The sequence below is a fragment of the Solanum verrucosum genome, unplaced genomic scaffold (assembly GCF_900185275.1).
Source record: "Solanum verrucosum unplaced genomic scaffold, falcon-dt-bn FXZP01000101.1, whole genome shotgun sequence".
Lineage (NCBI taxonomy): Eukaryota > Viridiplantae > Streptophyta > Magnoliopsida > Solanales > Solanaceae > Solanum > Solanum verrucosum.
The window spans coordinates 768,889-838,675 of NW_026020111.1; the positions used below are offsets into that span (position 1 = coordinate 768,889).

Sequence of the window (69,787 nt, forward strand, 5' to 3'; positions counted from 1 at the left end):
TTTGTGATAGCATATGCTTGAAATTGAGAGGTGCTTTCCTAGAACTTGTGAGAATAATATTCTCTCTCCCATGTGTGTGCCTACAAAATTTATGTCCTTGTTTTTCGCTTTTTTGAACTAAGACATTTATGCAGGTACGTTCATTTTTACTTGTCTAGTTCGACTAAAAATAGTTATTTAACAATAGTCTAATTTAGAAAATCAAGAGATAATTTTTTTTTTTTTTTGTGTCTATGTTACCATTGCTATTAAATATTATTTAATATCTAATACAATACTCAAACCATTAAATCTAATATTTCAAAGGATAATATAGTAATATTGTTGGATGTATATACTGATTTTAAAGAGGGGGAGTAATGTCCTCCATCACATGCACATCCATAATTTAATTAGTTAATTCAGATGCTAATGCATTCCTTATTCCTTATGCAATGTATATTAATTTGTTGGATGAATTCAACTAATCTGCATTTAGATTTAACTTCATTACTGTTAGGATTGAAATAATCATGGGGTTGTCCGAAAGCTAATAATTATAAATCTTCACGATGACAAATCAAATAACAAAGAAAACTATACTAAAAAAATAGTGTATTTTAATATAGTTTGAGAAATTGGTTTATATGAGAAAACTAATATAAAAAAACAATTGAGGAGGAAAATCTCCGGCCTAAACAAAACTCTTTTAGAGAGAATCTTCAATTTTTAGAAATTCACTTTTTCTCCAAATATCATTAATAAAATATGGAAGAGATATTATCCAATAAGCTCCTATTTGCCTATCTCTAACCATATGTAACAAATTTAATTTTATATCCTCCAACTCCAACAAATCACCAAGATTTATGGGGATAGGAGTGTCGGTTCGTGGGTGGGATGGTCAATGGATAGAATTCAGTGACATTGGATGAGTGAGGAAGAGATAATGAGCTTAAAATGTTACTTATGAAACTTATCCTTTTTTTTTATTAGAGAAGTCATTTCTTCATATATTTTTGAGGAAGTTTTTCTAAAAATAAATTCAAAATATTTTGACCAAGCAAACGTAAATAAACTAAAAAATATTTTCTGTAAAAAGCTGCCGAATCTTTTTCAAGATTGGTTTACACTCTCTCAACTACTCACCAAGATTTATCAGATTTGTATCGCAACTTCCAAATCTCCATGTTGATTTACTTGCAATTAATCTGAACAAAAAAACACTTTTTTTGCCCAATAATTGGACCTGGCCTCCACAGTTTTGACACGTCCCCATGCTTCAAAGCTTTCCACTTTGGGCTTAGTACAATTACAACAATAAGAGCTTGTTTGGCTTAACCTAAAAATTATAAAAATAAAAACTAGTTTTTAAAAATTTTAACTTAAGTAATTTTTAAGTTAAAATAAATTAAAAAGCAGGGGAGTATCTACTTTTAACTTTTAACTTTGTCAAACACTCTCAAAAGTTAAAAATAACTTAGACTTTTAAGTCGGTCGATCCAAATAGGCTCTAAATCCATTCATGATTATAAGACCTACATCTTGTGAACCGGAAGTTCAATCCTCTGAGGCAAATTCAATTTCTTCTTACCTTGAAAGAAAACATTGTTGAAGAGAAATCTACTTTTAATGCTACTTTTGAGTTATTTAGTCTTAATTTTACTTTTGTTTCTACGACTTATGCTATATCTCATAAAATTTTATCTTCTTAGCTAGAGTCAGATCAATCAAAACGAAAGTGGACCAAGTAGTTTCATAGGAATTGTATATAGCATGTATCTTTCCTACGAAACTACTTGATACAATACTATAGTAGACCATATATAGTATGTATCTTTCCTAAATCCCGTACATAGTCGGCGCTTAGCACACTATTTATATATTGTCCTTTAACTTTCTGAATTTTCACTTTATTAATAAAAGTTCGATTCTTTTTTTCTTTTTTTTTAAGTTTAAGAGAAGCCAATAGGGCCCCACATATTGAAGGTCATCCAAGGAAGCACTAGAAGCCCTACATGTGTATGGTGAAAATAGTTGCCACCAAATTCATCTAACCTCTAATTAGTACCTCTTAATCACTTTTTCAAGATCTACTTATTAGTAACAACCACATGAGCAATCCACTTAATTATATATTATAAATATAAAGTCTCTTATTGTTCCTAGAATATTAACAAGCCAACTATCCCTCATTTCATTTCCTGGTTGTCTCAGATTCTGCTCGTGTCTTATTACCACATTTTTGTCATCATATTCTATTAAAACTTTATATTATAACCAAAAACAGGAATCTTTGGTACATTAGAGACAGCACAGATAGATTTCTTCTGCGTTGTCCATTTGACTACAAATCTTGTCTCAAACACACTTTCTTTATAGTAAAGTAATTAAAATATATTCCACCATAACATGCAGGTGACCTAGCTTTCTTATTATTTTTCTCATCAGAATATCCAATTTCGTCCATTATATATACATAAAAAATATACTAACTTTGTTCAAATATATTATGTCAGACACTTATTCAAAGGCTCTTCAAGACTACAAATGAGACTACTACTTCTATAAGCAACAAACAAACTGTCAATGGTAAGTCTCGTAATTACCTTATAAGCGATCTGATAGTACAAACAACTCTTGGTATATATATATATACTTTATAGAAGTTAAACTCTGTTTTTTTGTTTGTTAACTCTGTTTTTTTTTTCAGATAAAAAGGCGAAATCGAAAGAGATTGTGTTGTTTGGGATCTGTCGTGGGAAAAGCAAGAACTTTGAGTTATTCAATAGTATATTGTGCAGGAAGGATATTGGAAAAGAGTATTTTTACAGCACAATTCAGTTAAGGGGAGTAGGAAGTTATCATAGGAGCCAACAATTTGAATATTGTATGAAGATGAAAAAAGAGAACCTTAAAGTCACTCACAAAGCAGATTCAACAGTAACTGGAAATCATGTAGGAAATATTACACAAATTTTGCCAATTACACATGATTCGACAAATGTTAATAAAGATGGTGGAGAAAAGAAAGAAAAAACTAAGGGAGATAAAGCTAAGATGAGCATCTCTAAGATGAAAGAGTTACTAAGATGGGCTGCTGCTGCAAAAACTGATAAGGGAACAAGATACATAACCAGAAAGGTGAACATTTTTACTTCTATTTTTATCTTTCAATAACTATATAGATATTTATAGAGTTCATTTCTCATATAGTTATTCAACCAATAGTCAGAAGAAATTATTAGAGAAATCAACCTATATATATATAGTCATGATCCGCATGTACTTGAGGGGTATTAACTGAACCGTTTATTGTAAAATTACATTATATATATATTAGAAAGAAGTATTGAAAACACTCTTGAACTTGGCGTAGATTATTAGTTTCATATTCGAACTATTGAAAGTCTTAAAAACACTCATCTACTTGATTAAGTACTAAACTTAGATACACACTCATGATTTGCCACATGACATAGCAAGTGGTTTCAAACTCTTGTAGGAGCATATCGAGAGAAGTGTTGAAAACTCCACTAATTTAGCGAGAATTAGGAGTGTATTTCACTCATGTTACAAGATCGGAGTGCATTTAAGTTCAGTTAGTCAAGTAAATAGTGTTTTTAAGGTTGTCAATGTATAGTCCGGAGATGAAACTAACAATTCACAATGAATTTAGGGGTATTTTCAATACTTCTCTATATATTACATATTGACAGACCTTGACTTCTATTTGAATTTATTTCTTTATATTTTGACACTATTTATAAAAAAAATTCTGATTCCGCCACTGTAATCATAATATGAACATTTACTAGGAAATTAGTGGTGATTTACATGGTGTGTAATTGCAGGTATTCAACTTCAGCAACAGGGCAACATTGAAAGCAGTTGCAGATGATGGTCAACTAAGTAGTGATTCCCCCAAAATTAGCTTTAGATGGGATGCTGAAAGTTGCTCCACAGCTTACTCAGCTATGTCAATGCCTAATTCATCAACAACAAAGAATCATGAACAATCCATTCAAATCAACTTTGCTTCTGTAAACTCAACTCCAATTCACATAGATCACTGCCCTAAATTGAACTGGATTACCACTGATTCTGAATGTAAGACTCTTTAACCCTTATAATTAGCTCTTTTTTGTGATTTTAGTATATGATTATTGGACTTCCATTAATTCATCAATCTGATTGCTTCATGTCTCTTGTTTAAACAGTTGTGGTGCTAGAGCTATGAAGACTATAAATCTGGCATGTGCAGTAATTGATGAGTAGCTAGAAAATTTGATTTTATCAGATGTAATGATTAAGAATTTTAGAAGGCAGATTAATGTAACATTAATTCCAATTATGTGAAGTTTCTCTATTCATCTTCTAACCAATGTTCTTACTCTTTAATTTCAATTGATACTCTATCTATTTATTTTTACTCGTCCACTTTCTATTTTGCACATCTCTTAATAAATAAAGATTAATATGAGTATTTTATCATAATACTTATATTAATTGGTATATAATTTTAAATCTTGACAATGATTGTTTAATAAGTAATTAATGTTGAGAGTAATTTTGAAAAAAAATAACTGTAATTTGTTGATATGTAAAAAAAATTACAAGTAAAAGTGAAAAATTTGAGTGTTGACAAGTGAAAGTGAAAAGAGAGTATTAAGGACAAACTTATACTATATTCCTGTAATTTCAAACATTTGTAATCCTTACTGAAAATAGATATCTCAAAAAAGTTTAAGATAAAATTAATTATTTTTTTCATTTTATCTTTAAGACTACAAAAACTTCATTTATAACACAAATAGAATATATGCTCATTGGTAAGAAATTATATCTAAATACATAAATAAAATAATCAAAGCATATTGCTGAAATAATGTTTTTTAAGACATAAATAAAAAACACAACAAACATTTTAAGATGAAAAGAGAATATTAAAAACACTTATTTTTCAGAGCATTTTACAAATTAAAACTATAGAAGTATTTTAGATGGTCATTAGATCTTCATGTTGGGTAAGACAAGCAAATACATTGTGACATGAGGAATTATTTATTATGATGGGATGGTTAGAATTTCTCCACTTTTAATTAGGAGTTTAGAGTCAAAAAGGCAAAAGAGTTGAGCAAAATTTTCAAAATGGCAACAAAATTGAGTATGAAACTAAAAGAACAATATTTGGGTGAAGCCTTTGATGATGTTAAATTATATGTGTAAGGCTCATGTCAGAATGAGTCTTACAAGGCTCACTCTGGCATGAATCCTACAAGGCTCATTCTGACATGATCAGTCTTTCCTTTAAAAAAAGACGGCTGAATTTTAAAAAAAAATTAAAATACATTCTTCATTATTTATTCAATCATTTTGTTGTTGTGTTTTCATGTTTTTTTCCCCCTATTTTTATTGTTTACATGTAAATAAAAATGTAAGTGATGTGGTCAGTTTAGGAGCACTGCAAAGATTCAACACGACGAAAAAATAAAATCCTAAAGTAAGGCATGGTATCTTGTGCCTTATAAGGTTAAAAGATTTGTCACCTTGTTTATAAGTAAATTTCAATGATTTATTTTGTGTCAAATTCTAACGGTTAAATTGATAAACGAATCGATAACGATCAATAATGTCACGATCCAGACCGTCGTGATTGGCACCCACACTAACCCTCCGGTGGGAGAACCACTACTACAACCGACTAAGCAACTCTAAGAAACTAAATCATTTAAAGATACAGAAGCAGGTTTAAATGATGAATTAAGTACTGAATTCCCATAAACTCAGAAAGTTTAACAAAAACAACTAAGCATAACCATCGCGGAAATTCAACCACTAGAACCTGAAAGTCATTGTATCAAAACTCTACTATTCAACAAGTCTAAGAAAAGGGATGCAACCCCGAAAACTAAACATAGTAAATGTCTAAAACACCTAGTCGAAGTCCAAAGAGAATGGACTAGACTAAGGATGAATCCAATCTCGGTCAATGATCCCCTAGCTGAAGTCTATCAGTAGCCGCCTGAAGATGCCATGTACTCAACAAAGAACAAGCAAGTGCAGTATCAGTACACAAACCACGGTGTACTGATATGATCACGCGGCTACTTTAGTAAGCGGAACATAAGTAAGTAATTACAACACAGTAAACACACATATACATAATGCATGATTTAGTTATCATTTTAGGAGCAACATACAATTTTCCAATATCAATGACAAACAGATATGAATGTAATAATCACAAGTGGTCCTCTCATGGAACCCACACCCAAACTATTTGTGTGTCAGAACGTGACACTTGATCCAGTCATCACAACCATAGTGGCAATCACACCCATAATGAACAATATCCATAGTCACACAGTCAAGTAACAGGTTCATGGCATGTAATCGCGCACACATAATCACTTCATTAGATTCGATTCACATTTCTCTATTCTCATACATTCATGCATACAATGAAATTAACCGGTATATATCACACAACAAGAAATTGAACCATCACCTACCTCGAAACCAAGCCTGAATACTCTTAAGACACGTGAGCCTTTCCTTTCCGGAGTCTTTCAACTCGTTCTTGATCTAAAACAAACAATTAATACAAGGATCACTATACAAGGTCTAATTTACTTGGATTATAACCAAAATTATCAACCCCAAGCCAAACCCAAGATCCTAATGTTCAATTAGGGCTTCCCCCCATTAACTTCAGGTCAAAACCCTTCCCCAACAATAATTACCCAAGATTCTAAGTTCTAAGAATCGAAATACGAATTAGGGAAGTAATTTTCTTACCTTTAACACTAGAATTCGTGGAACTCTGTTAAGAAACTGCTCTGGTCGTCCCTTAGCTCTTAAGAACGAAGTTTTGCAGAAAATAACGTTTTTAGGGTTTTTCCCCGCACTACAAAAACAATGTGAATTACATGGGAATTTCCTGGGGATTAGTATGAAAATTCGCAGGAAACTTATTTTCCTGCAAATTTTCATACTAATTCCCAGGAATATCCCCATGTAATTCACAATTTTCTTGTAGTGCCGATTTAAGTCGTGACTGTCCCGCTACAGCAGCCCTGCCCTAGCGAAACTAACCCAACCCCGGTAGCTTGCACGGAGACATAAACTCGGAATTTGAGGTCCAAGCTCCCATTTCGCAACATGCCTTCAACCCTTGACGTTCTAAAACTACCCTTTCACGCCAAGATCAATTTCGGGAGTTCTACTTGCCCGAATTCGATTCCGTAAAGCCGTACAGACTCCTTAACGTCTTGTCTATCCACTCATGTGATCAAATTCATAGTTGAATCCCCCCTCCATTATCAAATTTCCCTAGACGTCACCTGACTCAAATTTCGTCCAAGTGTGGCCTAGGCTAGAAATTCCCAAGGTACTACTCAAAAGTTTTCTGGCCCAAATTTCTTCCCTATTGGCTTTTCCATAACGACAAAAACATGTTGACGCTGCTAACTCTTGCAGGGGACCCACATGAAAAAGAGATAAACTACAAAGGAGGTGCCTTTTTGTATATGATGGAACATGTTCATACAATTAAAGCTTAAAGCTCTCAAGTGAAAAGCCTTAACTGACTAAAACACTCCTTAATTCAATTTTAATCCTAAGAAACACACATTGACGGTGTGCTGGCTGCTTGATGTTTAACTGCCATTTATATAATAAGAGAATATAGATTAGATTTATACAGGTACACCTGAAATTTAGGTATGAAAATTCATAAACAATAAAATTGTAGGGGTTCAAAGAGAAAAATACTTTTTTGAATATTAAAGAGCAAACTTATTTTTTTTAACCCTTTTAAATACTAAAGTCAATATTCGTGCAAAATAAAATACACGGCGGGTATCAATTAAATGAGGTGGTAAATTTTAAAGACAATGCGAGAAAAACACTTGTTTTGAATATTAAAGAGCAAAGTTTTTTATATATATGCATTATGTATATTTTCTGTAAATTAGATAATCAAAGAGAAAATTACATAATATAACATACATGTGTTGTATATTTACTATACATAATTACATATTCTAAAAAAAATTATAATATAATTACACTTCCCTTTTTCTAGTATCTCTCTCCTCTCCTTTCCAATCTTGCATGCCTATCTCCTTTCTCTCTCTCGCTTGCATATCTCTACCTTCACCCTCTCTCCTTTATGGTTTCTTTTTCTTGTTTTTTGTTTTGTGTGCTTATATCAATTGTATATTTGAGCTCTCTCTTTTTTTCTTTCCCTCTATAGCCTATTTTTCTTGTATTTTATTTTGGAAAAACTACATAAATGAGTCACAAAACTCAAAATAATTACATGTTCATACCACAATTCAAAGTAATTCTAGAAATACCCATTCTCTCAAAAAATAATTACAGCTCATAGCCCCCATTCATTAATGTTAATAATTTTCGCTTAACTGATAATAAACCAGTTTTTTATACTGTATTGATATCATTAAGACTGATAATTTCGCTTAACTAATACTAAATTAGTGTGTGTGTGTGTGTGTATATATATATATATATATAAGCCTTAATGATATCAATACAAATATGATACTGATTTCAGTATCAGTTAAGCGAAATTAGTCTGAGGGAGGGGGATATATAGTGTAATTATTTAGTAGGGTATGAATATAAATGAATATATGTTTATAATTATTTTCTTTTTATGGGGTATTTGTTTAGTTTTTTTTTAATCTATATTTTCTCTGTTTGCACTATAATTGTATATTTACTCTCTCTCTCTTCCCCCCTCTCCCTCTCTCTCTCCTTTTTAGCCCTTTTTAAAATTTTTTTATGTGTGTTTGTATAAATTGTTTATTTGTGTGCTCTCCCCCCCCCCCCCTTCCTCCATAACATTTTTCTTGTACTTTGCTTTGTGTTTTTTTGTCACTTGTATATTTGCTCTCTTTCTCTCCCTGTTCATCTATAAACGTTTTTTTGTATTAGTTTACTTTGTATGTTTGCATTAATTGTGTGTTTCTTGTCTCTCTCTCCTCATCCCTTGCTCCCCCCCCCCCCCCCCCCCCCTTTCCCTCTCCCTTTATAGCTTTTTTTGTATTTTACTTTATGTGTTTGCATTAATTGTATATTTGTTCTCTTTGTCCCCTCTCCATCTATAGCCTTTTTCTTGTAGTTTGCTTTGTATGTTTGTATCAATTGTATGTTTTCTCCATTTTTAGAATTTTTTCTTTCTTCATTTTGATATACAGTTCCGCATTTGATAAATATGTCTTTTACTTATTTTTTTTCTCTGGCAAATTTGAGTGGGTAGTTTTAAGGAAATACGTATGTGAATCTACATATCTATGACAGATTAGTGGGTTTGAGCTTTTCTCTCTCTCTATCTATCTATCTATCTATATATATATATGTGTTAGAATGTATGCGTCCACTAACTATAATGGGACCAGGTCCTAAGCACGATTTACAATAACACAAGTAGATAAATACTGAAGGTAAATAGATGCTGAAAGTAAAGATTGTACGCACAACTTTACGTGGAAACCTCCTTGCTCAAGGGAGTAAAACCACGACCTGTCTCACAAGAATTTTCAAACTGCTTTCACTAGAACTTCACAAGCAAAAGTAAAACAGTTTACAATATAAGATTAACCTTCTAATCTCCAAACTAAGTAAATACCACCTATTACTTAAACGAGCCTAAGCAGATACAACATTGCCCACTATACTAATCCTAACTAATTAATATAGACTTTGACGTAAGACACTAAGTTACTCACAACTAAGTTCTTACAATGATTCACACAAGCTTGAAACGTTTTTATCACAAACGAAATGATTTCTACAATATAAGCACGATTACAAGCAATCAAAATAACAGCTGGTACATGAAGCAATAATGCAATCTATCAAGTCTCTGCTATGTTGAAGCTTGAATATCTCTCTTTGAATGAATGGGTTGTTTGTTGTTTTTGGTATTGAATATATCAAACACCAAGAGTTAATACCCTTTGGACAAACAACCTCGTCGCTTCTGGTAGGTGTAGTACACTGGTGACTTCACCAACTTTCTAACGCAGACAACTTTCCAGTTGTACAACATATGACCCTGAACGAGCATACTCTGCAGAGGACCAGATCCCTGCACTTCTGAGGAGATCATCAAAACATCTGGGAGCATTAAGACTTATCATTTCCCCCTTTTTGATGATGACAAACAACCTCCAAGCAGCCTCACATGAGTGTTAAGCATTCATTCAAAAATTATATTAGTTCCCCCTGTCACCTATTCCCCCTATCACTGTTCTTTCACCTTTGTTCAGTTCCCTTCTAATTTCACAACAGTGTACCAAAAATTCCCTCTTTTGACATCATTGAAAAGGAACAGCAGTAAACATATGCGAGTTATTTCACACCCCTTCTCTTTTTACAATAGTTAACGGATATGACGGATTTATTTATTTTTTAAAAAAAGAATAAAAAAAAATATAAAACTAAAGAAAACATGATTTATTTTTTTTAAGAGTCGCCACTTGAAAATGAGTTTTTTAGGTGTTCCAAGTCACCTAGTAATTCCTAAAAAAAAATCTTTTTATTTTAGTCTACGAAAACAGAGATTGGGTAAGGAATTCTATTGACTGGAGGGAAGGTGTGAGGCACCCCCCGAGTCCCGTGGTTCTAGCACGGTCTCTTTATCAACTCATGTTTGGCTAAAATAATTTTTGGATAAAAGAATAAATTTGTGTTAGTTACTAATCAGTCACGTCTATTTTGAAGTCTTATTTAACTCGTTCGATGTGAAGCCCTTCCACACCTGTATGAAGCATCTCCTCTCGGGATTCACCGGATTTATTTTTTTTTATAAAAAATGATTGACCTAGGAGCGTAACCGCACACAAGATCACCTTTTTTAGAAATGAATACACACCAAGGATCGTAACCGAACACATGGTGGTATTTAAAGTTTATTTTATTTTTTTCTAAAAAAAATGGATAATTCATGACTCAAATTTTATTTAACAATGAGAAAAAAAAAAAAAAACTTGTTGCAACATATAGACTTGAACAAAGTTTTTTTTTATTGTTAAATGAAATAAAAATAAAATAAATATATTAAGTGTCACTACTTGATGATAACAACAAAAGAAAAAAAAAGTATATATTCTTTTTTTTTTTAAAAAAATAATGACTAGGCCCCTTTTAAAACAACTAGTGATGTACTAAAAAATTTATATTGATATAATTTCAGAAAAATGACCACTTTAATAAAAATTTTGGTTTTTCATAAAATGTTCATATGTTTTCTTTTGAAAGAAAATTGCAAAATACCCTATTGTATCTAACAGTTAAATTACTAATCAAAGTAGCCGGTTTTATATTTCGTTTCAATAACCATTTTATGTATTTATTTAAGAGAAAAAAAAACTGAATTTATGAAATGATCAAATTTACATTATTTTTGCAAAATGACCAGATTTACATTTTTTACAAAAATGGCCAGATTTACATTTTTTGCAAAAAATGGCCAGATTTACACTTTTTGCAAAAATGACCAGATTTAGTTTTTTTTTTTTTTTAAATAAAAAAAACAGCCTCTTTTTCTTTTCTTTTCTTAGAATGACCAGAAACTAAAAATTAAGAAAAAAAGACTTTGAGATTGTTGTTGTTTTTTTTTTTTAGCAAAAAGTATGTGCTATGCATCAACTTCATAAAGATAAATATTCATAAAGATAAATATAAAATTCACACCTAGTTTAATAATAGAACACAAATATATAATAACAACAAGATATCATTTAACTAATTCCAATAAAGTTATGTATCGTTTCATAATGATAAGATATAATTAACACTTAGTTTAATAATAAAACACAAATATACAATAACAATGAAATATAACCATATTAAGTATCATAACATATTTAACTAATTCAAATAAACTAAACATAATAATTAAATCAAAAATATAAACATGCTTCATTATTTTTGAGGTTACATTGCAAAGTGTAAGGAAAGAAATATACTTAAAGAGATGATGACAAAACGATGATGAAAGCAAAACTCAATTCCACTCCCAAAAGACCACCCAAGATGCAATATATATATTTTTTTTTCTTTTTAGAAGTAATGATTTTTCCTTTTCTAATTTTCTGTTCTTGTTCTTTTTTCTCTTTCTTTCTTTTTTTCCTTCCTTGAAATGAAAGAAGAATGAGGTTTAAATAGGTGTGGAGCATTAAACCCCCCACTCTTCTTGAAAACTTAAGAGCCAATGCATGCATTGGACTCTTTGTTTTCCCAAGGTGCCATCCAAGATGACCAATGGAATTTCCTTTTTTCTTTTTTCTTTTTTTCTTTTTTCAAGATAAAATTAATTAAAAGACTACATTGCCCTTTTAGATGACCCATTTCTTTTATTCATTAATTGAATAATAGCTAAATGGGTCATCTGGAAATTTAGAATAGGCCCAAAAATGTCATTTTGGATGACCCATTTCTTTTACTCATTAATTGAGTAATAGCTAAATGGGTCATCTGAAAATTTTAAAATAGGCCCAAAAATGTCATTTCGGATGACCCATTTCTTTTACTCATTAATTGAGTAATAGTTAAATGGGCCATTTGAAAATTTTAAAATAGGCCCAAAATTGATCAAGACCCAAAAATCAGAACAAAATCAGCCCACTAACACAAAATCTAAACATGTAAACTATTTTGAAGATCAAACACAACAAATAAGGCAGAAAAATAAAAATAAGAAATAAAAGAGAAATTAAAAAATAAAAATAATAATAATAATAAAATTCAAGCAACAACTTAAACATGAACTTGAAGATCACTAACAAAACAATACAAATCCGACATCAAAACAACTTATATGGTTTAAAAAATGTGATAATGATGGATTTGGATAGAGGATGAGAGGGGAAAATGGTTGACATAAATTTTCAGACGATTGGAGGTCGCCGGAAAATTTCGCCGAATTTTTTTTTGACGGATTTTGGACATAAACTTTACATCAAAGGATAGCCTTGAAGAGCTCTACACTTTTATGTAAAGGATATAGGACGGGAATGGCCGAAATTTCGTAAATCTAAAGAAAAAGGTGAAAAGTTATGTTTGGTTTTTCTTAGATCTACGGAGTTTGGCTATGAATATGAATGAATGGTTTGTAGATTTGTGTAGAGGAGGATGAAAGGAAGAAGTGGTAAAAATTTAAAGATTTTTCCGGCCAAGGGGTGGTGGCCGGCCGGAGGTTGGTGGAAGCAAAGGGGAGAAGAAAAAATAAAGAATGACAATAAAAATTTGATTTTGGGATTTTGTATTTTTGGTAGGGTCCCATAAGAACCCTTGGATAAAAAAATCATGGATGGTTGAGATTTAATATTGACCATTTCTATTGGACCGGGTCAGAATTGATTGGGCCATCAGAATTTGGTCTAAATCAACCCAATTCAATCAAAAATTGGGTCATTTGGGCCAATAAAAAAAACAATATAAACAAAGACAAACTACCCAAAATACAAAACAAAAAATATAAGAATATATATATATATATATTATAGGAGTAAAATAAACACGTTAAAAATTAGGTGTTCACAAGTTATATGCAAAGCATTTAAGAAATCAGGGCCATGGGCCACACAAAGCATGTACATGTAAGCATAAAGAGATTATTAAATCATACTGAACAGGGCACAGTTGCAATTAGAATTAAATCACAAAAAATGACCACAGTAGTCAGTTAAAACAACACACATAGCCACAAGAGTTTTAAACATGGGAATGAGAAGACAAGGGAAACAAGACTCTTTTAGGACGGAGGGGGAAGGGGATTAAGGGTGCGCATAAGTAAAGACATTCTCTCATTTGCGGCCTCATGAGTCTGGATAATTTGCTTATTGAGAGCCTTGACTTCCTTACTAAATGAGGCATTTGTCTTTCGCAATTGTTCATTCCCCTCTCTCAACTTCTGCACCTCTTTCTCATCCACACTAGTGGTACCAAGTCCTTCTGAGACAGCCTTCTGCAACTTAGATTTCAGTTGCGCAATTTCAAACCTCCTTATCATTTAGGATCGCAGAGATCAGTCAACTCACGATTAAGAGCGGCTTGTTGCTCTAGAACATCTGCAACTTGAGATCTCCCCTTTGCATTTCCATCTACACATTCATATTCCAGAAGGGTGGCAGCAATAAACATCTGCTTGGTGGTACCCGATACCCCTCGTCCCAAAGGCATTTCGAAATGGTTGAACACATAATTCAGCAAGTAGCCTTAAGGATGCCATGTTTTACCTTTTTTCGGGTCATCACCCCACCCTATGCAAATGTTTAAGAATTATGGCAGGGAGATTAATTTCCTCAAGTTCATCCAACTTCTCCATGAGAAATAGATCAGCAGCAAATGCTACTGTTCGTTTTTCTGTTCTTGGCACCAGCACCTTCTTAATGAACTCAAAGAGTAACTGATATTCTCCTTTGAGAAACTTATTTGGCAACCCTGCTCGCTTGATGTCTCCACGCTTAGAAGCTTGTTTTGAGAACTCACTAGATGGCTTGCAGCCTTCAATTGATCAGATTCTTCTCGCAGGCACACCTAAAATGAACCCCAAAGTTTCCTCATCTAAAAGGATCTTAATATTTTTGACAGAAGTCTTGATTCCCCCATCCTCTAACAACTCCATTTTGTAGTAAAATTCGCGCACCTCAGGTTCATGCAAATAAGGTACTGGGGGTTCAAATAGATGGCCCCAACTTTGTAGAGAAACAACATCAAAGAGATTGGACATACCAAATTCGGTTTTAATATTAGGAATAAAAACTCTGTCGTTCAACACTTTCTGGTTCTCCATTTCAGCTATGCGCTCTTCCCTGGTCATTTCCTTATCTGTAATTTGTTTTGTAACACTAGGAACTGGTCCCTTGTCCTGATTTGATTTAACAGTAACCCTTTTCTTCACTCTTTCCTTCTTTACAGACTTCTAACTTCCCTTCGATTTAACCCTCTCAACCTCAACTTCCTTTCTTCGTTTCGCCACATATGCAGTGATGTCATCAGATTTAGTCTCACTGGTCCCAACAAGCAAATGATTTGACATGGGTTCTTCAGGCAAGTGACCTTCCCGTCTTCTTTTCCTAATCCTCTCTGTTTGAATTACATTCGCTGTAATGGCACTCACCATAACTTCTGCATTTCACTCCTAGTTCTATACCTCTTCTTGTCCCCTTTTGAGTGAGACTCAACCAACCTTCCCTTCCCTTTTGTTTTTCTCTTCTTTGCACACTCAACGGGCTCATAAGTAAGAATAACCTCATAAGCACTTTTAACTGTGTCCAAATCAGGAACACCAACTGTTAAAGTGTTCGCTCCTCGTACCCCTTTTTTGCTCCATTTTAAAGAAACTTCTTCTTCATCTTCCTTGCCACTCTCAACGTCAAGCGACCTAGGTGTTTGGTCAAACACAGGTAGAACACTGTGAGGGACTTGCTCCGGAGACCTCAACTCCTGTTCTAGCAAGATTGGTTGAACATCGCCTCTCAGTGAAGCCAAACTTTGAATAGCTACTAGTTCTACCCCTGTGGCTTAAATACTCGATTCAGTACCCCTTCCCTCAAGCAAATCCCCTTTAAAAAGTCTCTCAGACATTGTAGATGACACAGCCCTAGAAACCACTTCCATTCTTCAGAGAGAGGTTCAACACTAGTTTTCACCACAGATTGCACCTCCAAGTTCTGGGATTTGTCACCGGATAAAACCAAAGTAGGGAAACATGGAAAAATCTCCTCAGATGGAAGTACATGAGAAGCCATAACTTCAGTCAGAGGAGTGATGGATTCATTCATTTCACCAACTTCACAGACTGGAGTCGAAAGAGACTCGTCTGGAGGAGGAATAGAGAAGTTGAAGGAACTAGGGTTTTCAACCTCTTGGGAGATAAAAAGTTTTGAAGAAGAATCAGAGTTAGTCATTTTTGGGAGAAGAGAGAAAACGTTTGGAGAACAGATGAATGAATCACAAAAAGAAATATTCAAAGAGATTAGAGCATGTTGATTCACCAAGAGTAGTTATATATAAAGCCAAAAGGGTATCGGGTCCCCAAACAGTAACGACCCTTGGTTTTCAAGTGAAAAAAGTCTGAAACTGATGCGATGAGTGGGTGAGAGACACGTGGCAGTGATGTTGACAGACATACAATGTAGCATAAGTGATACTAACCTCGTGGGGACTAGGTCCCATTTAGTATGTAGCCCTGCCTATATGATTAGATCTTCTCTTCAGCCAACATGTCATGAGTGTATACCTGCATTAAGGTACCAGAAGTGAATTCTCAAACTATACGCATTACAACAAGTATAGATATCTTCCCTCCTTAACATAATCAAATGAAAGATTTTGTGCAAACTTGTCATGGAATCAGGTGATCTTGTGCATCCCCACACCCCCAGCCTTCATCTGTTTTTGATGAAACAATCTCTACTCAAGGGTTTTGTAAAAATATCAGCCAATTGGTATTCTTTCTTACAGAACTTCATCACCACATTTTGCTTTTCAATATTGTCTCTCAGAAAGTGATGTCTCACATCTATGTGGTTTGTCCTCTTATGTTGAACATGGTTCTTGGCCATGTTCATTGCACTGGTGTTATCACAAATTAGAGGGATAGTGTCTGTGAGAACTCCAAAGTCTTCCAGCTGCTGCTTGATCCATAGTAGTTGTGCACAGCAAGATGCAACAGCCACATATTCTGCTTCAGCTGTAAACAATGCCACTGAGTTTTGCTTCTTAGTCCCCCATGAGATCAGTGATGATCCTAGAAAGTGTGCCATGCCTGATGTGATCGTTTGATCAACAAGAAAACCTGCATAATCAGCATCAACATAACCAATAAGATCAAAGGAGTCACCAGTGGGATAGAAAAGGACCAGGTCATGTGTGCCTTTCAAGTATCATAGAACTCGCTTGACTGCCTTCAAGTGTGATTCCTTTAGTGCTACTTGAAAGCTTGCACACATACCTACACTGAAGACTATGTCAAGTCTGCTAGCAGTGAGATACAGGACTGACCTAATAATTACCCTGTACATGGTCTGATTGACCTCAATTCCATCTCCATCCCTGTCGAGTTTCACACTTGTGCTCATAGGAGTATCCAGAACTTTTGCCTCAAGTAGATTGAACTTTTTGAGCAATTCATCTATATACTTCTCTTGATATATAGAAGTGCCTTGAGAAGATTGATTGATTTGCAATCCCAAGAAAAAGGTAAGCTCCCCCATCTTGCTCATTTCAAATTCGTTGCTCATCAACTCAACAAACTCCTTGCTCAGCGAATTTGAAGTAGCTCCAAAGATGATGTCATCTACATATACCTGCACAATCAACAACTCCTTACCTCTGGATTTTAGAAACAAGGTGTTATCAATTTTACCTCTTTTGAACCCATTTGCAAGGAGTAACTTTGACAAACGATCATACCAAGCTCTAGGAGCTTGCTTTAAACCATACAAGGCTTTGTCCAGCTTTAGCATATGATTTGGCAGTTCTGTATCTTGAAAGCCTGGAGGATGTTTGACATACACTTCTTCTTTCAAATTCCCATTCAAGAATGCACTCTTAACATCCATTTGAAATAACTTGAATTCCATGTGGGCAGCAAAAGCTATCAAGATTTTAATAGCTTCCATTATGGCTACAGGAGCAAAGGTCTCGTCATAGTCAACCCCCTCTTATTGGTTGTATCCCTGCACCACAAGTCTTGACTTGTTTCTGGTAATGGTCCCATGCTCATCAAGTTTGTTTATGAAGACCCATCTTATCCCAATAATGGTTCTGTTTAGAGGTCTGGGGACCAGGTGCCAAACCTTGCTTCTATGAAACTGATGGATCCCCTCTTGCATTGAAGTTACCCAATCTGCATCTTGTAAAGCCTCTTTGATATTCTTAGACTTAATGGATGATATGAAAGTTGAATATGCAACTAGATTTCTTGTGGAGAGATGAGATTGTCCAATGGATGTGCGGATTGATGTTTTCTATCCGGACTTTATGGTAATCTCTTCTTCCACATCAACATCAGATTCACCTTCATCATCTTTTGAATTTTGAGATAATACCTCCTGAGCTGAACCAGAGGGACCAGGTTCTCCTGTGTGTTCTGCACCATTTTCCTTTGCAACCGGTATGTTTCCAGGATTTTGAACTGTCTTATCATGTTTTCTCTTGATCAGCTCCTCCAACTCATGGTCTTCTTTGTGCTCATCACTTTCTCAAATTCATCAAATATCACATGCATGCTCTTTTCAACACATAGAGTTCTTTTGTTAAAAACCCTGTAGGCCTTGCTGGTAAAAGAATACCCGACAAACACCCATTCATCACTCCTGACATCAAACTTTCCAAGGTCATCCTTTCCATTATTCAGTACAAAGCATTTGCACCCAAATGGCTTAAGATGGGCAATTGAAGGTTTTCTGTCATTCAGCAATTCATAAGGTGTTTTCTTGATCACAGACTTGATAAGACACCTATTTGTAACATAGCATGTTGTGTTGACTGTTTCTGCCCAAAAATTCATTGCAAGCCCTGAGTCAATCAGCATAGTTCTTGCAATATCCACCAATGTTTTGTTCTTCATTTTAACTACTCTGTTTTACTGAGGAGTTCTTGGTGCAGAGAAATTGTGATTGAATCCATTTTCAGCACAAAAGCCTTTAATTTGAGAGTTCTCAAACTTTGTGTCATGGTCAGATCCGATACTAGCAATCTTGCAGTTTACCTTCAGTTGAATAGCTTTGGAAAATGTGATCAGAAGTCCGGCTATCTCATCCTTAGTCCGTAGAAACATGTTCCATGTGAACTTGAAGAAGTCATCAACAACTACATGAATATATTTCTTACCTCCTCTGCTTTGAATTCTGATTGGTCCATATAGGTTTATGTGAAGAAGCTCCAGAGGTCTAGTTGTGCTCACGCCTTTCTTGTCTTTGAATGATGATCTTGTTTGTTTCCCTTTTGCACAAGCATCACATACTTTATCATTTGAGAACCTCAGCTTTGGCAATCCACGGACCAGGTCCCTGCAACAAGTTTATTCACCAAATAAGTACTTACATGACCCAATCGTCGGTGCCATAGATTTGCATCATTAGTTTGAGTGCTCAGGCATGAAAGACTTTTCCCTTTAATAGAGTCAAGATCCGCAACATACATATTTTTGACTCTTTTGGCAGACATAACAACTCTTTTAGTTGCACAGTTTGTAACCAGACATCTATCAGAAATGAACTTGACTTCATTTCCCTTGTCATAGATTTGAGACACACTCAAAAGATTGTATTTCAAACCATCCACATAGTGTACATTGTCTATGGAATGATCAGATGTTCTCCCTATCTTTCCAATACCAAGAATAGAACCTTTCTTTCCACCACCAAATAAAACACCACTACCTTCGTGTGCTTCCAAAGAGAGGAAGTTTAGAATGTCTCCAGTCATGTGCCTTGAGCATCTACTATCCATGTACCAACACTGACTGATTTCTCTCTTCTACACAAGAATCACTTATTAGACTTAGGAACCCACTTCAAATGGAGTTCCCAAAAACTGTCAAAAGGCTTAATAAGAAACCTTCATGTCCATGGGGTAAAGTGTTCTTGCTAAAGTGGTAACCGGGACCAGGTACCTTTTCTTTTTCTCAGAAACCTTTTTGGATTTAAGAAACTTCTCCTGCCTTTCTTTTACTCCTCTCAAAATCTCATATTTTTCTTTCAAATGACCATTTTTTCCACAGTGGGTACACAAAAGATTGTCAGAGACAGACACATACTTACTATGAGGATTGTATAGAGGCTCTATATGTCTACAACCTAATCATTTTCTTCTGTTGAACTTCTGATTTACTAAGTTAGAGAATATCTTAGACGAGTCAGTCCATTTGAGAGAGTGGTTCAACTCTTCTTTGATCTTACACAGATCCTTCACTAGTTGAGAGTTCGTTTCCAGGGAGGCAACTAACTTAGACTTGATGAGTCCACAAATTGGACTCATTTAGGGCTTTATTTTGATAAGAATAGTATCGTCGAATGTTTATTTTGTCTAAATATCTGATGAAAACTCTTAAGTTTCAGGTATTTGAAGTTTTAGTGAAAGCATGGACACTTAGGTGCAAAAAGGAACAAAAAGACTGAAAAGAACGACGAAGCTAAAGTCGAAGCATCGCCAAGCACACTTGGCGATTCACCGAAGGGATTTACTCCGCCCTTTGTTCCAGTATGCGAAGCCCTGAAAGAGAAGGATAAAAAAGGTGATGAAAGGAGCAGTCGGCGCTTCGCCGAATAGTTTCACAAAGCATTAGTACTATATTGCCCAATGGTCCAAACGTAAAGGTGCTGAAGGCAAGCATGAAATGGTGATGAGACAGACGAAGGGGGAATCGCCGAAGTCATTCGGCGACATCGACTAACGTCGCCGAAAGATCCGCTAGCACTATTTTCTGAAGTCTATAAATACTGAACTTATTATTATTTTTAAGTGTAGAACTTTTATTTTTAATTTCCAGAATAGAATAGTACTTTTAGATATTTTCTCTCAAGTTTGGAGAGGATTTTTAGGAACTTGAAGAAAAGAGTTCATCTTCCCCAAGTTGGAAGTGGGTCTTATCTAATCTTCTTCCTTTGCTTAAATTAAGGTTTAATTTCTTATACCCATTTGATTTTACTAACATTTTAGGTGTATTTTGTTATTTCTTGATGTGTGGCTAAAACCCCCCATTCTTGGGGTGTGATTTAGCAAATATGTGTTGATATTATTGTTGGGTCTTGCTTGCTGATAGATTAGATGTAGTTTAATGGTGATTTCACCTAGTGGTTGTGGTTTATCTAAAGGGTTTGTAGTTGCAAATACAAAGTCACTCATGTGTTTTCGGCTTGCCCGAGAGGGAGGTCGCGAAACCAAGACCACTAGACTGATGACCTAAATAGTGGGTCGACATGAGGTTCAACCCGAGAGGGTGAGCCCTATTCCCATATCCTAACACTCAGCTCAAGAGAGTGAGTGGGGTAAGGCGTAGGCTGGTCTTCATACGGTAAATGAGTGTCTGAGAGGAACGTATTTGAAACGGGGTAAGTTGCCCGAGAGGGAACTTATTTCCATTTAAAACTTAGCCTAGTCACTATTATCTTACAAATTTCTTGTCAAGAGCATGTACCCAACTATATATCTCAACTTGTATTGCGGTCACACCCTAAGAATATTTCCCCATACTTGATTTTCTTGTTAATTTTTGCTGCTTTTACTACTTGTAACAAAACCCCAAAAATTGATATTTGACATTTTCGTGTCACCCCCTTTATTTACTATGTTTTTGTTCGTTAACGTCTTTAGCTACGACTAGTTAAAGCTAAATTTTATTTTTCTATCAATTCTCAAAACCACTCCCTTGGGACACGACCCCAACCTTTAGTTGGGTTACTATACTATCGACGATCATAGACACTCATATCGTAGGTTAGTGTCGTTGGTCACGATAATCATCAAGACTCAGAGGTCTTAAGTTTCTCTTCTAGTTCAACCTCAAAGTTACTGAGTTTTCGCTTCCCACCCTTAGAGGTACCAGGTTCCTCGTTGGATTCCAGACTACCGATCTCAAGGATACCTATCCTAACACTCATTTCAGATATTTGAGAGTTGAGAGCTTAGTTTTTATCCTCACACAACCTCAACATTTCACTCATCGTCAAATTTTCAGAAGTTAGTTCATCAACTGAGTCAATTAATAGAGCAACAAGTTTTCTCAATCTATTAATGGAAAGAATATCTAGATCATCCTTGAGATCAAAAAGTGTTACCTCATTCAGATCCTCTTCATCATCAGATTTTGCCATTAGTGAGAAAATGAAGTTGTAGACAGTTTCATCATCTTCCACAGCCATCATCGAGACATCTTTTGGACTATATGTCTCTTCCTCGGACTCACTAGATGTATTTCCCCATACAACCAAAGCTTTCTTCACCAGTTGATCAGCATGAGCTTTCCTTTTGGCATGGTCTAGGACCTAGTCCTTTCTATGAGGTCTGAAGTCCTGGTTTCCTGCTTCTGGCTGGGGCATTCCCTCATAAAACGACCAGGTTTGCCATATTTATGACAAAGATAATTTGCATTAGTTGTTCTACTGGTCGAAGCTTTCTTTTGAAAGCCTTAATGCTTCTTGATAATCTTCTGAAACCTTCTAGTGACATATGCCATTTCATTCTCCTCCTCAGTCATATCATTTTGAGATGTTTTCAAAGCAACTAATTTCTCATTCTTTCCCTCCTTCATGTTTGCCCCTGTTGTTTGTTCAGCTCACAAGTTTGGAGATTTCCAATCAGCTCATCCATGACAAGCATCTTCATATCCTTTGATTCAATTATAACATTCACTTTGCTTTCCCATGACTTGGGAAGCACTTTGAGAATCTTCCGAACTTGTTTGCTTAAGGGAATAGGTTCACCAAGGCATCTCAGTTTGTTGGTTATAGAGGTGAATCTTGAGTTCATCTCGAAGATGGTTTCACCCTTCTTCATACAGAAGTTCTCATACTGAGTTGTAAGCATATCGACCTTAGACTCCTTCACTTGTGTTGTTCCCTCATGGGCTGTTTGGAGACAGTCCCATATCTCTTTGGCTGTCTCAGAGGCAGAGATTCGATTGTACTCGTCTAACCCGATTCCACATACTAGAATCTTCTTTGCTTTATAATTTTTCTTTATCTTTTTCCTGTCCATTTCATTGTACTCCTTTCTGGTTTTGATAATAGTTGTAGTGAGCTCTCCATTTTTCACCTCCTTTGTGGGAATGTATGGTCCATCAAGAATCATGTCCCACAACTCAGTATCTTTAGCATTGATGTAATTATGCATGCGATGCTTGCACCACCCATAGTATTGTCCATTGAAGCGGGTTGGTTTGGTAGATGATTGACCTTCCTCCATATTGGGTGGAACATTCATTCCTTCAGATCTTTTCTTTTCTTGGTGTTACCCAAATCAAAAAGTGAAGCTCTGATACCACTTATTGGAATGTATGTGTCCACTAACTATAATGAGACCAAGTCCTAAGCACGATTTACAATAACAAAAGTAGATAAATACTGAAGGTAAATAGATGCTGAAAGTAAAGATTGTACGCACAACTTTACGTGGAAACTTCCTTGCTCAAGGGAGTAAAACCACGACCTGTCTCACAAGAATTTTCAAACTGCTTTCACTAGAACTTCACAAGCAAAAGTAAAACAGTTTACAATATGATATTAACCTGCTAATCTCCAAACTAAGTAATACCACATATTACTTAAACGAGCCTAAGCAGATACAACATTGCCCACTATACTAATCCTAACTAATTAATATAGGTTTTGACGTAAGACACTAAGTTACTCACAACTAATTTCTTACAATGATTCACACAAGCTTGAAACAATTCTATCACAAACGAAACGATTCCTACAATATAAGCACGATTACAAGCAATCAAAGTAACAGCTGGTACAAGAAGCAATAATGCAATCTATCAGGTCCCTGCTGTTTTGAAGCTTGAATATCTCTCTTTGAATGAATGGGTTGTTTATTGTTTTTGGTCTTGAATATATCAAACATTAAGAGTTAATACCCTTTGGACAAACAACCGCGTCGCTTCCGATTGGTGTAGTACACTGGCGACTTCACCAACTTTCTGACACAGACAGCTTGTTAGTTGTACAACATATGACCCTGGACTAGCATACTCTGCAGAGGGCCGGGTCCCTGCACTTGTAAGGAGATTATCAAAATATCTGGGAGCATTAAGACTTATCAATATATATATATATATATATATATATATATAATGTATCATGTACATGTAGAATATGAGTGGACAACTTTGAGGAGCACGTATATCTATGTATATGTGTATCTATCGCAGATGAGTGAGAAACTTTGAGGAGTATGTATATCTAGATACTTGTGAATATATATATATATATATATATATGTGTGTGTGTGTGTGTGTGTGTGTGTGTGTGTATCTAGCATGTATCAGTTGAGTGGGCAGCTTTGAACACAAGTGATACAAGAGATAAAGAATACAAGAACTTTGAATATAAGTGATATGAGAGCGAATAAATACACGTGATACAAGAGCTTTGAATTCAATTGATACAAGAACAAATGAACATAAGTGAAACAAGAGCTTTGAATATAAGTGATACAAGAGCGAAGGAATATAGATGATACAAAAGAGAATGAATACAAGTGATATAAAATGAGAGATGTGAAAATACATAAAACCTAAATGTATATATGAATACACTAAATACAATCTTCTGGCACCTCAAGAACTATAGAAATACATAAAACGAGGTGAAAATACATAATCTAGAGGGAGAAGGGGGGAGGAGGGGTGGGGTGGGGAGAGAGGGGGAGACAGAGAGGATACAAACAAAAAGCACATATGAATACAATAATTAGAGTTGTCTGACACCTCAAGAAATATAGAAATATACACACACAGAGTGTGGTGTAAATACAAAATACAAAGAGAAGTACAACCTAAATGCACATATGAATACAATAAATACAATCGTCTAATATCTCAAAAAATATACAAACACAAACAGACGAGGAGGGGAGAGGAAATATATATAATTTTTTGCTTAGCATCTCAAACATTAGCTATGAATATAAATCTCCAAATTATAGCTATAAATTGTTGGTCATACTTAAACAGTTTTTTCTCATAATTAAAAGGTATTGGGCTGTAATTTTTCCAAATTTTTACAGTAGGCCCAAAACTCCATGTTTAAAATATTTCAATCCATGTGATGCATGCTGTAGTTAAGGGGTTAGCTTATTTGGTTACCTTCTTCTTTCCTCCCTTCTTTTCTCACACTCACACACACAGAAGCAGAAAGGGTTTTAGGGTTTTACAATGGATAGATACCAAAAAGTAGAAAAGCCGAAGCCAGAATCACCCATAAATGAGTACGAGATTCGAATCACTTCACAGGGTTTGGTTCGAAACTACATCAACTATGCTAATACTCTTCTTCAGGTAACTCGCCATTTCCCCATTCTTCATTTTTTCCTGTTTCACTTTGTTTTTGCGATAATCAAGTATCCGATACTGAATTCCTTTGGCTATTAAGGCCTGGCTGTTCCTTCATGTGAATTTTCAGTTATTGTGCTTAACTCCGGCTATATAAAAAGTATTATTGACAGTCCTAAGCCGCAATAAAGAGAGAGCGTTGGCATAAGTTGATAGTCAATCTAAAAAAATATTTGATTTGAGATGAATCTGGCTGAACGAATGGATACACAGTATTATGCTTCAAATTCCGGCTAATGTAGACGATTGCAAAGGATTATTCATGTTATTGCTGTTAATGTAGACCCATTGCAAATGCAATATTTTGATTATTGCTGTTTGGATCATTACTGTGCTTATGATATCTATTTGAATGGGATGTGGAGCTTACACAGATATAATGTAGTTTATGTTGCTGCATTTACCTTTCAATTTTAACCTTAATTCAATAGGATTTGTTATAGATTTCAGACTTTATGGAAGTACATTCTGGACAAAATTAACATTCGATAAAAGAAAAAAAAATAATGTGATTGAGGGTGACATAGCATGGAGAAGTGAAAAGCTCTGCAAGTTTTATAGTGGCTGCTTGTGTACATTTATGTACAAGTCGATTTGCACCATGTGAAACATCTATGAGTGAATTTCTCATGGCCATAAAATGATTAAGTGGATGTTTTGACATATGTGACAAATGTGACTCTGCTTTGCAATGTGAAATACGAGGGTAACTTTTGCGTTACTAGCAGTCTACTCGTCTAATTTGATGCATATCAAGGTCAACTGGATGTTAATATCCTACGGTGCAGCAAATAAAAAATGAAGAGGTAGAGGAAAAGGAAATGAAGTTTCTTTTATTGCTGGATATTTTTTAAGATGCAGATTAGAATACTGCTGGTTTATTCTAAACCTTTGAGAATTTCCCAGTATATCCTGTGTTGGACTGCTTCTTAATGTGTTGCATCAAGTAACCCAAAGTTAGGAGGTTTAAAGTTTTCTGCTAATTCAAAATACGTCTCTTGAATCAAGCTGCAATAAACTGTTTGACAGAAGTTTGCTGGTCTCACAAACCCTATTTTCAACAACAACAATACACCCAATGTAGTCCCATAAGTGGGGTCCGGGTAGGGTGGGGTGTACGCAAACCTTACCCCTACCTTTGTGGGGTAGAGATGTTGTTTCCAATAGACATCGGCTCAAGAAACTCACAAACCTTATTGTCTGATAAAATTTAACTTTCAACTTCACTATCAGTCTTTCACATGCCTAAAATATGACTGTGGCAAGTACTAACATGAGTGGTTGTAATCAATCAATCAATTAACTACACTTGAATTCTAGATTAGTTGTAGTGGCTATATGAATTTCCCTATATTCATTTCTTTCATTCCAATATTTAGTAGTTTTTCTTTTAAGAAAAATGAACTTTCTAAATCAAAGTCTTTATGAGTTTTACACTTATCCCTACATTAACATAAAAGTCGACCATGAAAAGACTCCCAGTCAACTTCGGATCTAATGCAAGTATAACACCAATATCATAACCTTAACCTCATGATATCACCTATATATATTCTCATGTCCATTATGTCATGTTCTTAGCTAAATAAGCATGGAATTGTGAGAGATACTAGATTTTTCTAGACGTTTCTCCATAACCTCTTTTAACTCTTTTAATCATCATAGTGTCACATCTAGGCATATGTGTATTTGGGGGTCTAATTAGAACATCACAAACCATTTTAGATGGTGTTCTCATCTCGTATGATTTTGCGTGTCCACACGGCAGTTTTAACATCCATATCTTTGCAGCACTCATCTTGTGGATATGTGGTGCTTCTAAGGCTCAATATTTACTCTTATATGACATTGTTAGTTTCTGAAATTTAGACATATCATTCATATAACACCCTTTATGGAATTTCACCATTAATATAATTTGTTAGCTCATCTGTACTAGTCTAAACAAGTACAGGATTTAAGGAGTGGTTATATGTAGATCAAATTTTCTTTCTCCCTCTGTCTTTGGTGGGATGATTTTCTTCGATAATTGAACCTTTGCAATGATAAAACCAGCCCTTTTCTGTTAGTTGCAAATACAAAGTTCTAATCATAATTGTCTGTTCAGGAGAGGCATGGGAAAGAGATTGTCTTGAAAGCAATGGGTCAGGCAATTAGCAAAGCAGTTGCTATAGCAGAGATCATCAAGGTAGCTTTCTCTGGTCTAGATGACTTTCTTCCTCTACTTCTTCTATTCTTTCTCCTACTCAATGATCTTAATCTTTTGCAGAGAAGAATGCCTATACTTCATCAAGACACTGCTATCAGCTCAGTAAGCATAACAGATGTATGGGAGCCTATTGAAGAGGGTCTTTTGCCGTAAGTTTCACCCCTGATTTACTCTCATAATGTTTTCTTCTTGCACTGTGTATATCCCTAAGCATGACTAGCATTCATGTGGTACTAATTTCTGGAAATTGGTTTTCTTTGCAATATAGTGTGGAGCAGACCCGCCATGTTTCAGTGATTTCAATCACGTTGTCAACACAAGAGCTGAACAAAAATTCCGCCGGGTAACTCTCTGCCTTCGTCTGCTTCTCTATGTATGCTGCTCCTGTTGTTTGACATGGCAGCTTGTTAACTATTCAATGATCGTTATTTGAATTGTTTTTCTGATGGTAGTTACTGTATTTTTTTAGTGTTTTCTCACTGAAAGTATGTGGTCTTAACTGATTATCTTACTCTTCATGGCCCAAAATGCAACTTCATTTTTATAGGTATCAAGCTCCTTCTGAGGTTGAACAGATGAAGCCACGGTATAATAATTACCAGCCCCAGCTGCAGCAACAATCTCCAAGACAAACACGTGCAGTCTATTATGCTGGTAATGAAGGTAATGAGGCACCAGGCAAAATCACTAAACAAAATGATTTGCAGAATTGAACTCGACTTACGTGGAAATTTGTGTAACGTCTTGAATACACTACAACTTCATTTTAGATTCATATGGGCGAGGACGAGGTCGTGGTATAGGGAGGGGACGTGGTTGGAGCAGAGGTGGATATGGAAACTATCAAGGTATGCTTCTGTTACTTAAGATCTCAGTGAAGTAATGTGCTCATTAATGTATCGATGATGTAAATGTGGTAATTTTGTTTTAATAGAAAATGGTGGTTACTCAAACTGGGGTCGAGAAAATGGTGGTTACTCAAACCGGGGTCGAGAAAATGGTGGTTACTCAAACTGGGGACGAGGAAATGGTGGTTACTCAAACCGGGGCCGAGGAAATGGTGGTTACTCAAACCGGGGCCGAGGAAATGGTGGTTACTCAAACTGGGGAGAAGAAAATGGTGGTTACTCAAACCGGGGCGGAGAAAATGGTGGTTACTCAAACAGGGGTCGAGGAAATGGTGGTTACTCAAACTGGGGCGGAGAAAATGGTGGTTACTCAAACAGGGGCCGAGGAAATGTTGGTTACTCAAACTGGGGCCGAGGTGGGGGCCGCGGTGGATGGGAATATCGTGGTAAGTATACTTCCTTGAGTTTGCATTTTGTACTGCCTGCACAGATACTTTCTTGTATTCTTTTAAAACTATGATATTCCTCAGAATTTTTCTATTGTATTTCTGTTGAACCTTGTTTTATAGACATAAACACAGGCTCTGGATATGGAGGCGGCAGAGGTTATGGACGTGAACGTGGACGTGGACGCGGACGCGGACGCATGGACCTTCATCCTCGAGGTGGTGGCAACCAGGCTTAGTAAGGGATTGGCACATTGTGTTTTTGCACAGATGCCTTGGCTTAGTGGTTTTTCTGTCCAAAGTAGGTCTAAAGAAAGAAAAGCATGAAATTGCGGGTTGTTGTTTCATATGCAGTGATTTTGTTGTTTTTCAGCATCGTGGAATGTGGAAAAGCTTATATCCTCTATTTGCTTTTAATGAAGCCAAAGTCAAGTAGCCAATTTCTCAGTCGTTGCATATTATCGTTGCTGTATATGTATATCTTAATTTTTTTTCCCTCGTCTTTTTCTGAGATTTTGATTTTTTTTTTTTTTTTTACCTTTGGTACCCTACTGGTGTAGGGATGGGGTGAGGTGGGGCGGGGTGGATTGAGCTTAACCCGCAATTTTTTTAATCTGCCCCACTCTACATTAGTTTAGAAGATAGACTGGATAAAATGCCAAAACTCCCATTCCATGTTTTGGTCAAGTTAATTATCTTGCATAACATGACCAGGTTCATAACTCCTTGAAGGGACAATTTGGTTAAAAAGATGAAAAGCTGCTGACATGTGGAAATGAACAAGATATTATATTTTTAGCTTTTCATAAACTAATTTAATGAATAAGTAACCAATGAGTATATATTATATCCCCGTTGACGTCTTATATTGGTTCCTATTGAATATCTGTTTATTAGTAAATGACATTCCAATTCTAAGGCAACTTGTTTGGAATTTGGAGATGCCGTGAAATGGGATTAAGGAAAATACTTTTTCACACTCATCTAGTGTTTATACCATATTAATAGATTAAGACATTCAATTTATGAAAAAGGCCGGCTAAATATATCTATCTACTACTCGAAATAATTTAAATTTAAATATACTAACGTTATATTTTTGGGTCAAATATATCCTTTCCGTTATACTTTGACACTACTTTGCCCTTATAACTAACAGATGGACATGTGGATGGCCAGGATTAAAAGAACCCATCAAATACTTCGTACATATTTAACTAAATCATACATAATTAATACTCATATTACAAATACCTGCATAAGCAACCCCAAGTCCATGACAAAGACTTGATTGAGGAGCTGTGTTTGGGTTAGTCTACAACATGAGACCTTGATATAGTTTAAATTGGATGAGTTCTTTCGATCTTGGCTGTCCATGTATCCCTCTGTTAGTTCTAAAGGTCAAATCCGTGTCAAAATATAATAGAAGAGGTATATTTAGCCCGAAAATATAACAAGAAGTATATTTAAACTATCAGTACAAATGTACATTTGACCTTGAGGTAAACACTAGATGCCATAAGTTTTTATTAAATGTTTCTCTTGTTATTTTTTTTATAAGAAAACCATTGCGATTGCGTACTTAATAAACCTTGAATTTTTCAATAGGACACCCTTACAAGCACTATGGTATATATATATATATATATATATATATATATATATATATATATAAATAAATGAAAGGAATTAGTAGATAAGGAAAATAAAAGCAGGTGGGGCATGTATGTTTGTACCAGAACAGTTATGTAATAGAGACGGATATTCGTCCAGGTTCAACCAATTATTCATGAATTTGTCTCTCTTCATATTCAACTGAATCTTCTCTTCAAATTTCAATATTCATCTTATATATTAGAGTACATGATAATAGCAACTTTTATAAGTAGAAAGATTTGCATTTATAAAGAGAGAATAATGAAGAAGGAAGTATTGTTTCATGTTGTTCATAAGGTTCCTTCAGGTGATGGACCTTATGTTAGAGCCAAATATGCTCAGGTAAATTCACTTTTAATTTCCCAAATTCACTCATTTCAAATTAATTCATCCACTCTAAATCTTATATCATTAGATCAACTTCTTTTGCACCGCTTTCGTGATTAATTGAAAGTTAAATACAATAGCATATTGGTTACGAATTTATATGCTGAGTAAAAATCGATTCAAACATATGGACATGCATGTATTTCAGATAGTTCAGAAGGAGCCAGAAGCAGCCATAGTATGGTTTTGGAAGGCAATAAATGGAGGAGATAGAGTGGATAGTGCCCTTAAAGATATGGCAATAGTCATGAAACAACTTGATAGAAGTGAAGAGGCTATTGAAGCTATTAATTCTTTTAGATGTCTCTGCTCCAAACAGGCACAGGAATCCCTTGATAATGTCCTTCTTGACCTCTTCAAGGTATATATCAATTACTATTCCTCTTCATTTTTTTTAGCCTAATCAACCTGATAAGTTTTCAGAATTTAAAGTTTGAATTTTACTATTTTAAAATTATTTGGTTTTAAATTAATAATCGTACATATTCAATAGATTTTCAAGATATATATTTATAGAGAGAGAGTTTAAAATCACAACTGCTAAATTCAACTGAACTCATAAACGACAAAAACTTAGCTCCAGCCTTGCATACATTATAAGGTAATAATTGTTCAAATTCATAGAATTAAAAAGATAATCTTCAATCAATATGTGGCTCTAACATTGCATATCGACATGAGATAAAATCAAGAAGGATGACAAATCTGATTTGGTATAGTATTTTTCAGGACGGCGAGTCTCATTCAATTTCAATAACGAGCTCATAAATATACTAAACACTATTTATTCATAATGTTTCATTTTTTGGTCATCATTATATAGGGAGAAACCACCAAATAATGTGGTACGGTGAGTTAATTAAAGTCTTGAAAATGGAATATATATTTTTTTATAGTGAAGATCACTTTTATTCTATACTCTATGAAAATCCAAGATATTAGTTGGGGCAGAATTTTGGATATTGGAATTGGACAATAAAAACCAAGAAAAGGAAATTACATAGGAAAAGGGGAATTTAATGTTTCACTAACATGGTGCAACTTTGGATGGTACATAAACTGTTTCACTTACATTGTAACATCATATTTTTTAACCTAAATACATGTACGATGACCACATCTAAAAGTTTAAGTGCTCAGATATCATGTTGAAGTGTGTGACCATCTCATCTAAAAGTTTAAACTATTAGAGAAAGCATATTTATATACTTCTCAATATGTATTATACTACAAAAAAGGTTCATGCATTAATTACCCTGAAGTAATTATAAATGATATGAATACATCTGATTATTATCAGGGTTGCGAAATTTATGCTGTAAAAAGCACACATTTTTTTAGAATTCTTTGAGCATCTTTATATGCAAAATACTCATTTATTTTAAGCAACTTCATTTCATGAATAGCTATAATCTAGATCTTAAGCAAGTACTTAAGTATGTTTTTTCCATTTCAGGAAGTGCTCTATTAATATGATGGATAGTAAAAAGTGATAGCTTAGAAGGATTAAAAAATTCTTTACAAGAAGGTATAACAAATCTAAAGCAATATATAGCAAATGAATTCTTTGGTGGACAAGGAAGCTCTATCAACAATAGGGAAAAAGCAAGAACAATTGCTAAAGAGCAATTAGAAAAATTACAAATCTGTAAAATGAGTTATATTCAAGAATACACTCGTGAATTCGAAGAATATTACTATAAGATATTTGACAGTAGTAAAGAAATGATATCATATCTTGAAAAATATTATAAAAAATTACTAGGTTTTTGGGCAAAATACTTCAGAGAAGAATATGAAAAAGAAAATAAGAAAGGAGACACTCTTGGTCAGAGAATAAGCTTCCTAAAAAATAGATTAAGTCAATTATGTCACATAATATACAAAGAAAGTTTATTATCTTTTTTGAAATGTGTGATTGAAGTTCAATTTCATTTTTTGAAATAATCATTTCTAAGAATTCTATTTCATTTTTATTTATGTCTGCCTTTTATTGGCTTAAGACGATTCCATTTTCTAAAATCTTTCTGAAAACATTTTTAGATGCTTTAGATGTTCTTCATAAGTTTTTGAACATATTAATATATCGTCTATATAGACTATTAGAAATTCTTTTTCAGAAAATATTTTATCCATTTTTCTTTGAAATATTTGTTGGGCATTTTTTAGCCCAAAGGGCATGACAATCCATTCGTAGTGCTAAAAGTTGTTAATGGAATAGAGTCTTCTGCCAATTTTATTTGCCAAAATCCACTTTTACAGTCGACTTTTGAAAAATAAGTTTTTCCTTTTGTTAGGTTTATTAAATTATTTTTATTTGGGATAAAATATCCATCAAATATGCAATTTTTATTAAGCTCTTTGTAGTTTATAACCATACGAGCTTTTCCTCTTTTTATTTCAGCATGGTATCTTACCATGAATGTTGGTCTACTGTGAGGGCTTTTACTTATTCTTATTAATTTTAAATTAAGTAATTCTTTAATTTGAATTTTAAATTCAATTTTATCGTCTTCATTGTAGAGCATAGGTTTTACCCTAATGACTATACTAGGATCTTTTAGTGTTAAAATTGCTCTTTCATGATTTTGTTCCCACCTTTCTAAGGGGTTTTCTCCATATGATTTTTGCAAGTTTTCTTTAATTTTTTCTAAGTTAAGGCATTTGGAAGAGATTCTTCTTAGGTTTTCTAAGTATCTTCTTTTGTTTTCCTTTTCAATAATATAAGGATTTTGTTTTCTTGGGACTTTAATAAAATGTCCACAAGGAGTTTTAAGGCTTATCATATACAATGTTTGATGATAATCCTGAAATTGTTGTAAAAAATCATTTCCCAATAATAAATATGTTTCCAGTTTATCATAGGCAAATAATTTATTTATAGAAACAATTTTTGAACCTAAAATTATTTCTACCTTTTCTTTAGACTGAGAAAGTTTTTCTTTGTCTCTTGTAATACCAATCATTGATATACTATTCTTATTTATATCCCATCCTTTTATAACAAAAGGTTTAGCTAAACTTGCTTCAGATCCATTGTCTATTTGACAACATGTTGTTATTTTAGTATCATAGAAAGTGATTTCTATGAAAACTGATACTTTAAAAGAAGTCTCTTTTGGCATTTATTTTTTTGGTATAAAACAAGTTTCATTTTTATAAATCATTTCTATACCATTTTTTCCTATACTATAGTCTTCCAGACTATTCAGGAAAAGATTTCCTAAGATAAGATTTTGATCACTTTCGTGATTTGTAATATAACATGGAACTGTTATTCTTATTGTGTCTAGTTGTATTGGTAAGTCTATCATCTTCTTACAACAAAAATTGTTACCCTCAAAGGTTTTATAATTATAAGGATTTCCTTCGTAAATTTGTAATCTTTCTATTAGAATTCCTTTTATATGGTTAGCTGTAGCTCCTGTTTGGATTAGTATTTCTTGAGATTTCCATTCTGTTCCATTATAGATTCTTCCCATGATTCTAGTGATATTAGGATTTTCTAGTATTCTTTTAGGATATTTATCAGATATACACTTTTTCTGATGGAATTTCTTCCATAATCTATTGAAAGTCTAGAATTTCTGCTGCTAGGACTTTCTATTTCTTGTGTTTTTCCAAACTGAATTTCATATTCTTCTGGAATTTGAGCATGTTGAATTTCTGCTTCAACAATTCTTGCTATTCCTGAACATTCTTGATCAATTTCGATCATTCCTTTATTTTTGCATATTTTTCCATAATTGAAATTTGTAACTATATATAATGCCTGATAATAAATACTCATTATATGGCTACCTGGTTTAAAAAGATCTTTTCTTTTAATTTGGAAATGTAAACTTAATGCGTCATTAAAATCCGCATCTTTTAGTGAAATACAGTATTTTGGGTAATAGGTAAATAGAAGCTTGGTGTAAGCTAGGTTTCCCTCAATTATACCAAGATTTCCTTCTCTTGCATTCATGAATCTTTCATCTGAGAGATTAATGACTATAGGACAATTGATTCCTTCTTTAAAAGTTGATTTGACTAGTATTTGAATGCCACCTAAATGGACATAGTTCATTTTTTCCTTTTCTTTTTAGGAATTTTTCTAAGTATTTGATCGATCATTGACTTAGTTAACAGGTTTAATTTATGTTTTCCTGTAGTTTGGGTAATTTCTATCACTTTCTCTATTTCTTGATATTCACGATAAGATATTTTATTTCTTGCAAAAATTCTTTGCATTCTATTTAATAAATTATCTTCCGTTTTAAGATTTAGTTTTAATCCTTGGATTTTTCTAAATATTTCTCCATCAAAAGTTGCCTTTAGGGCATAACCCCTTTGATCTTCTTCAGTTTCTAATATATGAACTGAATTGTCTTCTTCCTTTTGTATTTCTTTATTCATTCTGATTCATTTGAATCTGTAGAATATTCTTCATATAATTCTTCAAAGAAGTCTTCACTTCCTATTGATTTTATTGACTCTAGATCATAATCGATTTCTATTCTGTCAATTTTTGATATTTTTACTCTTATTTTGTTACATTCGTAACTTTTATGGCCTTCTTCACCACAATTGTAACACTTGCATTTTTCTGCAGATTTTGTTCTTTTAAAATCCTTTTTCTTTTTATATTATCTTCTTCTGGGTACATAATTCTGTTTAGAATTTTTTTTCCTTTTGATTAAACCCTTTCTGAGTTTTCTCCTTTTATAGGGTTTGTCTTCGTTACATCCCCATTGGGTGGCTGTATTTGTGTCTAAACAATAAATTTGTGTATTGATTCTTTTGTCCTTTCTTTGTATATTATGTGACATACATAATTGACTTAGTCTATTTTTTAGGAAGCTTATTCTCTGACCAAGAGTGTCTCCTTTCTTATTTTCTTTTTCATATTCTTCTCTGAAGTATTTTGCCCAAAAGCTTGGTAATTTTTATATAATATTTTTCAAGATATGGTATCATTTCTTTACCACTATCAAATATCTTATAGTAATATTTTTCGAATTCACAAGTGTATTTTTGAATATAACTCATTTTACAGATTTGTAATTTTTCTAATTGCTCTTTAGCAATTGTTCTTGCTTTTTCCCTATTGTTGATAGGGCTTCCTTGTCCACCAAAGAATTCATTTGCTATTTATTGCTTTAGATTTGTTATACCTTCTTGTAAAGAATTTTTTAATCCTTCTAAGCTATCATTTTTTACTATCTTTTCTGCATCTTCTGTTAATCCAGAGAACCAGTCATTTACTTTTCCTATAAAAGTATTTATCATGATGATATATTTTTCTTCATCTATATAATTTACTCCTTTCCTAGCAAGAAATATAGAAGTATGTTTTGAGACCATAAATCTAGGCTTGTTTCTGGATCTCTTTTACAATCTAGATCTAGGAATTGGGTTCCAATATCTCCTGTTAGAGTCTATTAGGCATGAACCTGAATTTATTATCATTATGATATTGTTTTATAAAGTCTTTGTTCTTTTTTGCTTTATTTGCAAAAAAATTATCATCCCTTTCATATTCTTGCCATTCTTCTTTAATGGATTTGGATCCAAATTTTTCGAATTTTCCTTGGGGTCCTCCTGTTTCCCCTTTATTCATAAATACTTTTAATTCTTGTTCTGAAAGATTAAGATCTTCCATTGCATAAATTAGTTCATCTAGTTCATTCACTTTTTTAAAAATCTTTCTCTGATTCTAATGATTTGTTTTCTGTTATTTCTAGATTTTCTTCTAGATTTTTTATTTGATTTATATATATATACTGCTCCCACTATATATGGACTAATAAATAATTGTATTTTACATGTATGTAGAAATGTGGAAAAGTAGATGAACAAATAGCATTGTTGAAACAAAAGTTCAGACAAATATACCAAGGGCAGGTTTTCAATGGTAAACCTTCAAAAACCGCTCGTTCACATGGCAAGAAGTTTCAAGTTTCTGTTAGGCAAGAGACGGCAAGAATTCTGGTAATTAATCACACCTATTATTATCTTATTTAATATTAAGTTATTGGCTTAATACATAACCAACCCCTTAATCTTGTCAGGATATAAATTTTCCATTTAGACGTACACTCGAACCAATAATGTTTCAATATATTGAATACTTCCACTCCCAATAAAATGTTTCAATTAGACATGTTAACCACATAAAATATGTCATTTTCTTTAGTTATACGCATTCATCTCAATAAGCCGTAATAGCCATATATATTCTAGTGATGACACAAATATAAGTATTACATAAAATACAAATGTCACATAATGAAAATACAATAGTATACATACACTATGTGTAAATAGGGGTGTCAAATGGGCAGATTGGGTTGAAATTAGAGATATTAAAATGGGTTGAAATAGAAATCGGGTTGGGTCTTGACCCGCCCAAGTTTAGTTTGGGCTCAAATGGGTTGGGTTCAAATGGGCTAAAAAACGGGTTGGGTCTTGACCTGCCCAATTTGACCTGATTAATCTCAATAATTTTAACATAGTGATATTTAACTTTTATAATCATAATGCGATTTCAACTCAAGATTATCTTTTTTTAAAAAGTAACAAATGGATAGATAAATCCTAAAAGATGTTACATAGATAATAATTCATACCTTTAATATAGGAACATATCTTAGCAATTTATTTAAAATGGGTTGAAATTGAAGATTGAATTGGGCTCAATTGAGGATTCTCTTAAAATGGGTTAAGTTTGAATGAGTTGAGATTGAACCCAATTCAAATTATTTTGAGTCCAACCCTTAAAATTCTGGACAGGTTGGGCGGGTTACCTATGTTTGAGTTCATTTTTGACACCCCTACGTGTAAATATAATGTATTCCGCATCATTTAGTAAATACATAAATTATTGCAATGTTTCATAATTAGGGGCTACGAAAATTTAAACTGTACAATTGTTACAGGGAAATTTGGGCTGGGCCTATACGCAAAAGGGAAACTTTATGGCAGCGGAAGTTGTGTATAAGAAAGCCCAAATAATTGATGCAGACAGCAACAAGGCATGTAATTTGACCCATTGTTTAATAAGGCAAGCTCGATACGATGAAGCTCGTAATATTCTTGAAAATGTTTGGAGAGGTAATTATGCGGGTTCTGAAGATCCGAAAACAAGGAACCGTGTGGAAGAATTGCTAGTGGAACTAGATTCGAGACAACCACCACCATTTTTGCAAAACCTTCCGGGCTTAAATTTGGATGATGACTTCATGAATGGGCTTGAACATCTTATAAATGAATGGGCTCCTCCGAAATCAAGAAGACTACCAATATTTGAGGAGATATCTACTTTCAAAGATCAATTGGCTTGTTGATTGTTGTTTTAGTGATATGTGGGTATTGGATAGATAGGTGTGAAATATGTGAGTCATTCAAATTAGGTGAAAATAAATAAATAAATAAAAGTTTGTGGACTATGTAAATTATGATGTAGATGAGATCTTGTGGCAAAGTTTGGAAATGAATTCTACTCTATTTTTTTTTTGTTGGTTTAACTTTCTATTATCTGAAATCTATTAGTTTGATCGATTCAATTTTTTGTTGGATACATCTTTTTTAAAGAGGATAATGTTGTTCAAAGGAAGTATGTTCTTCTTTCTTTGTTTCAATTTGTTTGATGGAAAGTCCACGGATCAAGGATCACTTCTTTCCTATATATCCATTGCCAAATACTGTGTGTATGCTGATTTGAGTATATATTTCATCGGAGTACTCATGTGCCCCAAGGGCACCCCACCAGATAAAATAATTATGATATCCCATTAACATCTAGCTCTGAGAGAATACTATTCATTTTTTCTTCACATTGTTGCTTGCTTTGGAGATTAAACAATGAAAATAATATGTAACACTTAGTCACTTAGCCAAGTAACGATAATAAGAAAGACTAGGGTATAACTGTTTGATCCCCGATCAAAACCATCTGACAGCAAATTGTATAAGACCTTAGAGATTAATGCAACCCAACTCCAACTGTCTATCACATTTTAGTTGAAATATTACCATTAGATACCTCAAATCTGCTCCCCCGCCTCCTATCATATAAGAGAAATTGCCCAATTTCATGCGCAACCAAACTCAAGTTTGAGGAAAGAGAAAAAAAGTGCTAAGATAATATAACGAATATAAAATTGACAGAAAAAATAATTGATTCAAACACAATTGCTTCGCGCGGCCAAGTTTTTTAGTTGATAAATATTTAGGAACGAGTATCATCCTTCAGAGTACCTTTCACAACATTAACATGAGTCCGACACATGGATCTTGTCTTTGTTTTCATCTAACCAAGGAATAATACCAGCAGAATGAAACCTATGACTGTAAGCATTAAGTATCGTCGCACACATGTATCCTCTTGTTCAATTTTATTTAAAGCAAATACAACAATCATTGTTTATGCCTTCAATTCTAATTGGCTCGGACCTAGTTCCTTCCTCATCATCAAAAGTATCTATCACTACTTCGATAGCTGATTTTTCCATTGGACATGGATTACCGAGCTCTTTCAGTTGCCACAATTCATAAGACATCATCTGAAGAATGCAAATGTAGTGATCGTAGATAAATATATATCAATAACATTATTATGAAAAATAAGAATATGACTTGAGAAAATCAGAGCAACACAAGGATCAAATTGCATCATTTCAATATTATTTTCCATGCAAATTAAAAATTTATATGAAAAAACACTTAATTTCAGAAGTGTCAAGCAAGAGCTTTGAATATAGAAAGAAAGACAAGACAAGGTGTTATAATTAAAGTTTTTGATTTAGAAACCTATTAGGATTAGGATTAAGGGAAGCATATAATAAAATTATGTATTATTATTTTATTAAATATTTTTTATTTTGGTGACAAACCTAAAATTAGACAACTTTTTAGATTTGCACCAATTTTTTTGAGTTTTCCCACCCAAACCTCTTTATATTTCACAAAATGATCACCCTTTTGGGGAAATCCTTCTTCTTTAGAGAGAGAGAGAGGTGACTCATCAGCTTCAATGGTGATTTGTTGCTGGATGAACTAGACTCAAAGCTTTTACCTTTGTTTTTGTTCAACGCGCTCACTGTTAAGAGATCTAGAGAAATCGACAAGTAAGTACATCCTTTTCTCTTTTTATGCCATCCTCTTCCTCCTAGATTTTGGGGTTTGTTTCTTATTTCTATTAAGTTGTAGTTATCAACTGATTGATTGATATATAACTAGAAAGATAACATTAATACATAAAGTTACAAGGGTAAATATGAGCCCAAAGAAATTGAGAAAACTAATACTGCACCCTGCAATTAACCAAGTCCAAGGCCTCCTCAAGTGTAGCAAAATCACTCTGTGTTATCGAAAGGGAAGGGTTCGTAGTATAAGCTTACAAGGTCCCTTTTTCTTCAAATTTCTCCCCTTTTTAGCTCCTTCATGGGACACTACTTGTGTGTACTGTTGCTGCAATGGAGGTAAAATGTCTTTCTTATTCACTATACCATGTATAAAAAGGGACTACATTACCAACTAGAAATGAAAATTAGATTGTACATGAATTGTTTACAGGGCAATTGGGGCTGGGTGTATACACAAAAGGGGAGCTTTATGGCAGCCGAAGCTATGTATAATAAAGCCCAAATAATTGATGCAGACAACAACAAGACTTGTAATTTAACCCATTATTTAAATGGGTAAATCACTAACGTGTTGTCGCGCCCCAAACTCAAGGGGCACAACTGACTCCTAAAGCCAAAACTCAGGCCCGAGCCGACCCTGCTGAACCATTTGCTATTAGCGCATGACAGTCACATGCAATTAAGAAAACAAACAAGTATATCTCGGCTTAAAACTAAGTCCTCGGTCGGCAAGGCCCCTGTCAACAGATCTACAAAAGAACCAGCTACTCCCAAGAGTTCATATAAAGAAATATCCAACTAGCACAGAAGTCCTGATTGGGCCGTCGAGGCCACTATGATATCTATTCCAAAACTAAAAACAGGTAAATATCAGTACAATACATCAAACAGCTCATAAGCTTCTGCAAACCAACAACATAGGCCAGCATGGCCATAACGTAGCTATAAACCCCACACACTAGTCTGCAAGCTTCTAAGAGTAGTAAAGATTGGTGGGACAGGGCCCCAGCCTACCCATGAGAATATATACAACAAAAGGTAACAAACCTCCCAACTCTGGCAGCTCCGGAAGAAAGGGGCTGACCAATCGGATAAAAGTCAATCCTGCTGATATGGAGGTCTACTCGGTTATCTGTCAGGACCTGCATGCATGAATGCAGCGCCCCCAAGGCAATGGGGCGTCAGTACAAAATAATGTACAGAGTATGAAAGGCAATAGACTATGATGAGGTATCCTGATATACTCGAATAATCTGATAAATAAATTAAGGATAAGATAATTGTACTGACCTGCTTCTAAATCTAAATTTATCAAAAATAATAAAACAACAACCTAACCAAGCCCCCATAAGCTCGGTAGGTACAAACAGCACACAAGACCACCTACTCAGGCCCCCATAAGCCCGAAAGGTGCCAATCAACCTGTATACACCTATCGGTAGTCCCCTAGCCCCGCAGGCAGTCACATAGCCCTCTTAGGCATCAACATATCTTATAGACAACTCATAGCCCTCTTAGGCAACAACATGGCCCTGTAGGAAGCACATAACCTTCTTAGGCGTCAATATATATCCCTGTAGGCAACTCATAGCCCTTCTAGGCATCAATATAGCCCCGTAGGCAATTCATAGCCCTTTTAGGCATCCATATAGCCCTGTAGGCAGAACATAACCCTGCTAGGCATAGATCACATTTATGCAGCTAACAACAATAGCCCAAAGGCAACAATAACAATCCAACAGCTAAAAGTGAGCAATTTAGTTATAGGCAACCTATACAAATAGCCTCTAAGTCGTGTCCAACATACGAATGTTACTACTGAATAAGAATCTCGATAAGAGAGGATTATACGCACTCGAGCAGCCAACAATCAACAATAATAGCTATAAGTATAACAACGATAACAACTCAATCACATTGCTCCTAAGCTTTAAGGAAACATGCCATAGGAAGAGAATAGCCTTAACATACCTTTTTCGCTAAATTCACGTGGCCTAAAGACTTTAACTCATAACTCCCTCGATACTACAACAAGGTAGGACCATAATCAACACACAAAATAAAAGATACCATGACAATACAATAAAAGATATGTATTTTTCATCGCAAATTGCTATCTGCTGCTTATAAAAGCTAGAGTCGATGAAAGAAGGGTCTTACCTCGATCTTAGGTTCGTAATTCACCTCAAAACCTTCAAATATATTCAAACCCCTGCTGTCCCAACACTAAAATGTGATATGCTACGCAATCGATAAAACAAATTATACCACGATGTTGAGCCCAACGCGTAGAACAACTTTTGTCAAGGACTTACGTCGAGAAAATCTATATTTCACTTGATCCTAAAAATGGGTTTCTATGTTTTCTCTGTATATTTAGCTTAAAATGAAGAAAAAATTCGAAGAAGAAGATATATACAACTTTCCACCGACCTAGGGCCCCACTTCACGTGCCTGCTTGCGCAGTCCCACGAAAATGCGAATATCTCTCTATTCTGAAGTCGTATGAATGAACGGTTTGATGTGTTGGAAACTAGACTCATAGACCTTCGATTCGATAGTTTGTGGGACCCATAAATCTTTATAGATTGGGAGAAAACCTCCAAGACATTTGACCCAAATTTCAGAGAAATCTTTAAGAAGGAACTTACGATAACTTCCGCCAACTTTTATTTTGCCACTTACCTAACTTCAAAACTTGAGATGCAACACTTGAACACTTAAAATAGGACATACCACATCATTCTTAATTTATTACTCACCCTTCTTGTCTTTCCACGAAGATACGAGTTAATTTAGACGTTTTAAAAAGTTGGGGTGTTACATTCCTCCCCCCTTAGAAACATTCGTCCTCGAATGAAAAATCTGAGGCACACTGTTCAATCCTTAGGACTTGCCAGAATTTAGGCAGTTTATTTTTTGTAAATGTCACTATCCAGGAACCTGAATGCAAAATTTCTAACCTAGGCGTCTCACATGACAACATAAATAGCTAAGCGTTATAGCTCCACCACAACAGAGCGAGCAGACATACGACGACAACCACAATAATAATAAGTAATAGTATATATATATATAGGTATCTTACCTTACTGCCCTAATATAAACTGATATGACATCACCCTGGGGTATGACACAAGTGAGGATATTTGGACCTCATGCCATCCTCAGCCTCTCAGGTCACCTCTTCTCTATTTTTATTCCTCCACAATACTTTAACCGAAGCCACCTCTTTGGTCCTCAATTTACGGACCTGCCGATCTAATATAGCAACTGGAGTCTCCTCGTAGGACAACTCATCTGTGATCTGAACATCCTCAATTGGGACAACCCGAGAAGGGTCTCTTACACACTTCCGTAACATTGATACATGGAAAACTGGATGAACAGATTTTAGCCCTGAAGACAATTCTAACTCATAAGCCACACGTCCTACCCTCCGAAGGATCTAGTATGGCCCAATGAATCTTGGACTAAGCTTTCCCTTTTTGCCAAATCGCATAACACCCTTCATAGGCGAGACTTTTAAGAATACCCAATCATCGACACAAAACTCTAAGTCCCTTCGTCGTACATTTGAGTATGACTTTTGTCGGCTTTGAGCTGTTAGCAACCTCTCCCGAATGAGCTTAACTTTCTCCACTGTCTGTTGGACTAAATTGGGCCCAATCAACCCTGACTCACCTACCTCAAACCATCCAATGGGGGATCTACATTTTCTCCCATACAAAGCCTCATAAGGTGCCATCCCGATGCTAGAATGATAACTATTATTGTATGCAAATTCAATAAGAGGCAAGTGGTCATCCCAACTTCCCTTGAAGTCTAGCGCGCACGCCCGTAACATATCTTTGAGTGTCAAAATTGTTCGCTCAGCCTGGCCATCTGTCTGAGGGTGAAAGGCGGTACTAAGATTAACTTGTATACCTAATCCTTTCTAGAAGGACTTCCAGAAATTGGCGGTAAATTATGCTCCTCTATCAGAGATAATAGATACTGGACACCGTGTAGCCTAACAATCTCTCTAATATAGAGCCCTGCATAGTTTTCGGCTGAAAAAGTAGCCTTGACTGGTAAGAAATGGGTTGATTTTGTTAGTCTATCAACAATTACCCAAATAGAGTCAAACTTGCAATGAGATCGAGGTAATCCTGTAATAAAATCCATATTAATTGCTTCCCACTTCCACAAAGGAATGGCTATCTCCTGAACTAGCCCAGCGGGCTTTTGGTGCTCAACCTTCACCTGTTGGCAGTTAGGACACTGCGCCACAAACTCAGCAACATCCTTCTTCATCCCCTGCCACCAATAGATCTCCTTAATATCATGGTACATCTTCGTCGAACCAGGGTGAATAGAATAACGGGAATGATGTGCCTCTTCCATAATTCGATGTCGAAGCCCTGCAACATTTGGAACACACAATCGACCGCTATATCGGAGGACTCCATCTTCTGCTATATCAAATGCTAAAGACTGTTGATCCTGAGCCTTAGCTTTAAGTTGCTCTAAGTTAGGATCCTCTTGTTGTCGTGATTTTACTTCTACAACTAGAGATGATACGGCTGTATCCTGAATTGTGACCCCACTATCGTCTGCCTCTAATAATCTGACTCCCAAACTAGCCAACTGATGAAGCTCTCACACTAGCTCCCGCTTCTCAACACCTAAATGGGATAAACTACCCATAGATCTTCGACTGAGGGCATCAGCTACTACATTTGCCTTTCCTGGATGATATAAAATATCCACGTCGTAGTCTTTCAGTAACTCAAGCCATCGACGTTGTCGCAGATTTAACTCCTTCTGTCTAAATATATATTGAAGGCTTTTATGATCTGTGAAAATGTCAACATGAACACCATACAAATAGTGTCTCCAAATTTTTAATGCATGCACAACTGCAGCTAACTCTAAATCATGGGTCGGATAGTTCTTCTCATGTTTCCTCAACTGTCTTGAAGCATATGCGATAACCTTACCATGTTGCATTAGAACACATCCCAACCCAACCCCAGAAGCATCACAGTACACCGCATAGCCTTCTGAACCCTCTGGCAATGCTAGAACTGGTGCTGATGTCAACCTGTCCTTTAGCTCCTGGAAACTATGCTCGCAAGCCTCAGTCCACTGGAACTTAGCTGTTTTTTGAGTCAGCTTCGTTAATGGTGCTGAAAGTGAAGAAAACCCCTCTACAAACCTTCTGTAGTACCCAGCTAACCCCAAGAAACTACGAACCTCAGTTGGAGTCATAGGTCTGGGCTAAGTTTTTACGGCCTCAATCTTTTGTGTATCAACCGCAATACCTGCATCTGATACAATATGGCCTAAGAAAGAGACAGAGTTCAACCAGAACTCACACTTAGAAAACTTTGCATAAAGTTCTTGATCTCGAAGAACCTGAAGGACTGCTCGCAGATGATTTGCATGCTCAGCTTTTGAACGTGAATACACCAAAATATCATCAATAAATACACTCACAAACAAGTCTAAATACGGCCTGAATATACTATTCATCAGGTCCATGAACACTGCTGGGGCATTAGTTAATCCAGAAGACATCACCAAGAACTCAAAGTGTCCATATCTAGTTCTAAAAGGTGTCTTTGGAATGTCTTTCTCCCGAACTCATATCTGGTGGTAACCTGATCTTAAATCAATCTTCGAGAAGCACTCAGCACCTTGTAACTGATCAAACAAGTCATTGATCCTCGGAAGGGGATACTTATTCTTTATAGTCGCCTTATTCAGATGTCGATAATCGATACACATTCTTAGTGAGCCATCTTTCTTCCTCACGAATAACACTGGTGCACCCCATGGTGAAGCACTAGGTCTGATAAAGCCTTTATCCAGCAAGTCTTCCAGCTGACCCTTCAACTCTTTTAGTTCAGCAGGAGCCATTCTATAAGGAGGGATAGATATGGGTTGTGTACCTGGTAGCATATCGATAGCAAAATCAATTTCTCGTTCTGGAGGGATTCCAGGAAGTTCGTCTGGAAATACATCTAGAAACTCATTAACTACCGGAATAGACGAAAGCGTCGGTGGTTTTGCATCTATATTATGAACACAAACAAGATGATAAATACAACCCTTAGTAATCATCCTCCTTGCCTTAAGATAGGAAATAAACCTACCTTTTGGCGTTGCTGTAACGCCTTTCCATTCCTGAACTACCTCTCCTGGAAAGTGGAATCTAACAATCTTTGTTCGACACTCAACATTAGCATAACAAGACGCTAACCAGTCCATACCTATAATGACGTTGAAATCGACCATCTCTAACTATACAAGATCTACAGAGGTCTGACGGTCTATAATTTCTACCGTGCAACCTCGATAGACTCTCTTAGCAACAATAGACTCACCAACTGGGGTAGATACAATAAAGGGTCGATCTAATGACTCTGCTACTATACATAACTTCCCCGCAATAAATGGAGTCATATAAGACAGAGTAGATCCAGGATCTATCAAAGCATAAACACAATGGGAGCAAACAATCAATGTACCTGTCATAACATCTGGTGATGACTCTGAGTCCTGTCGGCCGGCTAGTGAATATGTACGATTCTGGCCACTACTAGAACTAGATGCTCCCTCTCTGCCTCTGCCTCTACCTCTACCTGCTGAAGTCTGGGGTCCACGCCCTGTAGACTGTGCTGATGAATAGGAACCTACTATTGACCTGGTCGACTGACCTATACCACCCTGACCTATGGTCGGGCAGTTTCTCCACACATGCCCCTCCTGTCCACAAGAATAACAACCTGTGGAACCCTGTTTACACCTCCCGAACCACAAGTTGCGCAACGCGGCAGTGCTGTCCTAGCCTAGCCTGAACCTCTCTGCTAATGAGAGTCTGATGCTCGTGAGCCCTCACCTAGGCCTGACTGTCCCTGACTATAAAATCTACTACCCTGGAACTGTTGTGGTGGAGGTCTAGGTGGCCTAATAAAATATCGGGGTCTGGGACCACCCTGAAAATCTCCCTGCGAACCAGCGGGCCTAGCCCTCTGCTGTCTTTCTCTCTCGACCCTCTCACTCATATACTGTTGATGTCGGCGATCCTCTATGCCCTGTGCGAAGGCCTGAATCCGCGAGATATCCATATTATCATTTAGCGCAGCGGTAGAACAAGCCTCGATATAGTCTGAGTCAAGCCCTCCCACAAATCTACGCACCCTGTCATGCATCGTATCAACAAATGCTGGTGCATATCTAGCCAATGAATCAAATCTCAGCCCGTACTCTCGGACACTCATGCCACCCTGTCGAAGGTTCAGAAACTGGTCCACCCGGCCATCCCTAATCTCTCGAGGCAAATAGTGATCTATGAAAGCTTATGTAAAGCTATCCCAAGTGGGTAGAGATGTATTTTTTTCCCTAGATCTCTCCCAACTTTCATACCACAATACTGCAACATCACGCAATCGAAATGCTGCTAACTCAACTGACTCAGTCGCTGAGGCATGCATGACTCTGAAGATCCTATGAAGCTGATCAACAAAGTGTTGAGGGTCTTCTCTGCGATCTATTCCTGTAAACTGTGGAGGATTCTAAGGCAAGAAATTCACGAACTCTCGAACTTCCGGGCCCTTTAGAAGGTCCGGCAATATCTGGCGCAACTGGTTGGCACTGTGCAACTACTAACTGTGCTAACATATATACTGCACTCTTGAAATCCTGATCAGATGGAATAGGAGGAACTAGAGGTGGTACTGCTGGTGGAGACGGAAATCCTATAGCCCTCGGAGGCTCCTGAAGCTGTGGAGAAGCTATAGGGGGCTGAGAAGATGTCTCCCCCCGGGTCTCACAATAGGCCACCTCCACTTGTGGTACTTTCTCGGTACCCTCATTTGTAGTTGTATCTAGCCCCTGGCTAGTTGTGGTCTGTCTAGTGTCAGTCATCTCTATCTGCATACAAGTAGCAATTATAAGCCAGAAACCTCAACCCTTAAGACACCGCTCTATAGCACGAGGTGAGCAAAAGAAGGATAGTCATTCTAACATGCTCGGCAGCTTCTTGCTTATCGAATGTGGTGCATAACACATTTATAAACAAGACTCTACTAGACATGGCTTGCAGACTCCCTAGGATACGACGTTGCTCTGATACCAAGTTTGTCACGCCCCAAACTCAAGGGGCGCAACTGACTCCTAAAGCCAAAACTTAGGCCCGAGCCGACCCTGCTGAACCATTTGCTATTAGCGCATGGCAGTCACATGCAATTAAGAAAACAAACAAGTATATCTTGGCTTAAAACTAAGCCCACGACCGGCAAGGCCCCTATCAACAGATCTACAAAAAAACCAGCTACTCCCAAGAGTTCATATAAAGAAATATCCAACTAGCACAAAAGTCCTGATAGGGCCGTCGAGGCCACCATGATATCTATTCCAAAACTAAAAACAGGTAAATATCAGTACAATACATCAAACAGCTCATAAGCTTCAGCAAACCAACAACATAGGCCAGCATGGCCATAACGTAGCTATAAACCCCACACACTAGTCTGCAAGCTTCTAAGAGTAGTAAAGATTGGAGGGACAGGGCCCCAACCTACCCATGAGAATATATACAACAAAAGGTAACAAACCTCCCAACTCTGGCAGCTCCGGAGGAAAGGGGCTGACCAATCGGATAAAAGTCAATCCTGCTGATATAGAGGTCTACTCGGTCATCTGTCAGGACCTGCATGCATGAATGCAGCGCCCCCAAGGCAATGGGGCGTCAGTACAAAATAATGTACAGAGTATGAAAGGCAATAGACTATGATGAGGTATCCTGATATACTCGAATAATCTGATAAATAAATTAAGGATAAGATAATTGTACTGACCTGCTTCTAAATCTAAATTTATCAAAAATAATAAAACAACAACCTAACCAAGCCCCCATAAGCTCGGTAGGTACAAACAGCACACAAGACCACCTACTCAGGCCCCCATAAGCCCGAAAGGTGCCAATCAACCTGTATACACCTATCGGTAGTCCCCTAGCCCCGCAGGCAGTCACATAGCCCTCTTAGGCATCAACATATCTTATAGACAACTCATAGCCCTCTTAGGCAACAACATGGCCCTGTAGGAAGCACATAACCTTCTTAGGCGTCAATATATATCCCTGTAGGCAACTCATAGCCCTTCTAGGCATCAATATAGCCCCGTAGGCAATTCATAGCCCTTTTAGGCATCCATATAGCCCTGTAGGCAGAACATAACCCTGCTAGGCATAGATCACATTTATGCAGCTAACAACAATAGCCCAAAGGCAACAATAACAATCCAACAGCTAAAAGTGAGCAATTTAGTTATAGGCAACCTATACAAATAGCCTCTAAGTCGTGTCCAACATACGAATGTTACTACTGAATAAGAATCTCGATAAGAGAGGATTATACGCACTCGAGCAGCCAACAATCAACAATAATAGCTATAAGTATAACAACGATAACAACTCAATCACATTGCTCCTAAGCTTTAAGGAAACATGCCATAGGAAGAGAATAGCCTTAACATACCTTTTTCGCTAAATTCACGTGGCCTAAAGACTTTAACTCATAACTCTCTCGATACTACAACAAGGTAGGACCATAATCAACACACAAAATAAAAGATACCATGAAAATACAATAAAATATATGTATTTCCGTCGCAAATTGCTATCTGCTGCTTATAAAAGCTAGAGTCGATGAAAGAAGGGTCTTACCTTGATCTTAGGTTCGTAATTCACCTCAAAACCTTCAAATATATTCAAACCCTTGCTGTCCCAACACTAAAATGTGATATGCTACGCAATCGATAAAACAAATTATACCACGATGTTGAGCCCAACGCGTAGAACAACTTTTGTCAAGGACTTACGTCGAGAAAATCTATATTTCACTTGATCCTAAAAATGGGTTTCTATGTTTTCTCTGTATATTTAGCTTAAAATGAAGAAAAAATTCGAAGAAGAAGATATATACAACTTTCCACCGACCTAGGGCCCCACCTCACGTGCCTGCTTGCGCAGTCCCACGAAAATGCGAATATCTCTCTATTCTGAAGTCGTATGAATGAACGGTTTGATGCGTTGTAAACTAGATTCGTAGACCTTTGATTCGATAGTTTGTGGGACCCATAACTCTTTATATATTGGGAGAAAACCTCCAAGACATTTGACCCAAATTTCAGAGAAATCTTTAGGAAGGAACTTACGATAACTTCCGTCAACTTTTATTTTGCCACTTACCTAACTTCAAAACTTGAGATGCAACACTTGAACACTTAAAATAGGACATACCACATCATTCTTAATTTATTACTCACCCTCCTTGTCTTTCCACGAAGATATGAGTTAATTTAGACGTTTTGAAAAGTCGGGGTGTTACACATGTGCACTATTTAAAAAAATATTTTCGACATTTGGCAATATTATTTTTTTAACCATATATAGAAATTTGGTTGAATTAAGTTGACTTCATCCTTATTTTTCCCATCTTTCTCTCCCAACGATTCTCTCGCGGCTTCTCACTGTCAATTTTCTCCCAAGGCTTCTCACTGACGATTTTTTCTCGCCGCTTCTTACTCACAATTTTATTCACAATTACGATTATACTTACCTTCACCGATGTGTATTCAGTGGTCAATTTCGAGCAGAGAGTTTGAAGTTTTGAAAGCTTTAAAGGTTTGAATTCGATTGCATGTCATTAGTTACTTGATTAATTCATGTTTAATTCTCTTTCTTCTGATTCAACTTTAGTTTGTGTAATACCCCTTTAAAATAGAAGTTTAATTCATTTTGAAGTTTGTTAGGTTGATTTATTACTATTGAATTACTTGTTTAATTCATAATAGATACAAGTTTGATTCAGTCTATAAATCATTCTCTAGTCTTTTTATTAGTTACTTGTTTAAATTCTTTCTTAATTCACTCTTCTGATTTAACTATAATATTGTATAATATACTTTTAATACAAGTTTAATTTATGTTGCAGTTTGTTGGTTGATCTGTTATGATTGAATTACTTCCTTAATTAATAATAGATACAAATTTTATTCAATCTATAGATCACTCTCTGGTCTTTTCATTAGTTACTTGTTTAAATTCTTTCTTAATTCACTCTTCTGATTTAACTATAATATTGTATAATATACTTTTAATACAAGTTTAATTTATGTTGCAGTTTGTTGGTTGATCTGTTATGATTGAATTACTTCCTTAATTAATAATAGATACAAATTTTATTCAATCTATAGATCACTCTCTGGTCTTTTCATTAGTTACTTGTTTAAATGCTTCCATAATTCTCTCTTTTGATTCAACTTTAATATTGTGTAATACACTTTTAATACAAGTTTAATTTATTTTGCAGTTTATTTATTGATTTGTTATGATTGGATTATTTGTTTAATTCATAATAGATACAAGTTTAATTTTGTCTATAGACTGCTCTTTGATCTTTTCATTAGTTACTTGTTTAATTAATGCTTAACTCTTTTTACAAATTCAACTTGTGTAATACATTTTTAATAATGTGCAAGAAAATATATGACTAATCTCGTTGTGCTGCTTTACTTCAATGAACGATGGGATTCTAGCAACAAATATATTAATTACTTGGTAGATCGTTTGTTGATAAATACGGAATCAACGTTTGCCACCCTCGTTTCTTTGATTGTTGCTCAATTGTCAATAAACACATCAACAAGTAAAGTTGAAATAAAATATAAAATTAATGAACGGTCTTCTCCATTCATATTCATAATGATATGAGGATAAAAGTATCTGTTGAAACCAAAAAGGAACATTTAGATATGACAAGATACCCTTTGTATATCATAACAATTGAAATCAGTCAATTTGGAGATTGATTTCACCCTCGTTCACTGTTATGTTCAGACACTTCAGAAGATATGAGGGTTATACACAATTTGTACTTCTCTAATACATTTAATGGTATTGATGATGCAATAGGGTTAATTTGGTTTTGGATCATGTGAGAAAGTTGATGAGTTAGAAGAATTATAACCAGACATCATTGTTACTCCCAATCACTCTTTATTTGAGAAAGATCAAGTGTATAAGAATAAATATGTCCTCACCCGTGCACTAAAAAGACATTTCATTCTTAAACATTTTCAATTCAAGACATCAAGATCAAGCTCAACTAGGTATTTAGAGAAGTATGAATTGTGTATAACCTTCATATCTTTTGAAGTGTCTGGACGTAATAGTGGAACGAGGGCAGAATTAATCTCCAAATTGACTGATTCATTTTGTGATACACAAAGGGTATCTTCTCATATCTCGATGTTCCTTTTTGGTTACAACATATACTTTTATCCCCATATCATTATGAAATGGAGGAGACCGTTCATTAATTTTATATTTGATTTCAATTCACTTGTTGATGTGTCTACTGACAATTGAGAAGCAATCATAGAAACGAGGGTGGCAAACATTGATTATGTATTTATCAACACACCATCTACCAAGTAATTAATATATTTGTTGCTAGAATCCCATCGTCCATTGAAGTAAAGCAACATAGCCAGATTATTCATATTTTTTCTTGCACATTATTAAAAAAGTATTACACAAGTTAAATTTTTAAAAGAGAATTAAGCACAAATTAAACAAGTAACTAATGAAAAGACCACAGAGCGGTTTATAGAAAAAATTAAACTTGTATCTATTTTGAATTAAACAAGTAATCCAATCAACAAACAAATTGCAAAATGAATCAAACTTGTGTTACACAATATTAAAGTTGAATAAAAAGAGAGAATTAAGAAAGAATTTTAACAAGATACTAATGAAAAGACCAGAGAGTGATTTATAGATTGAATTAAACTTGTACTATTATGAATTAAGCAAGTAATCCAATCATAACAAATCAACCAACAAACTTCAAACTTGTATTAAAAGTGTATTACACAATATTAAAGTTGAATCAGAAGAGTGAATTAATAAAGAGTTTAAACAAGTTACTAATGAAAAGAAGAGAGAGTGATCTATAAATTGAATTAAGCTTGTATCTATTATGAATTAAACAAGTAATTTACTCATTCCTTTTCGACTCGATAGGGATTGCAATCTCGAGAGAGGGAGCAACAATTGACCTCCGACAATAGGTAGATGGGGTGGGCTACAATGGATACAGTGAAATCAATCCTGATTTCGCAAAGCCACTTGACTGTAAGGAAAGGGGCATGCATCTTTTTTTGGTAAAGAAAGAGGGGAATCTTAACAAATCAACCAACAAACTGCAAAATGAATGTATTACACAATATTAAAGTTAAATCAGAATAGTAGATTAAGAAAGAATTTAAACAAGTAACCAATGAAACCAACAAAGAGTGATCTATAGATTGAATTAAACTTGTATCTATTATTAATTAAACAAGTAATGCAATAGTAACAAATCAACCAACAAACTGCAAAACTGAATTAAATTTCTGTTTAAAAGGTGTATTACACAAATTTGTGTTTATTTCGTCCTTTTCCTCATTTATTTTTTGAATGTCGAATCTACCTTTTGATATTTACACAACCTTCAAGTATCAATTGTTCTTCATTTAGTTTGTTATTGCTGATGTTGTTATTGGGATAGGTCTAAGATTTCAAAATCAACTGATATGGTAAATTGTATGTGGTGTGATTGCATTTTCATTCCAATGGTTTAGCTTTTCTCTGTTTCTTAAGTTTTTTTTTTTGTTGTTTTACTGCCTTGAATGACATGTGAACCATTTTCATGCCTTTATTTTGCCTACTTCTCGAGATTCAGATTTTATTGGCTACCTATGTTACATTTTGAATCCAATGACACCATTTCCAACTAGTGAAGTGCCTCTGCTCATTTGGCCTTTTTTGTGCATTTATTAGAATGTATCCATTCATTATATGTTTATGTTACTTAATGTGAATATGATTAGGGTGGGTTTGGATGGAGTGATAATCGTTTAAGATTAATATTAATTAATTAGCCTCGACATGATTGCTTTGAATGGTCTCAGTTAGTGTTAAAAGAGTTATTTGTTGAATCTTAAGTTTGGTTGGCATCGTTTCTAGTCGTTGGGTTGCTTTACTGTTTGCCTAGTTCAGCCTGTGCGCTTGTTTTCCTTTACTTACCTTGTTAAGTTGAGGAATCGTCATTCTCGTACCTATTTGTGATACATGGGAACCTCATCCTTCATCTTTTAATATGTTTCGATAGTTTGAAAGCAAGTAGAATTGTGAACGTGCGAATGTCCATCTATCTTTGGTTTCTTCCTCTATTTCAGCATGTTTTCATAGTTGTTAAGAGTAGTATTGTCATTCCTTGAGCCTACACTCTGGATGTGACCGGCACTTGAGAACCATCGCTGGTCCCCAAGCGAGCCCTTGCCTGGCTCAATACTCGGCGGAAGACTCACTCAACAACATAGGAACTCAAATGCAAAAATATATTTAATTGTCTTAAAACAAATAACTCAGAAAGTTTAAAAATATTCAACTAGCCAAAATGAGGCAACTCAAGTCTTAAAACATTAACAAGGAAAATAAAAAGAACTCCTCAAAATACTATTGTCTATGAAGCCTCTAAATACGATGATGGAAGTCAGGACAAGACCCACAACATCTTAACAAACTGAAAAGTAAATGTGGAATCCTCTGAAAACAAGAAGGCTCACCAAAGCTAATTGGAACTGCAAATGGTATCAACTGAGCGCCAGTTGATAACCATGAACACATGTATCTGCATCATGAAACGATGCAGGCCAAATGACATCAGTACATTGAATGTAAGAGCATGCAAGGGAAAACTGAAACATTAATATAAGTTTGAAATGATAAAAAAGAAGACATATGTAACATCCCGCCTTAGAAAGAGCTTAATATAGAAAGAATTAATTTGGAAAGAGCCAATTTGAGTTTTGTTCAAGTTAAACTTATGATGTGAGTTTTGGGTCAATTTCAAACGACCATAACTTTCAGTACAGGATGAGTTAGGTGGCCCATAAGATATCAAATGAAAGGTCTTGAAATCCTCTTTCCAGCGCCACTGAGTTTGCTAAATTTCGAGCTCGTATGAGGGAGATATGCCCATTTGAAGTTAGCATGTCCAGTTAAGGAAAGTTACCCAAAATTATTAGGGGTATTTTAGTCTTTTCCTTACCCCATTAGATTAAAATCATTTTTGGTATTATTTTGGGGTCAAATCTGATTTGGATCAGTTTTACAAATTCCATATATGCTTAGGGTTTTGAGAAGAGTTCAAGAAGAGGAGAAAACGAATAAAGCCAAGGCGTTCATCAAGTTTTCTTGCGAATCAAAGGTTGTTTCGCTAAGGGTTTAATCCCTAGGAGGTATGTGAGTTGTCATAGTGTTGGGTTTGTTCACCCACATGCCAATCATGTTATTTTCAGTGCAATTTCGTTCTTGAAGATGAAGAATTTGAGTTCTTGATGAGTTTTCTTGAAGTTTCATTTGCAATCTTGATTGTTGAGGTTTTGATGGATTCTTGAGATAAGTGTTAGTAGTTTTGAGTAGATTATCGTGTACTAATGTTGTGTATTCGAATCTAAGTAAGTTGAGAAGAAACCATTCGATTCTGGGCAGGGGTTGGCGCGCCGCAACAACAGTGTGCCACTCAGTGTGCCCTAAACCCCCTTCAGTAGTTCAGGGGCTGGCGCCCTGCGCCACTTAGTGTGCCAGGGTCGCTAGGTCCCCTACTCTTTAATCCTTCTTTTCATATGAGTTCCCTCGAATCGTACCCATGTATTCTAATTGATCTCTACACTCTAAATTACATCTAAACATCGAGACATCATCCATAAAATGAGATCATAACCCTTGAATCCATAATCAAATTCAAGGTAAAGTAAAGAGTCAAGTCTTAAGAGTTTCTTCGAGTCTTTTGCAAAACCTTTTAATTTTTTTTTAAGACTTGAGCATTTGAGTTTGAGGAAGAGTAGAGTTGTGTTCATTTTCTTCAAAATGATATATGGGAACTAAGTATTCCCAAGAGTAAATGTTTTTACATTTAAGATGAGAAGAAACACCGATTTCTAAAAGAGTTCTTGAGCAGTTTTGAACAATATCTCTTTTAAGAGAAATATTTTGAGTAATAATCTCAAACCAGAGAAAAAGTTATGTTTTTAAACATATGAGATAAGTTATATTTTTGGGAGTAGTATTGACCACCGATATGGAGACGAGTTTAGATAACTCAAAGTCCTCATAAACCATGTAGCTAACGTGGGTAGAAAGGGTCATACTTTTTAGATGATTCCTTATTGCTTTTAAGCATAGACTAGTGGATCCACTTAGTTAGTAGGTCCTATACCCCGACAAAGTATAAGACAAGTTTGGCAGCGTGAGCTAGACATTGTATCATCAAATAGCTCATAGTGATGGTTGTCGGTTAGATAATCTCCCACAAAGATATTTTGTATTCTTATATACAATAGAGTTATTTTGTATTCTTGCATACAAATTGAGTTATATTGTATTTTCTAATATATTGAGTTATTGTCTACTGTTTTAAAAGTTTTTCTTTATAATGCATCTTTACTACTGCTTTATATTGAAATGAGTTGAGTAAGTTTGAGTATCCATAAGTTTAGTTGAGACGATGTAAGTTGTTTCTTCAGTTCCAGTTCAAGCTTATGTCTTGTTTAGATTTTCCCTTGCATGCTCGTACATTCCATATACTAAAGCCATTTGGCTTGCATCTTTAATGATGCAGATACATGTAATCAGGATCATCAACCGGCGCTCCGTTAATCCAGTCGTGTTCCAAAATTGTTTGGTGAGCTTCCTTGCTTCCGGAGGGTCTCTTGTTTATTTCTAGTTATTTCAGTTTTGTTAGGATGATCAGGTCTTGTCCCGACATCCCTCATAGTATTAGAGGCTTCATAGATAGATAGGCAGTAGTTCATGAGTCTTTTCATTTTCAGTTGTTTATGTTGAAACTTGAGTTGCCGCTTTAGCTAGTGAATGTTTTACTTCTAAAATATCTGAGTTTATCTTTGAGGCAATTGAGTAAAGCTTCCATTTGAATTTATTGTTTTATGAGTAAGTTTTCCGCTAAGAGTTAAGCCAGGCCAAGGGTTCACTTGGGGCCAACAATGGTTCTCGAGTGTCAGTCACGTCTAGGGTGTAGGTTCGAGGCATGGCCAATTTGGTATCAGAGCCCAAAGTTCAAGAGCCCTAGAGTGTCTATGAAGCCGTGTTTGTAGAGTCCTAGTTATCGGTGTGAAGCGCGGCACATCTATAATTAGGAATCTGTAACATTTAGGAACTATCTCACTTTTTCATACTCTTTTCGTTCGATATAGTTCATCTCTATAAGTTTATCTCTAATTCATGCTTATGCGTATCTTTCAGATCATGCCTCTACGAAGAGTTGTTGGAGGTCGTCCCGCTAGGAGGAATGTTGAACCACAGGATCAGGGGTACCCAATGCACCAGAAGTGCAACCCCAAAGAGAGGTCACTAATGTTGAGTTCCGGGATGCTATCCGGAAGTTGAGTCAAGTGGTGACCAACCAAGCTGGGCAACAGAGAGAGGTTCGACATGATGTGACTGATAAATCCAGAATTCGAGAATTTTTAAGGATGAAATCTCCGGACTTCACCGGTTCAAGTGTCACTAAGGATCCGGAGAATTTTATGGAAGAGTTGCGGAAAGTGTTTGAGGTGATGCACGTGATAGATGCTGAGCGAGTGGAACTAGCTGCATACCAACTGAAGGGTGTTACTATAGTGTGATTCGACCAATGGAAGAAGGGTAGAGCTGAGGATGCATCAATTGTGAGCTAGGCAGTGTTTGAGGAGGCCTTCTTGGGGCGTTTCTTTCCCCGTGAGATAAGAGAGGCAAATGTAAGAGAATTCCTCACTCTTAAGTAGAAATCTATGAGAGTACGTGAGTACAACCTTAAGTTCACCCAACTATCCCGTTATGATCCGGAGATGGTTGTTGACATGAAGAGCAGGATGAGTCTGTTTGTTGTTGGGTTGTCTCGTTTGTCAGGTAAGGAAGGCAAGACAACTATGCTGATAGGAGATATGAACATAGCAAGACTGATGATCCATGTGCAACGGTTTGAGGAAGAAAAGCTGAGAGATAGAGAAGAGTTCTGAAACAAGAAAGCTAAGACTGCAGGAAATGAGTCCGGACAACAGAAGAGTAATGCAAACCGGTCATCCTTCCAGCAAAAGCAGAAGGGACCTGCTCCATCATCTACTCGTGCACCTGCACCAAGGAACAAAGGTGAGTTTAAGAATCAAAGTTCACAGAATTTTAGAGCTAGACTTGCACAGTCTCAATGTAGTGTGGCACAAGGAGGTAATGGGACTCCTGAATGTGCTAAGTGTGGTAGGAACCACTCAGGAGTGTGTCGTGATGGCTCCACTATTTGCTACAAGTGGGGTCAGAATGGTCACTTCATGAAAGAGTGCCCTAACAACAGGTAGGGCGGTGGTAATGGTGGCAATAGAGCCCAATCTTCTTCAGTGGCTTCGCCAGACAAAGCTACACCTAAAGGAGCTACTTCAGGGACAGGTGGAGGAGTAAACCATCTTATGCTATCACCAGTTGCCAAGAGCAAGAGATTTCGCCAGATGTTGTCACCAGTATGATCAAAGTCTTTACTTTTGATGTATATGCTTTGCTAGATCCAGGAGCGAGTCTATCTTTTGTGACTCCTTATATTTCTATGAATTTTGATATTCTTCCTGAGAAACTTCTTGAGCCCTTCAGTGTTTCCACACCTGTTGGTGAGTCTATTATAGCTGAGAGAGTTTATCGTGATTGTGTCAATTCTGTCAATCACAAGGACACCATGGCTGACTTAGTCAAATTAGACATGGTAAATTTTGTGTGATCACTGGTCTATTATCTCTTTTCCATGTATCCAATTTTGCGATACAAATGATAGGATTCTCTAGTTTCTAGGTTTGTTCTTCTTTAAATACATTTGTTATTTGTAGTTGTAGCATGTAGTAGATATCGTTTCACTTAGCTGTTGCATTTAAGCAAAGATTAATAGTTGTGAATTGCTTCTTTATCTTTGAAATTATCTTTCTCCTTTGCAAATTTTGGGTTTATTAATTTCAACTTACAATGATCTACATGTTCTTTGAGTGTTGTATTGGATACATATTAGTTCACTGTTTTATATATATATATATATGCTAAAATTGGTGTGGTTATTTTGTTACTCTTATTGTAAGTAAGTGCTAATGTTTATCATTTATGCTCTTTTTCGCATGAAATCTGCCCGAGTTCATCATAAACTCATATCTCCTATCCTTGCCTCTTGAGTTGAGTCGAAACTCAACATTTCTCTTATATCGAATCAGACGGGTCAATAAAACCGATGAACAGGGCAGTGAAGGCAGTATACAAGGCTGGAAAGCTGAAATACAGGGCAAGCGAAAAAAATGCAGGAAATCGAGCAGATACATGTTGTATACATCCGTATACATTAGTATACATTTGTAAATAGGCAGTATACACTGATGTACAATAATTGTATACAATGGATACATGGACGAAAAATGGGTCAGACCCAAAATAAAGTGCAACGGCAGTTTTAAAAGATTGAGTTATTTAGATTACGACAGATTGAACTAAATTGGGCCTGCCAGCCCAACAGTTTGAAACTTGGGCAAGGGCCCAAGTTTATGATCTCCTTTCCCCTTGATTGTATTTGATTTATTTCTTGTTTAACTAACTTCATTTGTTTTGGTTTTAATTTAATTAACTCCCCAAAAAATAATATTTTTTATGTTAATTGAAATAATTAAGTTCTTATTATTTCCTTACTTTGTTATTTATAAAAATTGTTTCCCTAAAAATTATTTTTTTAATACATTTCCTTTCAAAATATATTTTAAAATGGGTTTTTCTTTACTTAGTTAATTTTCAAAATTAGTCAAATATTTAGTCAAGTCATAGGTTAACCACACGTTAGCGGACATTTCAAGGGCCTAACACTTTCTTAAAGTGTAAATTGAACCCCGAACCTCCTTTGATATTTTCAAATGATTTTTCTGCTTAATTTTCTTTCAAAAAATTAAGTGACGATTCTCTTTTAAAATCGATTTTTCTTTACAAGTTAAGTTGCATCGATTTTTATAAAACTAAGCCTTTTTATTTCTTTTTTCGATAAAACAGACTGAATTGAACTTGTATCTATTATGAATTAGACAATTAATTCAATAGTAACAAATCAACCAACATACTTCAAAATAAGTTAAAACTTTTATTTTAAAGGTGTATTACACAAACACTAAAGTTGAATCAGAACAAAGAGAATTAAGCATGAATTAAACAAGTAACTAATGACATGCAATCAAATTCAAACCTTTGAACCTTTCAAAACTTCAAAACTTCAAACTCTCTGCCCGAAATTGATCACTAAATACACATCGTTGAAGGTAAGTATAACTGTAATTGTGAAGAAAATTGCGAGTGAGAAGCGGCGAGAGAAAATCGCCAGTGAGAAGCCGCGAGAGAAACGTTGGGAGGGAAAGATTGAAAAAATAAGGATGAAGTCAATTTAATTCAACCAAATTGCATATATGGTTAAAAAATATAATGTTGCCAAATGTTATAAATATTTTTTAAATAATGCACACGTAAGTGATTTACCCATAAATGAATGGGCACCTCCAAAATCAAGAAGACTACCAATATTTGAGGAGATATCTACTTTCAAAGGCCAATTGGCTTGCTGATTGTTGTCAAGTAGTTAGTAATAGGTGGGTGTTGGATAGATAGGTGTGAAATATGAGTCATTTGAATTAGGTGAAAATAAATAAATAAAAGCCTGTGAACTATGTAAATTATGATGTAGATGAGATTTTGTGGCAAAGTTTGGGAAATGAACTACTCTATTTTTTGGTTGTTGCTGTTTTAACCTTCTATTATTTGAAATCTTTAAGTTTGATTAATTCAAAATTGTGTTGAATACATCTTTTTTAAAGAAGATAAATCATTTCCTGCCCACAAAAAACTGACAAATTCAATCTAATCAACCCCCCACCCCTCCCACAATATTTTTTTAAAAAGTTTGATTTGACTTCTAAAATTAAAAACCTATTAAATTTGGTTTGATTTTGATTGAAGTAAAAAAGTGATTCAAATAAATTATATTGATGCTATTTAGAAAAGAGTTAGGTGTCAAAAACACATCTAAACCATTTCTTTTTTTGAGTTTCATTTCTAAACTATTGGGAAACCATTTCTAAATTATCAGCCATTAGTTTGAGAAACACACTTAGACAATATCATAGTGTTAGATACGACCATACGTTCTTATCAACACCACACAATCCATCCAAATAGAACCTTAACTCCTGAGCACAACTATGTTCTTCATGTTCGGATCAAATCACTCATTTTCACTGGATCAACCCTTATATTACAAGGGGTTACACATGATCTACATGAAAACATTATCGATGATAGAGATATTGTATTCTTGATTCTTTTTTGCAAGAGTTACTTATATTACAAGGGGTCATCAACTAAATACCTTTTCTGTTTACCATCGACCACAATATGAATGGTTAGAGACATACTTAAGGTGTTTTTGTGCGGAAGACACTTTTAATTCGTCTGATTATTTATCAATGACAAAATATTGATATAACACATTTTACTATAGTGCAATTCAGACAACACCGACCCTTTATGGAATATCCCCCTAAATTTTGCCCGATTTATCATATCATAGCAAGGAATTTTTTACCAAACAAATTCATTATTTAAATCAATTCATCAAAATAATACATTTTGTTAAATTTTACAAAATTAGTATAAACGTATTTCGTGGTAACGTTTTAGGGCATACTTTCTTTTTAAAATATTCAGTTGTGTTAAATATTGTGGTTGGCGGTGTTAAGTAAACGTTACTATGAGTAACTTTTTAAGCCAAATATGTTACTCTGAGGTACATTTTACACCTAAAACATTACTCACAATTAGAGTTGTCAATATGGGCTGGCCCACCCCATCCGAGCCAACCCATACATGCTTAGAAATTCGACGGGCCAGGCAGGGCTAGCCCATTTTTTGTGTGGGCCAAAAAATGGTTTGCCCAGCCCACAAGTACGTGGGCTACGGGCTTTTCCGGGCCAACCATCTTTTCTTAAAAGTATATTTTTTATAATTTTTTAAATTAAATTATAATTTAAAAATATTATTATAAATATCGACAATGGTGTTAGTGTTAGTATTTGTTAATCAAATGCACAAATAAAATTATCTTTATAATATTTATTAAATTTGATTTCAAGTAAAAGCAAAAATGGCTAAATAGAAATATTAACCTAATTGTTTTTCAATGATCATAATAAAAATCTCTTTTCTTAAATGGGCTCCAAAAATCATAGTCTAGCCCTATCAAATCACGGGTTAGGCCAGGCCGGCCCAACGGGCCTAACCCATATTGACGGCTCTACTCACAATAACGTTTCTTACGAATCCAATCACAGGCCATCAAATCCTACAACGTTGCAAATTTAGCTATTAAACGATACTATTAGTAACATTTTGACTTTAAAATGTGACCGTCAATTACGACACTATGTCAAAGTCACATTCCTCCATTTTCCAAACTAACCACATATGATTATAAAATAAATTTTGTTGTAAGGAATATTTTGCATATTCCAACAATATTCAACAAAGTTTTTACTTGTGTAGCCCATTGTTGAAATAATATTCACAAAACTTCATCAGGTATGAATTAAATAAGTCAATTTAATATATCATACTATGTTAATTAAGTTCTTAATATAGCTTTTTTATTATTTATTTATTAATATTTTAAAAAAAAAATGTCTTATGTTTACGTGTAGGATAAAAATGACAAATTTTGAACATAATGTGATAGTTGTTTTGTATTGGAGTGGTTAAATAATTACTGATATGAATAGATTCAGGTATACTGAATGTGCTAGAACGATTATTAGCATGTCTACCTCAACTAACTATGTTGAATTGGTCAGATTATTGCATGAGAAAATGGGAAAACATAGTGAAAATATTCAAATGGATATTTCTGGAAGATATCCATGTTCAATTCAAGGAAACAATACAAGGTTCATTGAGTTTAAAATTGAGAATGATCAATCTTTGTTACAATTCTTTTTTATATAAAAAGTTTGCCGGATTGATATAAATATTTTGGAGATGTTTGTAAAGACCAAATCAACAAATCAAAATGTAGTATTTCAAGTTAGTGGCCATCATGGTTATCAAATGAATCCATTGGCTCAAAATTATGGATTTGTCACGGTTAGTCAATCTCATTTTCCAGAATCGATTGTTCAACCATCATTCCAAGAATTGTCGATGCATGACCATTGATCATTTGATGAAGGCTCAAGTAGCCAAATGTATATTGATTATAGTCACATGGAATATAAGGTCATGTTAAACAACAAATCTATATTGAAGAAATAACCTTTTAGATTACAAATTACTGTTTTTAAAACAATCTTCTATATTCAAAATCTTGCTAGAATTTAACTAATATATTTTTTATAGAGATAATGAGACCAACATTGATCAATATAATGCTGTAAATGTTGAAATTAGTAATGAAAGTTTGGACGAAGATGAACCTTCAGAAGAGATGAGAGTGAACTTGATGAAAATATCGATTATATTAGAGATGTTTCTCAGAATGATACTAGTGTAAATCTTCATAATCATGAACATGGTGTGTCTCAAATGCAAAATCATATTTTACCCTATTTTAGGACATTGGAGAATGAGGAAGACATATCATGGCTACTTGTGAATCTGAGTTGGAAAATTGTTCAGTTTGGTCTGAGGAATCCAAAAAGATTTTTAAAAGGTATGTTTTTTTAGTAGTAAAGAAAGTTGAAACGGGCTATAACGACTTGGGGTTTACACAAAAATAAAGAGTTCAAGGTGGTAACGTCAACCAAGAGTCTATGGGTTGTGAGATGTAAGTTTTATAATTTATTGGGTTGCTTGTGGTTTCTTCTAGGGTGAAACGTTGGAGATAAACTTTGGAGTATAGGAAAATATATTGAAAATTATAAATGTGAGACTGAAGGGATTTCTAGATGCCACGCCAACCTAAAAATCAATCTAATTACATCTCAGTTTCTAAATAAATTTAAAAAAATCCTAACTACTTGGTGGTAGATGTCATTTCAAAGGTTCATGAAAACTTTGGCCATCAAGTGACATACAGAAAAGCGTGCTTGAATGTCAACGCGCATTTGAATTGGTGTATGGTGACTTCGAGAAATCATTTAGTGATCTGTCATGCTTGTAAAAATTGTGACTCCCTTAGAAGTGATAATGCTCAGATTACCCTCAAAATAAGTTAAAAGAGTAAGCGGTCGTTAGCAATAAAAATACCGAACTAAGAGTCACAATTGAATTCCACAAGAAACAATTTATCGACAATTGAAAAGACAGAGAATTACAAGCTATTAGCTTGAATCTAAACTTAAGAATACATAATTATAAAAAATATACCAACATGGGTTGTGGTGCACTGGTGGGAGTGTTTCACCCTTAACCAGAGGTCTCGGGTTCGAGCCTTGGGTATGGAGAAAATCCTGTTGGGAGCGCCACCTCCAAATGGGCCTTGTAGAGCGCGATCCAAATTTAGTCGAAGCCCCAATGTGGGCTCCGGACATTGGATGGAAAGGCAATTTTTTTTTTAATAAAAAATATGATGGTTTAGTAACACAAATTAAGATTTTGGGCAAAGAACTAATCAAGCAAGGGATAATTAAGAATTGGAAAATTCAGAACTCAACACTCATTCTACGATCTACTGCAATCTCAACACATGTTAATTCAATCATAGGTAGGCCAGGTCATCTTTAACAACACTAATCTCCTTTTGGTCTCAAAGTGCTATATCATAGAATATTCTTTCGGTCTCAATCATGTAATTCAACACAACAACCCAATACCTTATTTTAGACCTCTCTTTCGAGCTAGTCCTGCATTCAACAAGAAAACCTAAATCTTCTCCTTTCGGTCTTAAAACTCAAGATTCAAAGCTAAAATGTAGTTATTAATTTAATTCTCCACTTCACGAATTCTCTTTCGAGCAACCCACAAAAATAGGAAGCTAGATCTAAGCGTGTTCTTAAATCATAAATTCAAACATGAGAATTAGAATAAACTCAATTTCATGAATAATAAATATGGAATCAAATACAAAAGCAATAGAATGAGAAATCAAAGACCCAAAGAATTTATCTATTTCTAGCACAAACTCCAATCTCAATTAGCAATTACACCCACAATTATATTCATGCAATACAAAGCAAGGGAGAGAAGAGAGGATAAGAAATATTACTATTAGAAACACAATCTCCAATCCAAAGGATGAATTATGAGGCAACTTGCCTTCAAATTCTCAACCCAAAAATAAACTGTACAAGTTTTTTTTCTAAGCTAAACTCTAAGATAATCTTCAATATTCAATGGTGGTATCCTCCCCTGAATAATGACTGCTGGTAAGTGTAAAAAGGTTTTTGAGATCAATTTGGTGAAATTTCCAATCTGCCCAGGTATCAGGCGATTTCTTTATCGCGGTCGCGATAACTTACTCAAGCTATCTCGATGAGTAGTGTCATAAGATCATGTGTTCGCGAACATTGACCACGCGGTCACAAAGTCTGAATTTCTTGACCTACGCGATCGCGACCTCTGTTTCACGTAATCACGATGAATTATCTATTGCCAGTTTCACTTTCTTCCAATTGACCTCTTCTTGCTTCAATTCCAATTGGTTTCTTCAAACATTTTCTAAATCAACTCTTCATTTCTTTTTCCAGCAAATATGAAGAAAACCACATTAAAAGCACCAATTCTAAACTAATCTAAGCCAAAATAACTAGAACAAGAGCCTCAAATGAGTGAAAATCCACCACTCATCAACATGCAAGGGTAATTTTCAATTATTCAACTAAAAAGTGAAGAAGTTATGTCAAAAAATAACATAAAGATGTTAGAAGTAACAGTCCCACAATGCTTAGGAAAAATCTTAAGTTTCTCCTTCACTGCTGGTTCACCACCTTCGCTTGCATTGTCCACTTCAGCGTTAAAATCATCCAACTCATTACCTTATATATCAATGTTGGAGTCCTCTAAAATATTGACAATATCAGGGGTCTCAATGGACATTGGCAGCACAGGTAATGAGGTAAAGTTAGGGGCATTCTCAAAATGTTGAGGCCAAGAACCACCAATTACATTATCAAGTGATGAAAGACTTGTATTCCTTGATATTTGTGACATTGTGTATGAAACAATTTCAGTATTTATTGGTTGATATGTCATGCCTGATGCTCTGGGAGTGACTTCCTGAGTGTGGCTCCTTGAAATGGAACCAATATCACAAGTTGCATGATCATCTTCCGAGACTAATTCATCCATTTCAATAGGCACTCGTCCTTTCTCAATAGCACGAGCCCTCCTACCAGCATCACCACCTTTTCTTTGCCTACGAACAGGGGGATGTAAATGATCAGGATGTACCTCATCTCTTTTCTAATCTGCTTGTACATTAATCCTAGCAGCCTTGTGCACATATGTCAAGCATATTTCTCCTTATTCATTCCGCACTATTGTGCAAAGTGGTCTTAGTGAATACACGATGTACATTTTTATATAGGGAGCAAACTGAAAGATCCTAGTGAAACTTAAAAAAACATTACATTATCTGTATATGAAAGTTATAATCTTTTGTTAAAGCTATAAAACAATAATATTAAGACTAGAATGAACACATAATCAATAACTGGTTAATGTTACTGAAAAATGAAAAGCAAACAGAATCCTTCTGTCTTCGAGAATGGAAACAGAAGAATGAAAAATTTTACGTTCTTAAAGTTTCCATTCTTTTTTATAACAGATGCTCAAATAAAGACCAAAAGCACTTATGTAATATATTCCAAGAAAAAACATATGTAACAATTTTCCAAGTCAAAATTTCCAAGAACAAGTAATATTCACCTTGCCATTTATAACCCCAAAAGATAAATCACGAACACATATGATCTAATAGATATCATTGTTTCATATGCCGTTGAATTTGACACATAACCTTCTAGTTGTTGAGGACGCTGAGTAGGATTACCAATAACAATACGAGTGACGCGTCGACCCAAGTAAAGTAAGGGTCATTGTATCGAAGTGGTTCATGATTGACCAGTGGATCACAAATATATTGAAGTTGCTGGTTCCAAAAAGGCAATCACTGTGCATGCTCTAACTCTCAATTTTTATTTGGTCTTCCCCTACAATCATGGTGAAAATGTGTGGCGTCAAATAGAAATGAAGTTGGTATCATTTGTTTCAATGCAAACTGCCTCATAACTTGATCATGCAAGTAAACCTTGACGACATCCCAACAAAAAAATGGAACTTTAACATGCCATATACCTTGTCCCATGCGACAATAGTCAGGAAGACTCTCAATTAAGTCATCAGAATATGGTTCCCAATTAAACTACATGAAGAGAAAACAAATGAGTTTCAGCTACAATATATATAGAAAATTAAAACAAAACCGATATAACATCATACATAATCCTCGGTCATGGAATCAAGTGCATCCCTAAAATCTTTCAACACATGCATGGTGGTATCGGTCCAACAAAAATGTGCAAGCAATCTAGTAGCACGTGGACCTCTAGGTAAACCAACAAGAAAAATATTTTTGATGTCCCTTTGTGCTATTACATGAGGTCTTAAGACAGTAACTCTCTCCAATGCCCAAATCTAAACATAACATATAAATGTATAATTAGGAGATTATAAACTAGAAGAAATATTAATAACTAATTGATGTAGTTATTAAGTATACCTAGAGTAGTGATATAAATCCATCTATCTCATTTTGGTTATCCTACCGAGAGAGCGATCCAAGCACGCTAAGGTCGCACTACCCCAACTATAAGATCTAATTTCATTAATGTCCTCGAGCATATGAAGGTACATAAGCTTTAAATAATTAGATCTTATTAGGTTGTTGTTAATTTGATTGACCATATCTTGTGTTGCCAAGTCAGGTAATTGTAGTTGCTCTAGCATGTGCGCATTAAGTGTGGTTACCTTTAGGCAACTACAGTTGAAGTCTTTAGGACGTGGAATAAAACCTAATAAATCTAATAAGATATAATTACATTGACGTCCTCGAGCATATGAAGGTTCATAAGTTTTAAATAATTGTCGAATGTATTAGTCATCATACCAACAATCATCCAAAGCATGTAACATCTAGCTATTGGATTGACCATATCTTGTGTTTCCAAGTCAGGTAATTGTAGTTTCTCTAGCTTGTGTGCATTAAGTGTGGTTCAGTTGCAGTCTTTAGGACGTGGAATAAAATCTAATAATCTTTGGCAAATACTAGTAAAATTATCCGCGCTTCGCTCGAGAATTTAATATTACAGAATTTATGAAATAATACTTAAAATATACCTGCCATTAAAACTAAAACACTATATTATTTGACATACAAGATTACGTAGTAACAAACATTAATTATGTAAAGGAAAATGAAAGTTATTACATTTTATCATTTATCCTTAATAACATAAGCATAAATTAATGACTCTAAAAATACATACCATGATCTGTAACATAAGCAGGGGTGTCAGTGAGCCACTCAACAAAAGCAAAGTACACAAATATTTAATTGTGAAGAAGAAGAAGATGTTCAGAATTTTCGTTGTTTTAAAATGAGAGAAAATTCATCTATTTATAGATAACAAAGGGTAGTGTGATCAAATATTTATTGTGCCTTATCGGAAATGTTACAACTATTTGAAAAAGTTGCAGCCCTTCAGACTGGTCACAACCCTTCGAAAAGGTAACAACCTTTCATAAAAGTCACAATTTTTCATAAAAGTCGCAATTCTTCATTAAAGTCGCTACTTTTCATAAAAGTCGCAATTCTTCATTAAAGTCGCTACTTTTCATAAAAGTCACAATTTTTCATAAAAGTCGCAACTCTTCATTAAAGTCGCAACTTTTCATAAAAGTCACAACTTTGCATAAAAAGTCACAATTTTTCATAAAAGTCACAACTCTTCATTAAAGTCACAACTTTTCATAAATATCACAACTTTTCATGAACGGGGAAGATTAGTTTTGGAAATAAACAAATTAAAAGGGAATTTTGGTTTGTGGTGGCGCCACATAGGCGGGCTTAAGGTTCTCTTTTATATATATATATATATATATATATATATGATATATGATTTTGTCAATCCCCTATGGTTCTCGTGACTCATTACCAAGTACTAGATCACCATTTACAGGTAAGTCATACAACACTTCTATACAACTTGCAAGGTGATTGTTGCCTCACTTGTCCTAAAGTGAAACATATGAGTCTCAAGATGCCATCTCTCTACTAGTGAAGTGTTCAAGCTACTATCAACAATAGACCAATTTGATCTATAAACATCATATAATCCTGATAATTTAATCAATTCTAAGACTCGTGGATGGATGGGATACTTCTTTACGAGGTTCCAAAATTTTCCATCACACCTCATCGTATATAAAATCATATTAACACTTTCATCTCATATATCCTGTGACCTATGGGTAAGTTGTTGAGTTAATACAGATGGTTCAAGTGGATCGGAATTCAATTGGTATGCACTATAACCAGTTATATAAGTACCTGATAAAAATAAAAAACACATAGACAAAATCTTACGATCATGGTGAAAGTAAACTTAAATATTAACCTAATGTTAATCCAAATGATTACAAGTAAATCAAAATAAAGTTATTATATTGACAACATTCTACAACATAATATACATGTCACCTGTATTTATTGTGTGTTTTTTAACTTACAGATTTTGTTTGGCATATGACTAGGTAAGTGATACATTGTGACTAAGACTTCAACGTTCAGATTCTTGTATTAGAAATTTTAGTTGTTGCTATCTACTCCTTCCATTCCATATTAAGTTAATTTTTGAGGTGTTTCACACCCTTTAAGAAAAGTAGATTAAGACAT

The 69,787-nt window shown here is 35.0% G+C and overlaps 3 protein-coding genes and 1 long non-coding RNA gene across 5 annotated transcripts; 3 read left to right on the forward strand and 1 right to left on the reverse strand.

Annotated features, from left to right (window-relative positions):
* The first annotated feature begins 2,159 nt into the window (after positions 1 to 2,159).
* On the forward strand, positions 2,160 to 4,364 carry LOC125825417 (uncharacterized). The gene is made up of 5 exons (XM_049504759.1): positions 2,160 to 2,397; positions 2,499 to 2,571; positions 2,693 to 3,123; positions 3,834 to 4,089; positions 4,200 to 4,364. Exons 1-5 carry the CDS (start codon positions 2,392 to 2,394, stop codon positions 4,217 to 4,219), a joined length of 786 nt encoding a protein of 261 aa, XP_049360716.1. The 5' UTR covers positions 2,160 to 2,391; the 3' UTR covers positions 4,220 to 4,364.
* A 20,448-nt stretch (positions 4,365 to 24,812) lies between these two features.
* Positions 24,813 to 29,031, forward strand: LOC125825403 (uncharacterized). 2 transcript variants are annotated; one of them, XM_049504744.1, is made up of 8 exons: positions 24,813 to 25,027; positions 27,189 to 27,269; positions 27,351 to 27,439; positions 27,559 to 27,633; positions 27,838 to 27,953; positions 28,061 to 28,138; positions 28,225 to 28,584; positions 28,720 to 29,031. In XM_049504744.1, exons 1-8 carry the CDS (start codon positions 24,905 to 24,907, stop codon positions 28,821 to 28,823), a joined length of 1,026 nt encoding a protein of 341 aa, XP_049360701.1. In that variant the 5' UTR covers positions 24,813 to 24,904; the 3' UTR covers positions 28,824 to 29,031. The 2 variants fall into 2 exon arrangements, with proteins under 2 accessions (XP_049360701.1, XP_049360702.1); XM_049504745.1 differs by having other exon boundaries at positions 28,405 to 28,584.
* A 1,448-nt stretch (positions 29,032 to 30,479) lies between these two features.
* On the forward strand, positions 30,480 to 37,957 carry LOC125825405 (protein SULFUR DEFICIENCY-INDUCED 1-like). The gene is made up of 4 exons (XM_049504748.1): positions 30,480 to 30,582; positions 30,776 to 30,988; positions 36,445 to 36,600; positions 37,548 to 37,957. Exons 1-4 carry the CDS (start codon positions 30,502 to 30,504, stop codon positions 37,953 to 37,955), a joined length of 858 nt encoding a protein of 285 aa, XP_049360705.1. The 5' UTR covers positions 30,480 to 30,501; the 3' UTR covers positions 37,956 to 37,957.
* LOC125825408 (uncharacterized) lies at positions 37,648 to 60,492 on the reverse strand. Its single transcript, XR_007442857.1, has 2 exons — positions 60,406 to 60,492; positions 37,648 to 37,887 (listed from the first exon to the last, which is right to left on the reverse strand). It is a non-coding gene; the product is annotated as an uncharacterized LOC125825408 (long non-coding RNA).
* Positions 60,493 to 69,787: the final 9,295 nt, after the last annotated feature.

Excerpts from the sequence above, each read along its gene's own strand:
- LOC125825417 (XM_049504759.1), top strand. Across the intron at positions 3,124-3,833 it reads CAAGATACATAACCAGAAAG|GTATTCAACTTCAGCAACAG; the intron begins GTGAACATTTTT and ends GTGTAATTGCAG. Across the intron at positions 4,090-4,199 it reads GATTACCACTGATTCTGAAT|TTGTGGTGCTAGAGCTATGA; the intron begins GTAAGACTCTTT and ends TTGTTTAAACAG.
- LOC125825405 (XM_049504748.1), top strand. The coding sequence starts at position 30,502 with ATGAAGAAGGAAGTATTGTTTCATGTTGTTCATAAGGTTCCTTCAGGT. Across the intron at positions 30,989-36,444 it reads TCCTTCTTGACCTCTTCAAG|AAATGTGGAAAAGTAGATGA; the intron begins GTATATATCAAT and ends ACATGTATGTAG. Across the intron at positions 36,601-37,547 it reads AAGAGACGGCAAGAATTCTG|GGAAATTTGGGCTGGGCCTA; the intron begins GTAATTAATCAC and ends CAATTGTTACAG.
- LOC125825403 (XM_049504744.1), top strand. The coding sequence starts at position 24,905 with ATGGATAGATACCAAAAAGTAGAAAAGCCGAAGCCAGAATCACCCATA. Across the intron at positions 25,028-27,188 it reads ATGCTAATACTCTTCTTCAG|GAGAGGCATGGGAAAGAGAT; the intron begins GTAACTCGCCAT and ends TTGTCTGTTCAG. Across the intron at positions 27,634-27,837 it reads CTGAACAAAAATTCCGCCGG|GTATCAAGCTCCTTCTGAGG; the intron begins GTAACTCTCTGC and ends TCATTTTTATAG.